Genomic DNA, 60,948 nt, shown 5'->3' with positions numbered 1-60,948 from the left:
GTGGGCTGGGTACTTTTAATGGACTTGGTATGGCAGTGACACCTCTGAGTTATGTTCCTGGGAGTCAAAAGAAAAGAAGCCTTTTTGAAATGCTGTCCTTTAACTCGATGGCTGTTATTTTTGCTGTCATACGTTAAATGTGTCATCATGCAGGGGGAGAAAAGACTTTCCCAATGCTAAAGTGAAAAGGCCGAAAGACGAGAGGGGGAAACCCACATGATGAATGGTGGAAATTTATTCTGCCACTTTATACAAGTTCTCTTTAAACTGGTTTTGTGTCTTTATATGTCTACAAGGTTTTGGTACTAGATCCTTCAGAATCCAATAAATGGAGCTCTTGAATACTGGGAGCCATTGCTAAGTTTGTACTGCGCATCCTGCCCTTCCCACAGAGGCCAACAGACACCTGCATAATGACATATCAGCCCACATACAGACCAACAGGGGGGAGTGTGATGCCATTTCTAAATCTTGTCATCTCAGAGGAGAAGAAGAGTTTAAAAAAAAGAAAGTAAATTAAAAATCATTTTACAGGATGTTGTCTGTTGCCTTTTCTCTGAAATTCATTGAAATTAATTTGTCATTTTTTTCTGTTTATCCAATGAAAGAAACTGGTGTTGAAAAGAAACGTTTTATTTGGCATCAGCAGAATAATTAGTCACTTCAGTCCCTGAAGTGACATGGACAGGAATTTTTCTGCATCAATATCATAAAAACATTGTCACTTAAAATTACACAAAGCTGTTCACATTACTTTCTGCATAAAACAACTCTGAGGCATAGCCACCAGTAAACCGGAACACTCTAGAAATAAGTCTAAGCAACGTGGATTAATTGTGCTCACGTTATTGGTAGGATCTGACAAGTAATTTGATTTTGGTGCCAAACATTGTTTTTAGTAAAGAGGTGTGTGCTCAACTGTCAACCCCACACACACACACACACACACACACACACCAAAAAAAAAAAATCTAGTGTAAATAACTGTGGTGCTGTGTTAAGAACAGAAAAACAAAAAAATTGTGTATAAAATTATACCCACAGAAAGATAATTCACCCTGGAACATCAATGTGTATGTCTCTTAAGGCTGTTATTACATAATTGTTTTACACAGTGCTTGGTAACGGCAATGCTTAATGCGAGCGCCCAACATTCAGGTCTCTTTAAAGCTCAACAACCACAGAGGTGTTGGTTTGTCAGTCAATACAAGACCGTCAGTGAGGTCAAAGGATAGCCAGGGCTGGTGGGTCATTTGTCCTTCCTTTCCTCTGGTTCATCAGGTGGTGCTGTAAGCTGTTTCATATGTAGATCCACTTTGGCTTGGCGGTGTTTCTGGACCATGTTACCACCAGCAAACCCCAGGGCGCCACCTCCCAGAGCAGCAGCCACCCCTGCAGCTTTGAACCCAGCCAGCAGGCCAAGTGGGCCTCCTAATACACCGCCCAGCAGTGCCCCAGCAACCGGTAACACCGCCAACTTATAGCCAACCGCCTGGAGAGACAAAAAAAAAAAAGAAATGTAGTTTAATTTAATGCACATGCACACACACACACACACACACACACACACACACACCTTTGGTGGCATTAGTACTTTGTGGCTTCAAGACAGTCAGCGATAGAATTTGGATGAGTCTTTCATGATCACACATCAACTCACAGAAGGAGGAAGAAATTAAAAAAAAAAAAACATACACAAACAGTCCCACACGTGTAAATGTAAACCGTCACTTCCACAGCTGCATCAAAGCATTTTCATTATCTCCATTTAGGAAAAAAATCAGAGAGATGCAGCCTGTGTGATGATAACAGCAGTAATAACACAGAGTGGAAGGTGCTCTTTGCTGATGGCAATTAATGACTGATTCCCTGACCATCCTCCCTCACGCACGCACAGACACACACACACATACACACACACACACACACTCTTGATTAACACTTCACCATTAAATTAATCTAGTTCAAAAGCTGGCATCACTTGTCCCCACCCCTGTGGCAGTTGAGGGAATTTTAATTTCATCTGAGCTGAGTTAAAAGGACTCTGGGTACAGGTTGTGGAGGGTGGAGGAAGTGTGGGTGTTGCGTGACTATGAGTCTGTCTGTGTGTAATGCCGTTTGACCTGATGACAGATTACAAGCTTTCAAACACGTCAAAACATCTGATGTCCTTCTCATCTGCTTTATCTCTCCACACCCCCCCCTCCTATAATGTGTGCCCACTCCCATCTACCTGTGACCTTACTGAGAGGCCAGCATTTATTTTGTTTCTATTTTGGTCCATTTTTTTTCAAGAAACAATTTACAAAGAATGCTTTATTAATAAAGTTCAAATAGTTAAAAGGTCAGTGGTTCCATACTTTTAACAGTATAGCCGCACAGAGTATTTTGGTCATATCTCTCCAGGTTTTTTTTTTTCCCCTAATCAGTCTCTATGCGCAGATGTCGGTGTAGAGCTCAGAAAATTTTGCTGTGTTGATTCACCATTTCAAGTCAACTAAGGAAAACAAATCCCAAACACTGATTTCTGCTTCTCAAATGATATGTTTGCTGTTAATTGAATATCCCTAATCATGCTGCTAAAACAAATTTAAAGATAACATTGGGCTCTGGTCTGGATCATCTCATAGCATTTTTCTTACAATTTTAAAAATTTCATCCACAAATTGATTCATTAATTAACTGAAAAAGAAAAGAAAACGATGAAAACAATATTTTTTGTTGGCAACACCTGGATGTGACTAGTTTCATTGTTCTGACCGTTTGTTTAAGCTGAGCTAGTCTGCAGACCACTGAGCAATGTTAGATATGAGTAATGTTAAGAGTTGTATAATATTGGTTGGTATAATACATTTTTTCATTATACTGACCTCAACAAAAGAAAAGTACCTCCATTTTATGTTGGTGCTAGCAGGAAACTCAAAAGTAAGCACAGACTACTAGAGGTAATCAAAAGAGGAAACAACAACCATGACAGAGGACAGTTTTTTTTTAAATTGCGTTAGCATTTACAGGTGTGACTGTGTCATTGCCATCTGTGAGTGTTTGTAATTACAGTCTAATTACTCCACAGTGCCATCAAAAGAAAGATCAACGCAGACGACTTCTTACATTCAAGCTTTTATCTCAAACTAAAAGTGAAGTCAGAAAAATCTGTACTGAGAAGCAGGATTGTTCACTTTTGTCGTGCTCTGGTGTGTGTCGTCGTTTGCCAAAAAAACAGGTGATTCATTCTGGGTATTACACACAAAACGTTCGACATTTCAAGTGTGTAATATGTGTGAAGGGCACTGAGTCGTCTTCTGAGTTACACTCAGTGCAGAGCGGTGTAAGGACGTGCTAAACTGACAATGCTGCTCCTGAAAAACTATTAAACAATCACTTAAACCTCTTCTTAATGCTACGCACAAACACACACACACACATGTGCAAACACATAGACCGTCTCTTGTCACCCCTCTTATCCTGCCTCTCTCCCCTCCACTTCTCTCTATTTCCTTAATTGCAGCTTTCCTCCGTATTCGAACAGATCAATAGGGACAAACGCTGTGGAATGGCTGGGAGGCAAAGTGCCATCGATCTTCCCATCTCCCAAACACCACCCGCGCGCACAAACACACACACACTACTAATACACACCTTCCCCAGGCTCTTGGTCCCCTCCTCCACATTGGCAGCGGCTGTGTTGACGTTGTCCTCTATGCTGTCAATCTTCTCCTGCTGGGACTGATGCACAGGGGTTAGACACACACACAAACATGTATAAACACACACTCATATGGTAGCAAGCAGATTCACTGACACTGACACACACACACACACACACACACATGTAAGAGCAACCACTTGTTGTGTACAATTTTTTTTTTTTTTTTTTTTTTTTTAAACCTATCCAAATTCTGCTCCACAGCCCAAGTTAACATGAAAGGGGTGTGTATGGAGGCTGCAGGTATATTCAAGGGAGATTTCAGTGAGGGTGGGGTCATACTGTGAGTGTGTGGCATTGTGTAGATCTCATGAAATATTCAGAGTGGCAGCTGTCTCTCTCCATGTGAGGGCTGGATGGACACAGTGACCAAATAACAACCAGAGCATTTTTTCTTCCTCTCCCTTTCTTCCTCAAAACAGTTTCCTTCCTTCTTTCTCACCTCCTCCCACCGACTAATAAAGTCCTCAATTTTTATTGCTTCTCTTACGCATACCAACATGAAAACTTCCTGTTATTTTGTGACAGTTTTAGAGATTTTAAACTTGTAACCCAGACTTTCAGACATTTAGATTTTCACATTTTCATTTTCTGCACCAGTATTTTCTAGCTTAAAAGTGGCAGTTGCACCGAGAATCAGGATAACACGGGCCGCAACAAACAATTATTATAATTGCTCTGATTAATCAAAGTTAGCTTTGTTTTTACTAATCATTTAGCCAGTAAAAGGCCGGAAGAAAAAGTGAAAAATGCTTTAGCTCTTGTTATTTTTCTACTAAAATTGCAACGGTTGATATAACGTCCCCATTAAAGATGCTAAAAACATGATCGATTTATCACTTTTGTTTTTTAAAAACAAAAAAGGCTATAACTCTAGCACCTAGTGTTCTAAAGTTTGTTAGGGACATTTGTGCATTTTTTCACTATTCTAATAAAAGCCTAATATAACCAGATATGATAACAGCAATCATAAAAGAAAGACTATTGACTAGAACAATTATTTGATTATCTGTTAATCAAATTAATCAACAGATCTGAAGTATTTTCCTGTAATGTGTTCATGTTCTGATTGGGTTTATGAGCTTTGTTGAACATTTAAAAAGATCCCTTTAGCTGTTAGTTTAAAATATTTACCACCAGTAATTCCAAAACAATTAGACAGCTCTGCTATTGCTAATATTATAATGGGAATTTAGCTAATTTAATGCTAATGCCTCAGCAGAAAGCCCTAAAAGACACACAGAGCAAACAGAGAGATAAGCCTAAAGTCGCCCCAACATTGGAACAGACTGACATGACGCGTATACAGACACAACCACACACTCAGACTCACTCAGTATTTCCACTGTGGCTTAGCGCTGGAATATTACTCCCCTAACGGCTCCTTTCACCCTTGAGACGCCACAACATGTCTATGCTCTTTCTGCCACACCCCCTCGCTGTACCTCTTTCTGTTTTTTCACCCTAGCTACATCTTCACTCGCCCCCTCTCACTGTTAATCTCGCCTTCGCTGAGCCTCACTGCTTCTCTCCCTCCTTCCCTGAGGATAAGAGTGATAATCTGAGCCGTCTGTTCTCCACCTGCTCCGATGTATCCCTTGTTTCCCCTTCTCCCCCCCCCCCCTGTGAAAACCTGCCGTCTTCCCCCCAAATCCCCTCGCTTTCTCTTTCTCTCTCACTCATCTACTTCTCAATCTCTCCTCCACTGAGGGGCCTCTGGGGCCTCAGCACTGCTCCTGAGCTGCTCTGTGTAAGCTTGTCTCAGTGGGGCCTTACCAGGCAACGCAAGCGCACACACACATACGCACACAGGTCAAATACACACCACCTCCTGGAGGCGCACAACCTCTGTCACATTGTTTTTGTTCACAGGGGTAGCTATGCACACATATAGATAAAGAAATGCAGAGCTGAGCATTTGTACTCACATGGACGAGCAGAGAAAACTCCGTCACCAAACCACTCAGCTCCTTCAGATCCTGAGAGGGAAAAACAAATATTGTATTTATTTCCTTGAGGTGCTTATCATGCAAATCTGCAGCTACAAAATTGTCTTCGGGAACAGGTATGAAGGGCCGTTTGCCTTTTCCATGCCACAGAAGGGAAGGCATACATGTGAAATCAAATTAATGATTGATTTTAATTTAGCTGTGTCAGTTTCAGGGTCCTTGTAAAATATTGATAACACCTGTGTTTATTTACTGAGTCTCCTGTGAAAAACACCTTCTGTTCTCCTTTTCCATGTGAGAGTTCATGAAGTGTTCGAGAAGTCCCTCATCCTATGCTTCCTCTCTTAGATACCCTTCTCTACCAACACACTAAAAAGGAGTTTCTCAAATCACAGAATACAACACTTTGTGATAGTTGATAGCGGCGACTGTGGATCAGCATAATTCAGGCATAGATTTGTTATTTTGCTATGATCCTGAATAATAATACACTGCAAATACTGAGAAATGAGCAGCAAATTGTTGATTTTTAATTTCATAATCAACAAAGAGTTAAAGCTTAATATTAGTAAAAGGTATTTGTAAATATTTCCAAGAATAAGTTGTAAACTGTCATGTACATACTACAATTAAAACATATCTGACTACGATTGGCTGAATAAAGCTTGTTCCAGATGTGCATACCTGTTCCAGGTTATCCCAGGACTCAGCTGCACTCTGATCAGGAGGGATTTCTGGAAGCTGGAGCTGACTTTGCCTGCCAAATACTGGAACATCGCCCATATTGTCATCAGTGTGGCAACTACTGGATGCACAACTGGATGGCTGAGTGGCAGGTGGTGTCGTTGGAGCGGGCCGAGGCTCGGGGTTAGAGTGCAAACAGAGGAAGTCCTGCGTAGCGGCTGACGCCCTATCTCTGACCGGCTTGATGAGCATTTCCAGAGCAGCGGCGTCTTCAGCACGGACCCGAGCGCAGAGCTTCTCCATCTCTCTCATATTGGCTCTCAGCTGCTGCAGAGGCGCAGAAGAAAAGCAAATTTTTCAGTCTGAAAGGCCGTGATGTTTGATTAAGAGGGGCAGAGAAAAATAAGGAGTGGAATATCTGAATGTGCACAGCACTTGTTTAAAGGGACACGTGGACGGGCAGAAGGACAAGGAAACCTGTGGTTAAATACAGCTGTCACTGCCAAAACACAAACAGGCAAGAAAAAGATGAGCTCAGAAAGAAGTGACACAAAAAAACCTGCTCCAGTCTGTATGGATATATCAATGGGACATCCCTTTGGCACTTAGGACAATCCAGCCATATAGATGGTTTTGATGTTGTGAAGTTTGGCACTCACCTTGTGGTGCTCAAAGCACCCCCCCCCCCCCCCCCCCGCCCCCCAAAGAAAAAAAATATTAACAATAATTTGAAAAATTTGTTAGCAAATACATTCCAGAATACATGACCAAGTCATTTAAAAAAAAAAAATCCACAAACTTCTTTTGAGCAGTTTCCATTTTCTTTCTACTGTCTACATCTGCCAAACAAAGGAAGCTCACAGCTACCTGACATTATAGCTCAGCCGATGGGGGGGGGGGGGGCCTTAATGTTTACATTACATCCTGTCACGCTTTCGAGAGCATGAGCATCTCATCACGGGTAGATGCACTGTGATACGGCTGGCAGGTGTAGTTCAGTAAAAATGTAAATGGTTCTAACATGAAACTGCTCACTCTGTGGATTTTTCTGAGCAAACAGGTCATGATTTCTGGAAAGAGACACGTAGCTGGTGAGATTTTCAATTTCAATTTTTTTTTTGGTGCTTTGAGCGACGCAAGGTGGGTGCCTCGTACTTCATTATATTAAACTCACAGTCAAAACAGTCTTGATGATCCAAGTGAGGAGGAAACACATACTTGATTTTTGGAGTGAACTGTCACTCAAAGGCCACACAGTTTTATCGCTGAAACCAATTCTCCCTGATAACATGTAAACAATTTATAGAACAGACAACAATGTCTAAATGATTTTTACTTTACACAACATTTCTTGAATTAAAGGGGAAAACAAGTATTCTTGCTCATTTAGCCAGCTGATCACGTCGTCAGATTCAGTCTGGAATACTGTTCAAATGATGCGAACTGCAGGAAGGTCTTGAGCCAATCCTCATTTCTTTAGAATTTCCTCCCAAGAAGCCAGATTGTCATTTTTAAAGTGGTCTTGAGCAAAATTCTCCAGGCTTTCTGAAGGTCAATTTTTTTCTATGAACATTTACTGCTTTTTCACTAATTTACAGTCCAGTCCTCGTATCTGACCATTTTCAGAGGATTTTTTTGGTTTGTTAAGTCACTTAACACTGACCTATGAATCATTCAAGCATAAAAAAGGTGCCTAACTCAAGGGACAAGCCAAAGTTGTGTTGACACATAAGCAACTTAGCAAAGAACCAGTTTTAAATTGTATCCTTACGCACTTACTAGTGGCCTGTCACAAAAACACATTTGTTTGTTCCCCTTTCTTTATTTGAATCTATGAAAAATGCCAAAGATAACACAGTTTGACAAGCATAAAATAAGATTTTTGCACCAACATCATGATGATTCACAAAGAGAGTCAAAAACTTGGCACTTCTTTAAAAAATGTTGAGGAAACTGGACAAGTGGAGGACAAAAGAAGAAGTGACAGACCTAAAAAACTGTATACAGCAGATGAACAGTACATGAAAGTGAAGCAAAGACCTGACATAGGACCTGCCAAATGCATCTGATCCTTCAGTTGAACCATTTACTGTTCATTGACATCTCATCAGAAACAGTCTCAGTGGTGGCTGTCGAGTTCATTTTTAAGGAAGGGAAACGGGGAGAAAAAGCTGACGTATGCCACATTACACAAAAACTGTACTGAAAAATCAATGGCAACAGGTCTGATGGAGTGTTGAACCCAAATGTGAAATTTTTTTGTTAAAATTGTTGTCAGTATATACGGAGGAGATCAGGACAGAGGTCCAACAGTGAATGTCTACAGCCACCTGTAAAACACGGTGAAGGCTCTGTCATGGTTTGGGGCTGCGTTTTAGCTGATGGTGTTGGGGATCTTGTCAAAATTTAGGTAATGATAAGGCAGAAAAGTACCATCATATTTCGATCCACCATGCAATCCCATCTGAAAAGATTGATAACATCTTCATTTTTCAGCATGACAATGATCCCAAACACACTGCAGTAAAAACATACCTGGATAGAAAAACACACAATGGAACACTATCAGTCATGGAATGGCCTCCCCAGTGCCCGGATCACAACATTACTGAAGCAGTGTGGGATCAGAGAAAGGAAGAAAAGGCAGCCAACATCCAAATAAGAGCTTTGAATGTCCTTCTAAAAGCCTGGAGAACTATTCCTGAAGACTACTTAAAGAAATTACAAGAAAACTTGCAGAAGGGTTCAGGCTGTGTTGAATAAAGGTGGTCATACCAAATATTGACTTTCAAGCTTGTTATGATTGTACAAACTCTTTTTGCCCTATATTCTGTATTTCTATATATGCTTGGACACATTGGACACACAAATTGCTGCACCTACTTACCATTTCCCTAGCAGAATATAAAGAAATGTAGGGTGGTCAAGACTTTTGCACAATGCTGTACATGCGCATGTGTTTTAGTGGGGGCTTAATAAGGTTTAGATATGAGGTTGGGGAACACAAGAACTGCCCTGAGGGTGACAGGAGGATTAGATCCCAGCCATCAGCCCTCCAGGCAGCAGCATGACCTGAGTTCAGGGGGGTCAATGTGCTGCCAATAACACATTCTGTTAACTACATGACATGAATAAGCATATGTCCATACCCTTGTTCATGTGCACAGAAGTGAAAACACTGAATAACACAGAGACAGTCAGGTCGGGTGCCTTTCGGCCTGCAAACTAACTGTGACATTATGTAGTTCAAACACAGACACCACAAATAAAAACAGTATGGACTCAGCTCCCCTGACTCAAAGTGTTTGCAGTGGCTCCTGTGGTAAAAGCGGGGCTACTGTGTCTGTCTGCGACCTTCTCTTGGGGTTTAGCTTGCCGCTAGGTTAGCTGGAGTACACGTTAGGGTAGGCGGAGGGACTGCAGTCTGTCTTTCCAGATAGGTAAAAAGAAATGAACATAAACAGGCAGTGTTAATAGTTAAAAATGTACTAAGAACGACAAAATCCAACCTATTTATCTGTCTTCCTTTGGACATTAAGCACAGGCAAACATCTAAAGCAGGGCAGACAAACTCCTCCTCAGGATTTACACCATAAGGACATGGGAAAGCACTCTGTGTGCACCCCTGAGGGTTCGTGGGGTAATGGTGAGAGGATAGTTGTGTGCCTGTTTGGAGTTATTTCACCTTCAGAGACATGGTGGCTTCTAGGCAACAACATCCCCTGAGGCATTTCACACTCACTACCTGAACAAGTACACATGTGCACACACACAAAACACACAAAAAAATATGGTTTCTAGGTTTAGTAGCAGCTCTTTTCTTGTCCTGATTTTTAAAGTAGATTTCTAGACATAATACTCTGCATACATAATGTAAAGAGTAAATGTTCCCATGTTCCTTCACTATTTTATTTAGCTGTTAATTCCAGCTGAATAGACAGGAGCAAATTTTGTTGTTATCATGCAGGTTAGATGGTGATAAAGGTAGGAGACTGTGACTTGTCTCAAAGGTGGTTTCTGCTATTAGATCCGTCATGGTCAAACCATCTCCATCATGACGATGCTAAGGAAAACCAAAAGGTGTGGCTGAAAGCTTGGGGAACACCAAATAGATGGACCTTGTGTTTTTCTTTGTGAAGCTGCTGCGGTTTGTTTTTCTGTTGCTTACTGACTGTTATTCCACACAAAATTGGCATTCACTTTATTGCATTGGCATGCTTCAAAAGGCATCTGTTTGAGTCAGAGATTATTTCAAAAAGGCTTGGCAACAATGACTGACACGGTCCTCCTTCACGCAGCCATCACAACAAACACTGCCTGTACTCAACTGGATAAAGACACCAGTTGCTGCCCTGTTACGGGTCTTTACTTATATTGTTTGAGTTTGAAGATCAGACAGGCACAAATCAGGAAATGTCCACATCCCAAATTTAGGAGGTCACGGGGTTTTGAGACAAAAAATACACAATACAGAGTCATGCCTGTTCAGGAATTTCAAGAGAAAGTGAGTCATGTCATCCTCAAACAATCCTCACAATCACGAAACACACACACACACACACACACACACACACACACACACACACACACACACACACACACACACACACACCTCTGCTATTTCTGTTTACTTCACGTCTTACCTGAACAGTTCTGCTGGCATTAATATGCTCCTGATGAAGGCGGTCCCATTGCTGTGTATGCTGGTACTGTGAACATGAAAGTAGAAGCTAGCAGTTATTTATCTGAAGGCTGGAAGTAAGAGTTTGAAAGTGAGGTTGTGATCTTGTGTGCAGCCAGATTTGAGCCGTCACCTTCAGTATGTTGTTGTGGTGTTTCTGCAGTCTCTCCAGGTCTGTGGGCAGAGCCACTTTAATGAACTTGTGGATTGGTGCCTCCAGGCGCCTCAGTGTCAACTTGTTGCCTTCCTCTGCCATGTGTCCTGCTGACTGCCCACAGCCAACACTACTGCGTAACTTTGACAAGGCACCTGCTCAGCTTTATCTCACTGCGCCCACAGATACTGTAAATACCAGCAGAGTATTTTAATATATCAAATAAATAAACTCAGTGACACACACAAGTCTGCATTTAAAACTGCCACCTCAAAAGATAAAAGAATCCTTTTTTTGCCAGCATCCAGTGGCGTAACCAGACAGTTTTCACACGGGTGGCCAGCCTAAGACCATTACTTGCATTGAGGTGGCATAAAAGCTGCTGTCTCATTACGTTATTATTCTTTTTTGCATGCCAAATTGTTGTAGGCCAAATAGTTAACTTTTCAAGTAATTAACATCGTCACTTGTTTATGACAACAGAGCAATGTAGAAGCCATTCAGACTCATTAATAATAACCTTAAAAAAAAGAAAAAAAAAAGTCCAATCATCCAATTAATTATAAAATATCTGGAACAGTTGTTAAAGTTACTCTTCTGTAACTGCTGAAAAAGCTCAAAAGATAAAGACAGTAAATACAGTTGTGAAAAACTAAGTAAGTTCATGACAGTGCAATTAGAAAAAGACTGAAGAAGTATGGCTTGTTTAGAAGGGTTGCCAGGAGGAAGTCTCTTCTCTCTTAAAAAAAAATAAAAGGGCAGCATGACTTAGGTTTTCAAAGCTGTATCTGAACACACCATAAGATATCTAGAACAGTGTGCTTTGGACGAATGAGACCAAAGTGGAGATGTTTTGTCATAATACACAGCAGCATGTTTGGTGAAAATCAAACAGCATATCAGCACAAACACCTCAAACCAACTATCAAGCAATGTGGTGGAGCGGTGATGATTTGGGCTTGTTTTGCAGCCACAGGACCTGGGTATCTTATTGTCATTAAGTTGACCATGAACCTCTCTGTATACCAAAGTATTCTAAGTCAAATGTGAGGCCATCTGACAGAAGATGCTTGGCTTTAACTTGGTTATGCAGCAAGACAATGATCCCAAACACAGCAGCAAATCTATAACACAATGGCTGAAAGAGAAAAGAACCAAGGTGCTGCAATGACCAAGTTAAAGTTCAGACCTCAATCTGGCTGAAATGCTGCAGCAGGACCGTAAGAGAGGAAAAAAAAAACAAAAAAAACAAAAAACAAAAAACCCCCTTAATGAATAAAAACAACGCTGTAAAGAAGAGTGGGCCAAAATTCTTCCACAGCGATGTGAGAGACTGATGATGTCAAACCGGAAAACAAATTGTATTTGTGACATCTATTCCCCATTTGTATCAGAACAACAAAAATTCAAATAAATAAATGAACCTTTCAAAAGGCTTTCTTTAGCCAGTCAAAACTGATGTGACACACAAATACATATGATGGGGACTCAGTGCTTTTAAATATAATCTTACTTGCTGATACTGGCCAATATTGATGCTTGATACAGTTGCAACCCTTTTTCAATCATTTGAAGACATCAGTTTGGGCTTTTTTGGGTTGGGGGTGGGGGGTAACTAGACTGACAGAACTGTTTTCACAATTTCTGAAGACTAAACTGTGAAAACAATCTGCAATCCTTGTACTAACACTGTGCTGTAGGTGTTCATAATAGTGGTTCATGATACATCTGTACTGTTGAGTCAGTGATGGTTACTGTACAGTACTGTGCACAAGTTTCAAGCCACCCCCTCATTTCTGTATATTTTGCTTCCAAGGAGCCAGACTTTCTTTCGTTCTTCTTTAAAGTTTCTCTTTGGACATTGGCTGCTTTTTCACTCATTTTTGGTGCTGCTTTTTCACTCATTTTTGGTGCAGTCCTTGTACCTGACTGTTTACAGAGGAATGTTTTCTTGTTAAACCATTTAACACTGACCTATGAATCATTCAAGCATTTAAAAAAAGCACCTAACTGAAGGGATTAACCAGTGTTGTGTCTACAAATAACAGACAACCTAGCAAAGAATAAACTTTAAATAGTATCTTTTGACACTTTTGTTACTAGTAGCCTGTTTCAAAAACATATAGTTTGTTCCCCATTCTTTAGTTAAATCTATGAAAAATACCAAAGATAACACAGTTTGACAGGCATAAAATAATATATTTGCACCAACAATGTGATTCTCAAAGAGCTGATAGCTATCTCAGCATGGTGTGCAGTGTGTGCTTGAGTGAGGAAACTGAACAAGCGGAGGATAAAAGAAGTAACAGAACTTTACAAAAAAACAAAAAAAAAACAGCAGATCAACAGTATCTGAAAGTCATGTCCACAAAAAACAGGGGGAAAAAAGCAGGACCTGAGAGAAACATTAGCAAATCCATCTACTGTTCACTGAAGCCTCATCAGAAATGGTCTCAGTGGAAGAGTGGCTGTCAAGAAGCCATTCTTAAGGCCGGGAAACAGGGAGAAAAAGCTGAGGTATGCCAAATCAGTTTGCTGTAGTCACGGAGTGATAAATACAAATTTGAATTTTTTGATTCAAATGGTCAATATGTACGAAGGAGGTCAGGAGGTACAACAGAGTGTCTGAAGACACCTGTGAAACACGGTGGAGGGTGGTGTTAGAGATCTTGTCAAAACTGGTGTAATGATGAACACAGAAAAACCACAGGCCGCTCAGCTGTCAGCATGACAATGACCCCAAACACACAAGGTAACGCCATCGGTATACTGGCCTCCCCAAATGAGGTGTAGCTAAAGACTTTTGCACAGTAATATCTTTGATATTAGCAGCTCATACCAATAAAGAAAATAAAAAGAAAAAAAATGCACCATGTAATTTTACTTGTGGTTGTTTAATGTTCCAGAGATAACAACAGTTAACTCCGGAAGACGTAAACAGGTTGATAACGCCTTCCTCTGTTCCTAGTTTGAGGTGATGTTTCGGGGAGAAGTCAGGACACGTCGCACGAACTGTGTCCTGAACAGAAAGTGAAATCACTCAGTTTGCTTAATAACAGCAGGCTGGCTCAGCAGGTAACGCTAAATTGACCCACCAGCTTCCCTGGCTAACAGGCGAGGACGCTAAGGGTTTTGTGAGGGGTAGAAAATTTCTCAGACGGAGTTATTCGCTAATTCAATAACTTCACCCGGATACAGGGAGGCATCAGTCTGCCGCTGAAAACACACACTCACAGGACACACAGCGACACTTACCAGTAAAAACACAACTTGACAATGTCATTTATGTTCGCTAATGACTACTGCGAGACTCCATGTTGTTAAAAAGAAACTTAACGTTTAGCTACTTTTGGTAGCTGCTGACAACAAGTCGTCACTGTTTGAGACAGCAGGTTGTTTATAAACATTTCCCAGTACGTCCACGAATAGTTTCCGACCACAATCAGTAGCCGCAGAACACAGTGTTCCTCATGTCAGTGTCCCGTGATGCCTGTCCTGACAGCAGATCATTGAGATGTTTCTAAAATAATGCTACCGCTGACGGCAGTGTTCATTTCTCCCATCGATCACATTTTATTGCTTCGGGAAAAAAATGTTTTTTCTTCGCTTCAAAAGGCTTTTGCGCATGCAACGTCTTACATTAATAATTTAAAAATGCAGTGGCCACCAACTTCTGCTGTCATGGCCATCAAAAATTCATCATGTGCTATTCTACTCAAAAAAAGAGAGGAAAAAAAATCTACATTCTACAATCTACATATATCTGAGAAGTGTAATTACATTAAACAAAATGCTGGGTAGACTAAGCATAAAGATAGACTATGACATAACATTAAAACTACCCAGCTAAATTAACAGATTTTTTTCTTTTTTTTTTTTTGCGGCTACTTAACATTTTGCTCTGGGTGTTTGGACTTCACAGCTTAGTAATTTCCAAGCTGCTGGCTTCAGCCCTGCTATGTGGTCATACTGTTTTGTAAAATGCACTCATGAAAGTGAAAATGTATGACATTTAAAAAATGTGTCACAGGTTTTTTTTTTGTTTGTTTGTTTTTGTGATAGCCAGACACTGAGAATAATGTAAACATACTATAAATAAATAAATAGATGCAAGTTAGAAATGCCCCTTAACAAAGAAATTATGTGAGATTATTAATTTTGTCATGTTTGCATGTCTTCCACACAGATTTTCACAGTTGGCTGCATGTATAAACAGCACCAATCCTGTGGAAGGAAACATTAGGTGTGATATTTTGGTCTGTCTTGCGTTTGGAAGAAAGACTGGGGTTCCCCCTCCTCTACTCTGAGATCAGCCAGCGTGAGTGGGTCTATTGCATGTTTCCACTTCTCTTCTTCAGCACCTTTTACCTTTGACATTTAGGCCAACCCCCCACACACTCTTCCCTCAGCGGATGCTCCAATGCGAAGGGCCACAGTACACAGTCCCCAGCTACAGGGGATTTCCCCTGATGCTGTACACATGTTGTTAGTGTGTGTGCTCATGTATGAGTGTGTGTTTGCTTGTGTTTGTGCAAGTGTGTCTGTCCACTTTCAGGGGACTCCCAGACTTGCAGACTGAGGGGGAGGAACAGAGCTGACAGTCTAAATAGCAAATCATCATCAAAAATGTTTCTGTCTCTATGTTTGTGGAGACTGAGACAATGAAGGAGGTGTCTGGGCGTGTGTAAGTAGTGCCCTTAATGTGGGCACATCAATCTGTTGACAAAGAAAAAGGATGTCATTTACATGATGTTACACTATCATGTAAATCAGGGGTCTGCAAACTTGCGGCCCGCGGGCCGCATCCGGCCCCGCCTACTTCCGGTCCGCGAATTGATGTCAAAAATAACATACAGTTTGGCCCTTTAAGTTACTTTTTTGACATTTCGCCTTCCCCTCCAATTAAGAGGGTTAAGCGAAATGTCAAAAAAGTAACTTAAAGGGCCAAACTGTATGTTATTGTTGACATCAATTCGCGGACCGGAAGTGGGCGGGGGCGCAAGTTTGGAGACCCCTGATGTAAATCATTCAGGTTCAAGGTAAAGACTTTGTTTAAGGTTGGCATGAGTATAGGTTTAAGTGCATGTAGATTATAGTCATGGCAAATACTCAGGAATCAGTGATTTGATTCACCACCGTGAAGTTCTGGGCCCAGGAGGACTCAGGTGCCATTTGTTTCAGTCTAATCCGGGAAGTTTGTTAGCAGGAGAAGAAGCCAGCAGGGAGCTTCATTCACTTCTTACTGCCTGAATCTTAACTTTTTTTTTTTTTTGTATGGCAGGTGTGATTAGCACATCCTGATGCCTCAGTGGATATAGGGTGGTTTTTTTTTTTTTTTGTTTTTTTCCACCGCAGACATTGTGACAAGTCATGGTAGGAAAGCACAGGTGTTACTAATAACATTAACAATGGCTCTGTCCTGTGCAGGTGTTCCAATAGGCCAGGACATTGTGGCAATGAGCCAGTGTGCACAAAAAGCAGAGATGTCACCCTGAAACAGCTAAATAAACATAGCTGTGCTTTTAATTTCCCTGCACTCTTCTGTAAATGCTTGTAATCCTGCATGTTCCTCTCCACACATACACGGAAACCTATTTGCTGTTGATTATATGACTTTATGAGGAGAAGTCACAAATCGAGAGCCAGAAGTATACATGCTTTGAATGTATGAGTGTATGTGTGTGTGCATGCATAAGTATTTGTGTGTTTGTATGTTCTACTGGGACCTCTAATTAAGACTCTGGGTATCTGCTATCTGTCAGCACTGATCGATCGGCATGGAGAGTGACAGCTCACTGTGCACGCGCGTGTGTGCACTTTTTGCTCTTCATGCTCCCTGCTTCATGTCACGTTATTTTACATGTAACTCACTCATAGGAGGAGTATTAACACTTACTCGGTTTTGACACCACTAAAAAAACCCCAAAAAACAAAGTGTGAATGGTCTTTTCCTGCATGCTTATCAAACACATCACAGTTCCTCCCCAAAAGGAGGATGAAGTGTTGAACAGATTTTTGTCTGCCACATAAAGCACACATGCACACCAAAATGCACAGAATTATGACAAATATACTGAGAATGTTTAAGGGCATTTCCAGGTTAGTGTGTGCCACTGAGAGCCATTGTGTTTCAGGTTTTGAAAATTATTTTTTTATTCATAAAGGGGAAAGATTAAAAATCATGGGATGGAAGATGTGGTGTTGAGTGCTCTCTCTATTTTTGTGCGCTTTCTTCCTCTTCTTCCCACACATGCACAGATAGAGATGTTCACAATTGTCCAACAGTTACTATCAATCACCTGGCTGTTAGAGTGTGTGTATGTGTGTGTGTGTGTGTGTATTAGTGCTAACACAGTTGTGCAGGACGGCGAGTGAGTGATGGCGGTGACAGTATAGACGGCATGTGCTGTGAAATGTCACCGTGCCGATCGATGGTGTTTAACGAGGCTGGAGGCTGATCTGGACCTCATGCTAACATGAAGCTCTTCTCTCCGCCCTCTTCCTCCCCCTCCTCACTTTCCTAATCCCTCTCTACTCTCTGTGAGAGCCCGAGGGTCCCCCAGGAGAGAGACAAGGCCTTTTACCTGTCAAGAGGCTTTTGTGTCTGACAAGGCACACACCCACATGCACAAATCTATACACGCACACGCACACACACACACACACACACACACGCGCGCACACACATTTTTTTTTAATTATGTAAAAAAGTAGCTCAAATTTGATGTTATCTTTTAAAAATCAACATTTTGTTTGCGTTTTGCAAGAATGAATTTTAAAGAATCAAAACACAGGACACAGTGGGTCAGAATAATCAGAACTAGTTTATGATTTCAAAGTGCTGAACAGAAAAATCCAGTGAACCAAAGAGAAAGAAAAAAAAAATCAAACAGGAAACTCTAACCAAAGAAGGACATTGAAAAAACAGCAACTTTTTTTTTTCTTTTTTTGTTTCTCTTCTTCAAAAAACAATGCACAACTCGTACCACAATATTTGAAAAAGCTAAAAACACTTCAAAATATTAGTTTTGTATATATATATATATTTATTTATATATATATTTATATTTATATAATTTGATTTTTTTTTTAAAACCGCCATTCTGTGGGTGTGAGTGGGTGGTGGAGGCCTGGGGAGATTCCCATAGAGCTGCAGTCTGAGACACAAACACAGGTCGAGCTGTTTTGACAGGCTATGCCAGCTCTTGACAGCTTATAACACACCATGCATATGATCCTGGCTTCTCTAAGTGTACACACAAAGACAGTAGGCAATCATGTCCTCCACACTCACACATCCTCCGCGATATAAAATGAAAAGAAAAAGAGCATGGTCATGGAATGTTTCACCCCTGAACGTACAGCTATCTGTCGAGCACCCTCCTCTCCCCGACTTTCCCGCCGTCCTCCAGGCGAGCAGGTAGGGTGTGTGTCTGTGCTTCTAGCCCTTCTCAGGGTGTAAGTGCTTCAAAAGCCAATTTCTGCCCATGTTCATTCCTCCATACTCCTACTCAACCTATGATTTCAAAATGAGTTAATAAAAAAAACCACATAGTAGAGCAAGTTCAAGTCTGGGTGACTCAGTCATTGATCGTTAGTGCACAGTATCTCCTCTGCTGTCTAAAGCCAGATGGAGACTGCCTTTCTTTTAACTACTGACAGTACAGGACAAGTTTTTGTATTAAAATAATTTAGAGTTTGAAAGTAAATTGTTCCTCCTCCATCTCTTCCTCTTGTGGCGAGATAGCACTTAAGAAATTGCACTTGTAATTAAGAGCCCACCTCAACAGCCACTTCCACGTGTTTATGAAACACCTGTGTCCTGCGTTGTAATATTTCTGCCCGCCTGTGCTTACGCTGCTCGACCTGACATCTCGGCACATTTCAAAACAATAACACCCCTTTCCTCCAAGCAACAGCTTGGAAGGCAGTTCTTTCACACTGCCACCTCTCCTACCCTCTTTCCTAAACAGAAGTCCTCACACAGAACGGGTCAGGCTGAAACACAGAAAAACAGTACTCATAAACGTTGGTTCTTTCTTTTTTTTTGCTGAATAAGTTGCAACCCAGACAAAGAGAGGACAGTAAAAAAAAAGTCACTTTTCTCCTGTCCATCTCAGCCTCATCATCCTCCCCCCCGTGTGGGGAAAAACAGGAGGATCAACTAAAAAGTGGTAAAGCGTTTGAGTAATTGTCTTTTATACAGGTGAAAAGCATTTAGATGGTAGTCCGTTTGAGTGAAAGGCGCTCTCGTTTGGTTGTCCCGTTGAGTCAAAAATATTTGATTGGCTCTCCGTGTGCTGCATCAGTCTTGAGAGAGTGCGTCTCTCTCTTCTGGGTGTGTGTGCATGCTCCTTTGGGGAAAGGCCTTGTCGGGACGTGGCGTGGGCTTATTTCGCTGCGTGCTCAGTCCCTTGTCATCAGTAGGGCAGAGTGTCCAGGAACCTGTCGATCAGCGGTGGAGGCGCTACCAGATCCTCCAGCTTCAGGTAGAAGATTCGTTGAAGGCCCTGGGTCCTCTGGGAACGAAGCTCTTCCCTTATACCCAAAATACGACTCAGAGAAGGGGCAGCCTTGGACGAGGAGGATGAAGGGCTGCAGCCCAGGTGGTCTCTGAGACAGCAGATCACTTTATTCTGCAGCTCCTCGACCCGCTTTGAGTCCTTCAGACCTGGGACTTGCTCTGTAGATGGCAAAAAAGACAGACAGAGAAAGAGATGTTAGGAGAATAATCATTAAATGGCCAAAATTAAGTCAGGGAGGAAAAAACTACACACACATATACATACATCAGAGCTCATTCAGCTGAAAGCGCATTAGCTGCATCTTCTTTTATATTGAATTCCACCTCATTAGCCCGTATGGCTCATGTTCTTAACAGGCCTTAACCTGGCTCATTCACTACAGATCAATACTCAGTCTAACCTAATAAGCCCCCTCCACACTGTGTATACCCACATGCACGGATATATGAGCACATACATATTTTTTTAAAGATTTGCACAAAGAGACAGAAAAATAGTCAGTGCAATTTAAGAAATTAAGACAAAGAAAGGAACAAAAGTGCTCAACGGTCAGCTGATTATTTGGCCCTGTGAGCAGCAAAATGAAATTAGAAATGCGCACACATACACACACACACACACACACACACTGCTGCCCATAGCAACTCCAGAGGCACTCGTACAAGGCTTAATGTGACACTAACTCATTCTGCAGAGAACAGGGTGTCCAGCCCCCCAAACGCAAACACACACATACAGGCACACTACGAGCTGTGCTGCAGGGAGGCTGCCACTAAGACCAGTCTCACTTTGAGGTATCCATTATCTGAAGCTTATTTACTGTTTGTTTATGTGACTCTTTTGTTTGTTGTGTTTGCCGCTGCAGAGTCACTCCTTTCACTGTGGCTTTCAGACCTTGCACACAATTTCGCTTCCCTGTCTTTCTTCCTGCTCTCCCCATCCCTTCTTTCTCTATGAGCGTGAGCTCCTGGGGAGAGATCGATGACTGCCTTTCTACACAGGCCACTCTGAAGCGGTCGATCGCCTGGTGGCTCTGGTGGCTCTGTCGTGGCTTTGCGCTGTGTGCTTTGCCGAGGTGGCAGAGCGCCACTGAGAATGCCGCAGACGCCATTCCAGAGCAGCGCTCCACGGTGGGCTGGTCGATCAGGCACAGAGTTAAGTGCTCCCCCAGAGAGTGAGGATGGGGTTGAGGGCTCAGACAGAAAAAGAGGTGGAGGAAGAGGAGGTTGCGGGGGCAGGGTGAAATAAGGGAGCTAAGAGCAGGGGGACGGGGATTTTTGTTCTTTTTATCCTTTGCACATTACTTTACAGAATCCAACAACGTAAAAATGTTTTTTTTTAAAAAATGAACATAAACACATAACTACAGGCTATTCCCTGACGCCTCGGGCTACATTTCTGATGCATTTCACTTAAAAAACCTAAACTTCTGCCTCTTCAGCAGCACATCAGTTGTGTGCGCTCACAGAGGAGGCTGCGATTCTCCTTTCATTCTTCACACATGAACACTGATTAGAGGGCCAGGTGTGTGGCAGGTGCAGCAGGTGCTTCTGGGTATCAGGTTCTTGTTTCAGGGCAGAGATGTGTGGGAACACACATGCACATGTGTGTCTTTAAGCGTGTGTCTGACGTTAGAGGATGTGTCCACCTGATCACTGTCACACTGAATCACCAACAGGCAAAGCTCTGAACAAAAGAAAGATGTTGTGTGTGTGTGTGTGTGTGTTTTTTTATCTGTATATTTACATATTAGCAGCTTTTATGATTGACATCGTTTATCAGGAGTGGTGAGCGAATGTTATTAACTTTGAGGAAAGGTGGCTAAAATTAGGATCCTCTGATTTTATTTTCTCCTGCTAGTAAGTTCGTGATTGGAAATCTGTTGTTACCTGTGAGCAGCACAAGGGCGGCCAGGCAGGCGAAGGCAGAGGTATCCAGATTTAGGTTCTGGAGGTGAGTGGAGAATTCCTGGATGGAGTCCAGCCACTCTCCGAACCCACGAAGGCACTGGAACCTGTGCAGCACCAAGCCGTTACAGAACACTAGTTTATCCTCTGACAGCATCGACCTAAGGAACCGAAAGGGAGAGAGAGAGAGAGAAAAAAGGAGATGGGGACTGATTAGATCGCCATTCTAGTGAAAACACTGTATTTTCCCTCATGTATTGTAAATATAACTTGAGATGTTGGGGCAAGGAAACAATTACAATAAAAAACAATGAGAAAACCTGGCAGTATGCGCACTCACGCAGAAATGGGACACACATCAAACACAGGCATGAAGCTGATTAAGGTTGTGTTTCCAAATTACAGCATTTTAAAACATTCCTGCGTTTCCTTGTGGCAGGGTGGGGTGAAGGGTTAGGGCAGAGGATTTCTGTGTGTGTGTGTGTGTGTGTATTTAGATAGGTAAACTGTTATGGCTTTAATATGCCCAGGCTGTGGTGTGCAGTGGAAACACAAGGTTTTAATAAGGAAATGAAAAGGCTTCTCAGATGTATTTAACCATCACTTACTCACGACACACAACATCCCACTTCTTTGACATCAAGCAGAGAGGGAGAGAGAGAGAGTGCGAGTGCAAGCAGAGGATGATGGAGCGCTATGACCGGTCTTTATTAGTGTCTAAAATAGGAGCATGCGTTTCTTTGGAGAGTTTGTAACAGTGTTTAGTTTAAAAAGAAGACGAAGGGTTGGAATAAAATACAAGAGATGGAAGATATAGGGGAGAAAGTGTGTACGCCGGAAAACAGATGATATTAAGCAGTGAGTGTTAGTAGAGAGCAAAGAAGGGAATTAGGGTGGAAAGGGAGGAAAGCCTTAAATTGCACCCTGCACAAACTTTGGTTTGGCAGTTATGAGGATGAGATGCAATGCTATTTGTGTCTAATTATCCTTACTACAGTTCAAAAGAGATACGCTGTTAGCCAGACACATGCACAACGATGAGAAAGCATTAACAACTAACATCAAAAACGATTAGCACTAGCAATCAGGACCAAAATATTCTTCTATTTCCTGGAAATCACAAGAAGAAAGTACAGAGAAGAAAGTGAATAACAGGAAGAGGTTGAGAAATTATGCCCCTAACCTATTGCTGGGGAAGAAGAGCAAATTTGTTTTTGATTTCAGTCCTTCATTATCATCTCCTCTAGGCTGAGGTTTAAGTCCTCACTTCTTGCCAAACATCTCTCATAACATTTTTCCATGATGGCTTATAGTTGTACGAGGTGCGATCATAAAGTTCCACTAGTACCTGATCTAAATTTGGCTAATCAAAATTATATCCTTGAGCACCTCTTAAGCCAACACAATTCCTATTTTTAGATCCCTCCCTGGATGTTCTGCTCTGAACTCCTGCACTTGTGTGTCTGCGATTTCACCTGGGGCCTCTGACTTTGTACACAGACCACTTAACTTCTGTGTCAAACTGGCCCCACGGTCATGCTGGGGATCATCACTGGTGAAGAAAGCTGGATTTCCAGTTATAAACAAAACAGAAGTTTTCAGTAGAAGAGTCTGCAGTGGTCAAGACCGAAGGCAGTGCAGTAGGCAACAAGAAGCATGAAAGTCATTTATTTTCTACACTCCTGATGATGAATTTGCAGGATTCGACTGTAATGCCCTGCGGCATCCAAGGGAAAACATTCGGCACAAAATAACCTGCCCAACACGATCACTGCTCGCTCTTCCCCAAAATGAGATTCACGTTGAAGGGTTGCTGTTTTGACACAGTGGAAGTGATTCAGCGTGCATCACAGGTGCACAAGAGCAAAACGTGATTTGAAGGACTAATCTCAAAGAAGAACACCTGAAGGGGAGATCGGCCAAAAGTAAATGGGGTATCGTTTTAGATTTTTAATGGGTGGAGCCACTGCACTTCATAATCTCACCTTGTATGAACACTGATGGGGAGAAATGTAAAAATTTTTGCATTTCTATATTTTTATATTTGCTTTCTAAATTTGCCTCAAATTTAGCATCAGAGTCCATTTTGGGAATTTCAGAAAAAAAGCGCGTGAACAATCCTTGTGGATGCATGTGCTTAGTGATGGATTGGCAGGTAGATGCTGCAGCTTAAGGAACAGATTAAATCTACTACAAATAAATGGCTGGAAAGTTGGGAAATGTGACGTTATATTAGTGCCTGACAAAGGGTGTATTATTGCGATTAAGTAAACATCCCTCTGTTACACTGAGCTGGTTAAATAATATTTCACAGTACCATTTCACCCCTGTAAGATAGTATCACTAGGGCAAAAATACACTGGTAGACGTGTAGCTAGGCAGATGCACGCATACACACAAGCACAGCTGGATGTCTGCCACACATTCCACTTACCCCTGACTACGCTGTCACCACGGTAATCGACCAATAACCACAGAAACTGTTAGGTAACGGGGTGCTTACAGCAATGCCGGCCCAGAAGAACGAAGCAAATTTACTCGACGCACACTGAGCACACACTCACAAGCATACAGACACACGCTTGAGCAAGTGTCTGCAGGGCATCTAGGTTCAACACAGGGTCAATGCAGGGCCCCGTCAACAAGGAGATGCGTGGACCGCTGCATCCTTCTCTCCCACGGAAGATAGAGAAAGTAAGACAGTGCTGCATTTGTGTGTGCTTTCCTCTCTGCCGTGGGAGTTTGGCTGATAGGAAGATGAGCTGTGTGTGTGTGTTTGAAAGAGGCCCCTATGAGTCCACCCTTTAGAGTGAGTCAGAGTCCCAGCCTGATCACCTCTCCTGCTGGGACTGTGATGGCACCACCCATCCTCTACCCACCCTGCACCTGGACCTACACTGGGAGGACAGAAAGTTGGGATTCTACATCATCAGTGTGTGTGAGTAAGTGTGCCTGTGTGTCTCACTGCGTTGGTCTCCTGCCCTAGACGACAGCGCAGACAAAAGGATGAGCTTGTAGCCCATCTCCCCTCCCCGCCCCCCCCTTTGCCCATAAATTTAACCAGCCGCATGCCTTACAAGAGCAGACCGGTAACCCAGGGTAATTCTGAGGCAAAGATGGGCCGAGGCAGTCACAATGGCACCACAGGTATCCATCAGTGAGACACACGTGCTCTCTCCCTCAAACAAACACATACATACATCACTGGATGTATGAGGTAAATGAAGTCTATTGTCTTTTGATATCAGTCAGCTGAACTGAATATGTATTTCCTTCCATAACAGTGGCCCTTTTCAGTTACTCAGCTGACTAACTTTGAGATGGAAATTGATCCTGTCAATTCACAGTTCACAATGTTAGCACAGTTTTAGCCTGCAGAACACACACACAGATCTCTCTGTGCGTCAGATATCAGACGAGCAGAGCGGAACTCTGTGGGTGTAGCTGCTGTCATAGCTACAGACTCCATTCATAATTTGGTTCATATGGCGATTACTCAGCTCCACTCCTCCCACTCTGGAGATACACCAACACAGCAGCACACAGCTTTGCCAGCACAGTTACACACTGTACTTTAATCTGAAACTAACTGAAATGCCTCTTGTTCCTGAGATGCTAAGCATACCAAAGTTGCTGGTAAAACTGTAAGTGTGTACGATTCAAAACACTTCTGAGGTGTGCATATGAGTGGAGTTTAAAACAGGTGTTAAAAGTGCAGTAGGGGCTCCATTTCTGCCTCCTAACCTGTGAGCCAATCGCAGGACAAACAGCTCCAGGAAGGCAGAGTCTATGAGCAAGTTCTGATCATCACGCTGAAGCTCAGAGAAGCCAGGCAGCCGCTCAGCCCAGCACCGCGTGGTCTCCATCGAGATGGTGAGCAGCCTGTAGAAGAGGTGGATGTGCTCTGCGTCCGAGGAGGAGGATGGAGGGTCGGCAGCGCTGAACTGCGGAACAAGAAAAAAAGAGAAATTACTGGAAGAACTAAACTAAACTATCTGTATGTGTTAATAAATAGATACATTTCTCCATCTGAAATTAATTGTTCGGGGTTGGGGGGGGGTACCTGGCTGTAGTCAAGGTCACGAGGTGTGCAGTGGGAATAAGCCCTGAGCAGAGCAGAGAGGAGGCTGAGGGGTGGAGAAGGAGGAGATGGCTCCGTCTGCAGGGGGCTCTTTGGTTTTGAGGGGAGACGACCTCTGCGCCCCTTCAAACTATCAGTACGTACCACTGCAATCCACAGAAAGATAGAAGGGAACAGGTTTTTTTCAGTTGAACGTGGAAATGTTTATGCTGCATGCCCAGTGAAGTCCTACTCTCCAGCTGACTGGCTTGATATCAGTGTTTTATAACAGTAAAATTATGACTGAAAAGTTGGGAGAGCTCTCTGCAGCAGCGCTCCCAACATCGCTATGATCCCCACACAGGAGGCCACGAACCAGCAGATGGCAGTGGAGCTGTTTCTGCAGGCTGCAGAGGTGTTAATGCAACACAGAGACATACAGTATGAGTTTTGTGTGGGTTTGTTTGCGTTTATGCATGTGGATATGTGGGTGGGGGTATTACAGGGTGTGAGACAGGTGACAAACCTCAGGGGAACGGGGGCAGTTTGAGTGTCACGCTGATTCTACACATCATCGAAACGTGTGTGTGTGTGTACTATGCAGCCACACTCAGCACATCAGATGTGGTGACACAATGACACAATGGGAGAATCCTTTGAGTATGATGGTCAGCTTTAAGACTTTTTTAAACCATACTGAATGCAGGGGCTTTAAAGGTAACAGGGACTAATTGATATGATGTATGGCATACTATCTTCCGACCACAGAAAGGCGTTACTGCGTATGTGTGTGATGCTACCACAGGCCAGGGCATTACCGGCCTATTAACCACTGACTGCAGAGGTGAGTGTTATGATCACTGACTGGAGGTTAGAATATTGCTGTCGCACTATCAGGATGTGCGTGGGAATCAGGTGCGTGATATCCTACCTTCCTTTACCATTCCCACACTCAGACACTTCTGAAAGCGGCAGTACTGGCAGCGATTGCGTCTCCTCTTGTCCACAGGACAGTTCTTACTGGCCAGACACACGTACTTGGCGTTTTTCTGCACGGTGCGCTGGAGAAAGAAGAAACAGGCATACCGATAATCAGCCTCCAAACACAATCAGCACCTAATATTTGATTTGTTTAATTCAATTTCTGTACCCCCCCGCCCCCCTTCCCGTCAAAGAATGAAAGCGAAGCTCGCAGGTCAGATTTTAATTACGTGCTGAAAGGCGGCGGTGACATCAGTATAATTAGATAAAATTAATTTTCCAACAAGCCTCGCCTGCAGGAGGGACAATTTTATTAGCGCCGCAGCTGACAATAGAGATCCAGCGCGTGGCGTGCGGAGGCGGGTCCCGCGAGACGAGGGACAGCGGCCGCAAGAGCTGCGTGATCAGATTGTTTGTGAAGCTCGCGGGTCAGCTCGTGGCACCTTCGGGGCCTCGCGCCTCTCCCAATGGGCCCCGAGGGAGCTGTTTTCTCCTCCGCTGGCTCGCGCGATTATTACTGACCTTATTAAAATGAAATCAGAAACGGGCCACGTGGGGGGCGCGCGCGCTCAGCGAGTAAATGGTGGACAATAACAGAGATTAGCGCCTATTCTCTTTTTAGCGCGCACTTATGGGCCGATCCCGCGTGCTTGTAACCGCATAAAGTTGTGTATGAAGACGAAATAAACGACTGAACTTGTAAGGCAGTGGTTGCAGTGCAAAGTGAGTACACACCATCCCATTTGAAGCTCTTTATTCGTTGTACAAACAAACCACATTTTATCAATATTATCACATATTATTAGCGATATTATCAGTTCCAGTGAGGCCTGAAGGGGCCATGTTGTCAGTCTTTGACAAGAGGAACTCTATGACAAAACCGTTAAATACACAAAAATATATACATTATGATTGCTGTTTTATGCAAAGTGTTTGCATTTCGCATTTCATATGCTGACAAGCTGCGACTCCAGTAGTCCACTCGGACAGCGCCACAGCAAACTGTAAATTACACAAACGGAAGTTCCCCTTTTCTTTAACGCCTCTAAAACACATCAAAACAAATAAATCCAATTAGGAACCCCTCGCGCCACACACGCCCGTGCCCCCGGGAGACCAATAACACACCAATTATTCCATATGCTCCGGCGCGAGTGCGGAACCGACGCGTAATGGGCGCCAGTGCCGGATGAGAGTCGTTGCCATGGCACCGCAGATCGCTGAGAATGTCTCCTTTCATCCCTTCAGTGGTCGGCGACCCGTGCGCGCAAGGATAAGTAAGTTATGGTCATTAATGTGGTTGAGAGGGGGCATGCATCCAGTTAGATGGAGTCCGAGCTAAACATGAGGAAGGCTGGGATGACGCACAAAGCTGTCGCGCGCCAACTTTTATTTACACCTTTAAAGAGATTTGAAGACATTTACACGATCTTTCTCGTACAAGTTGTCCAACAGTAAAAACAAATGAATATGCCTGGATCCTGTTCTACAGATAACCGTGACTCCTTCCCCCCGTCCCTGAAACTTGAAGATCTCCTGTTTCACTGCGGTGTAGTGGATGTGATAAAGGTGAAAGTGGAGTAGGTTGGTGTTTGTTCGAGAAGGAAATTCTTCAGTGACCTCAGGGCTTAATTCATAAGATGGCTATTTCCAAGAAAAGCCTGAGTTTGCAATCATCAATTAAGGGCTCGATAAATTAAGCTCTCATGAGCGAGCGCTAGACTTTCTCTCCCGCTGTCTACTGTCTTCATCCACAACTCCATGAGTGCGTGCGTGTGTGTGTTGGTTGGAGCTCTTGTGACTTTGCTTTCTAATAATCAGCAAAGAGCATGACTGGCGTCTCAACAGATACAGTATCAGAACTAACTAGTCCCTGATGTCAGTGCCCCTCTCTGTCCCTCTCTCTCTCTTTACATATATATATATATATATATATATATATATATATATATATATATATATATATATATATATGTCTGTGTGTGTGTGTGCAGGTGAACACAGAAATGAGCTTTTTAAAATTTTTTAGGGCAGCCCAAAACTGCGTGTTTGTGGGAGGATGTGCAGTATACTTTGTTCTAGTTCAATTAATTTAATCTGTCCTGTCATTCTTCCTCATGTTTACCCCAAATTTCATTAAAATGACAAATTTTAAATTTACTTTGCACCAGGCTGTATTGTTTCTGTGGGCAGGAAGTTAATTAAAGTGAAAAAGTTTCAGTTAGTTGTTGAGTCAGAACTGAGGAATGAGTGGTGTGCACAGAAAGCACATTCACAAATGAAAGTATTCTGACAGGAGCTTGCATATTGTGGCTGTTGTAGGGGCTGGATGGGGGCGTGCAGAAATGGATTCTTGACATGTAACATGTACTAATAGCCTTGTCTTAAATTAAAAGCCTTTAGGGACTTTGCCCTCCCCCTCCTGCCCCAAACCCATCCCCCCAAATCTGCTTCAGACCTCTGATTCTCCGTCTCTGCAAAAACACATGCAGACAACTGAATCTGTGAGCTGACTTTATTGTTTTTATAACTTTAAAATCCTATACTTTGGGTTTAAGTGATCAACATAGACACTTACCATCCTTTCTATGACTAACATACCGCATAAGCACTAGAAAACAAAAATAGTGTGCAGTGAACCGAGCTGACCGTGTGTTTTGGCTGATGAAATCAGAGCTAACTGGTTAGTACAGTGGGTGCATGGAGACAGGTGACTTTAATGTTCTTTGTGTTCAGAACATAATGTATTATACTGAAGGTTGAAATTTTTTTTATTTTAAAAATTCAAATTCTGAATAGGTTCATTAAATTAATGGAAACATGTGAATGGAATGCATTATTCGGTCTAAATAATAAACAGCAAAAAAAACCCCCAACCAAACAAACAAAAAAACCCTAACTTGTTTAAGAGCTAAAATTAATTCACAGGGAAAATGTGCTTCAAATTGTGCTAATGAAATAACAATAATTTACAGCAAGCCTCTACAACGGTTTAATGTGTAATAAGTATTCATGGATAATTAAATATAATCAGGAAAATATTTTTAGGGCACAATAAAACCATCAGGATAATGGAGGTGATGTGCCTGAGAATATGTGTACAAGGAGCAGGTGTGTGAGAGACACGCTTTAGCTTCTGCTGCTGCATCCTGGATTCACAGTGTAACAGAGTGAAGAAAAAAAAAAAAACACATGTTAGAGTATGTTTTTCTATATGTGTGGTTGACTGCATATGTTGTGTGGGGTGGGGATAGCTTGCTGCATCTGCATGTGTGTAAAGGAAACATAGCGAGGTCTGACAGGCTTTGTGGCTGCGGAGGGAACACTGCAGCAAGCAGACAGCCCGCAGCCTGCTGCCACCAGACGCTGCTTTCATTAATTACTAAATAAAAACAAATTGTGAAACTAATTGAAAGGAAGGATAATTCATTTCCACCTACCAGAGGCATTATTCAATTACCTCAGTGTGTGCACCCTCCTTCTTGCTGTCTCTTAATTTTAACTCTCTTGTCTCATGCAACCAATAGAACGCCTAACAAGTGTGCCGGAAAATGTTTTAATTCAAAAACTGTGCAAATGAATTACTTCACTGTCACTGAGTGTGAGTTCACTGTAATTCCAATTGATGTGTTACTAAGCCTCAAATACATACATACACAGCAATATAATATCTCAATTGTCAAGTCTGTTGTGTTTTATGACTTACATCAAGAGGAAAATGAAAAATGAGTCTGACTAAAAACTGGCTCTTGGTTGTGTTAAGCTCTGTGTTGTCAGTGTGTTAGCACGTGCAGTAACATGGGATGTGAGACAGCAGGTTCAGAAGTGTCAGAGTGAATCACTTGACGGACCAAATTTCAAACTGATTCATATCGGGCCGAGCATTATGCAAGAGAATTGTGGTCAATTTCGTGGCCGCCAATTGAGTAAAAATACACTGACAGGAAACTTTGATTTCAAGGAGGATTCCTTCACCATTACGCTCTCATAGCACGTTATTTCTGAGTATCTGTGCGCTGAACACGGTTGTTATTTTGGAGAGAATATGTGTTTTTATCATCCTGTGTGCTCACACAACACAAGCACTCTCACACACACACACACACACACACACACACACACACACACACACACACACACACACACACACACACACACACACACACATACACACATATACACAGAGCCAGTGCTTATGCACACTTTGCCCACTTGGTTGCTGGGAGAAACGACCCCTGTGGGTGTGTTGTGCTTTCGCAATGACTCTAAAGACGATTTAGAGAGTACAAAGAAGGGTGTAGAGTGGGAGCAAGGCAAATGCTAGAAAACTGTTTCGACTTAAATACGTCAGTCAGTTTGCAGCCAGCTCACAGATTCTGGGTGAGATTTTAAGGTGGAACGTCTGTTACGAATGTGAGAGGTTAGAAACAAGAGCGAATACTTCAAAAGACACAGAGGAATTACAACTGAGCAAGAGGTACCTGTTGTCCCATTGGAAACCACAAGACCCAGAATTACTCCAAAAAAAAAGCAAAGATCAGAAAGCTTGAAACTGTAGTAAGACTTTAATATTAGCTTTGAAGAGTTTTTACCTTGAAGAAGCCTTTGCAGCCCTCACATGTACGTACGCCATAGTGCTGGCAGGCCGCGTTGTCCCCACACACTGCACAGGTTCCCTCTCCCTGTGGGCCACGTGGGGGAGGAGAGGGCAAGCTGTCTCCTAGTAGAGGGCCACAAGGTCCAAGAGCCAGGGAGCGGAAGGCGAGGCTGCTGCTCCCAGCTCCGCGGTGCAGCTGGTACATGGGCTGCTCCAGGGGTGGGCCGTGAGGATGGGAGACCGATGATGATGAGGAGGAGGAGGAAGAAGAGGTGCGAACCAACCCTCCTCCCAGACTGTCATAACCACCAACACTGCCTCCACTGTGGGGTGGTGAATGCTGGTAGAAGTGTGGAAAACGGGGGGACTTCAGGGGGCCCGTCTCCAGGCTGGAGCCTAGAGAGTGAGGGTGAGAAGGAGCCAGAGGGTGCTCCTCCCCCCACAAGAAGGAGGTGCCAGGCTGGGGTGGTAGAGACGGGGTGGTGGGCGTGGATGGAGGAGACTGTTTAAAGTACATGGTGGAGGAGGACATGGCCTCCAGGGGTGGGGCAGTTGGGTAGGTCTCCTCCTCCTTTTTGATGGTGGGCCTGTGTGTAGGCATCTGGTAGAGGCAGGAGGATTTTGGCTCATAGCTCCCCTCCACAAAGACATTGAAGCTGGGGAGGGAAGTGGTGGCAGCTGCTGCAGAGATCTCGCCCCCACCTAGGTCCAGCTTGGTGTAGTCAGAGGTCATGAGTTCAGAGCTGTAGATCTCACTCTGGTAACTGAAGGACTGGCCAGAATAGGCTGAGCCTGGAGGGGCCGGCCCGTACTGAGCCTGCACACAGGGCATATCTGTCAGGAAAACAAAGCATACATACAGGTTAGAGCTCCGTGGCACACCAGACCACATGTATCCCAAAAGCTTCATATTAAAAAATACTTTTTTAAAAGCTGTTAGTAGGGTATAGCTGTATAGTAACAATCATTGAGCAGAGAAGAAAATTTTATGATATTTTAAATTTTAATCAGAGAAGCAGGAGTTCATGTACAGTAAATCTGCAGGATACAGGCAGACTCTATTGGATGCACATGCACACAATGGTAATACTAAACAGGGTCAACAACTAAACAACAACAAAAAAGGAATCTGCACAGCTCTATTGGAACAGGCAGTTTGCAGCATGTTATAAAAGTTTTCTTTCAATGAAGAAGCTCTGACAAGCTTTTAACAAATCTTTCCATTTATTGCAATTTACACTCATTCCTGCTGTTAATATTGCTTGCACTTGCACTAAGTATAACAAAAATATTTGAAACACACACGCACACACGCACACACACACACACACACACACACAAAACTTCAAACATTGCAGATTTTCCTAGTTAGTTCAGTTAGAGAAGCTGCAGTTCATGATTCTAAGGCGAAGCGGTCAGAGCGAGCTCCAATCCAAGAATCTGTGTTTGTGTATGTGGGTGAGTGTACTCTGGTTAGTCAGATGGCAAAGCAGATGAGATAACATTAAATAATAATGGAACCCCATGGTGGTGCTGGATGCTTGCCGCACAACCCCTCCACACACACTTGTGCGCGTGCACACACACACTGAGATAAACGCAGACGGACACACACAGACTGATATTTCCTCTTAACTGCTGCAGACGCCAGTCGGCATGTCTTCACCCCCCCCCCCCCCCTCCCCTAATTAAATTCTGCCACCAGCAACAGGCCACCAACTCATCATTTGTGTATTTGTGTGTACGGACTAAATGGCCTTATCAAAACTCTTACGTAATACACAGCACCTGCGCTTGCTGGCGTGTGTGCGTAGACTAATAATCAGTCATGAGTGTCAGCGCAGCCAGGGTTTTGTGGTGTTTGCTCGTCGCTCCCGAGCAGGGAACTGTCAACACAGCGCTGCTCCCATTGACGCCCAGCATGCGCGCGCTCTGCCGTAATCGCCCCTTTTCCCTGCACGTCATGTTTGTCTAGTCAAATACGGGATATATCGGTCCCGCTGTTGTTGAAGCATTCACAAATACCTCCATCCAAGCGGTCTCACTTTAACGTCATATATTTATTCAAAGTGGATTTAGGAATGAAGCAACAAAAAAAAAAAAAAAGAAAAAAGAAAAAAATCAGAATAGTCCTTGTAATTAATAAATAAATAATTAAGATAAATTAAACACCATAAAACCACAAATTTCTTGGGTAGCGTTGCTGTAAATAATTTTTATGATTCATATACATTTTTATATTCACTAATAAATACACCAGCCGCAGCATATACAGACTAAACTATGTCTCAGCGGGCTCATTACCGCCACATATTTTTTTTTTTTTGTAAATTGAGGATATGAGTCAAGCCGTAGGCATACGTGTACTTGACGTCATCGAGTTTTTTTTTTTCTTCTGCAAGTGACCAGCTCTTCAACCCACGTGGAAAAACACACATGCAGCATTAAGGGCGTCATGGGGCCTTTCTGGGCTATACCTAAAGACTTTTTTTCTTTTATCTTCTTTTTTTTTTTTTTTTAACTGATTACGCACCAGAAGAGGAAGAGAGCGAGAGAAAGATAAAAAAAAAAAAAACTAACCGTGAAAAAATGAGAGTAAAGTGGTGGAGTTTGTGGCTCTCTGTGTTGTGTCACTAGGTCAAGCCTCAGATCAGCGGGCTTTAGTGTGGAAATGTGTTCAAAACTTACTGCCCGTGGAACAGACGGCACATGCACAGGTTTATGTTTAAATATGGTAAATTTATGGTTTGCCTGAGAAGAGATGAAAGAATGAGAAAAAAGGGTAGAAAGGTTACAAAGTAGTGTGATGTCTGTCTGTGTGTCAGGTGAGTAAAGAAGCTGTTTTTCATACACAAACACACGTTTTCAACTGCTCATGATGTTCAAGATGTCAACATGGACTTGTATATGTTCATTCTGCCAAAAGCATACACCCTTAACCTGAAAACCTGTAAAACCACTTCTCTCTCTAAATGTCTCACCCTCTTCGGTGCTTTACTTTTGGTAGTGTGCCTAGCCTTCACTCACTAACTTAAGCACACACCCATGCTTACAAGCTTGCATCCTCTCTCACACACTCACCAGTACAAATAGAGCCGTATCACTGGAGCGTCTTAGTTTTTAATGTCACCAAAGCAAGTCAGTGTAGGGAACCCTCTAAAGTCCAATACCACCATCGGATTGCCTTTATGACGCTTGCATGCAAGCATTTGTGTGTGTGTGTGTGTGTGTGTGTGTGTGTGTGTGTGTGTGTGTGTGTGTGTGTGTGTGTGTGTGTGTGTGTGTGTGCAAGCAAGAGGACAGACAACCCAAGCAGAATCAGACACAGGTGGTGCAGCATAGGGAGGTGAAGGGAAACAGTGTCTAACCTCGAGGTGTGCATTTCAACTGGACAAACTGCAGCTGTTCCAATAACTGAGTGCGCTTGTTCATTGTCAGAATGCCATAGATCTAACAAATGGAAACATGAAGGTGCAGACATAAATTACAAAAACACAGATTTTTATGTCAATGAACTATAAAACATTTTTGGGGAGTCAGTGTCCTCTCACAAAATGAGAAAAATGATTTTTACACTGTGCACACAGAAAGACATAAAGTGCAGAGACACACACAACCAGGGACTTTATGGTATACAGTCTAGTTTATCTATTTGATGATATGGAACATAGTTCATTTTTATGTTAGTCATTTTCCTATGGAAAAAAAAAAAAAAAAAAAAAAATATATATATATATATATATATATATATATATATATGTGTGTGTGTGTGTGTGTGTGTATGTGTGTGTGTGTGTGTGTGTGTGTGTGTGTGTGTGTGTGTGTGTGTGTGTGTGTGTGTGTGTGTGAATGTGTGTGCATGCCCGCGCGTTTATATGATATATATGATTCACCTTTCGCCTCCAGGTTCTGGATTTAGGTGTGCCTGGTCTCAGAAGTCTCTTATCTTAATGATTGAAATGTCAGCTTGCCAGACAAAACCAGCCCACACACATACACATGGACTCACGGGCGCAGCATAAAGAAAAGATCACCAGCACGTTCAGGAAACTTTATCTCATTTTTAAGTGTGGACAGAATAAGTAAATATATGAAATTACTGCCTACTTGGTGATATTTGTATTCAGCCCCTGTATTTTAAACTCCTAAAATAATAATTATAATTTTTTTTAACTTTTGGGAATGCTATCTTTCCTACAATAAAATTTCATCCGACTCATATCAACAAGCACGCCACACCAGCAGCACAAAATGAAACTGTCACAGCATCTGCACTCATTACAAAAGCATCAGCTGAGAAAAGAGGTTAAGAAAGAAAGAAAAAGAAAGAAAAAGGGAGAGATGAAACTGAAGATAAGCTGAGTGGTTGTTTCTGTACCTGGTGAAAGAGCCTCGCGCTGAATGGTGCTGGGTGTCCGGGATTTAGGGGTGGCGTGGCTGCGGCCGGGGCAAGGCTCCTGGAGCGGGGAGAGCTCGGTTGGCGTCGCTAAGGAAGTGTCCGATCGCCGGTGCTCCGAGCTCGGCTGGGCGCGCTCTTCCGAACCTGTGCCTGGGTGAGACATGGCTGCGTTAAAGCCGGGGATGCGGTGGCAGACTGAATAATAAGGTGAGTGCCTTAAACGTTTGTTAAGATTCAAAGAGATTACTTAAAGATAAGCGATGCTTTCATTTTTTTCTTAAGAAAGGAGAGAACTTTCTTTAAATTGCTTCCACAAACTTTAACAAATTCTAAATTGATGTTCAAAATTCCTTGCACTGTCTGAAAAAAATTTCTCGCAGAGAAACATTTTGCGCAATTTAATGACAACACGAAAAGAGTTCATTTAACCCTAAAAGTAAATCATTATAGGCGCAAAAATCTAATGAGTGAGTCAGTTGGTTGAAAACAGCAGAAAGTGATAAAAAGGGGGATGTAAAGCGCTGTGCGCACGTCAGGGCGATCTGCCAGACGCTCAAACGGCATAAATTCGAACAACTACCAATGCATACATTGGAAGGTACATTAAGAATAAGATCTGGACTTTTACATCAAACATAGAGTAAATCTGTCAAATATGTCATTGAGTACATGCTACAAAGAGAACCACAACTGAGGGCTTTGGGTTCATTTCAAAACTTTGCCTACGTGGGCGAAAGGTTTCATTTTAACATTGAAGTCTTCGCCATTATTATTATTATTGTTGGTTAACAGATATTTTACACTGCAAAACAGGAATTCCACCAGTCAACAAATTATGCATGACTTCTAAAATAAAAATACAGACCTACAAAAGTGACAACTTTTATAAAAGCAGCTTGCGCCAGTGCCTCCGGGCCATCGCTTTTCTTGCCTCTGATCACCACCGTATTCGCCTGCTCAGGGTTCATCCAGAGGGAGAGATAAATCGAGAAAATTTGGAGAGTCGGACCTGAAACCAGACCAGCGGGCTCCTGTGCGCCGTGCGCCTCCAACTCCCTCTCAATGCAGCAGGGTGCACCGTGGCCGGAGGATTTCAAGGCCCAGAGCGCCCCCTTTCTGTTACACACTCATATATACACGCTCTCGCTCTCTCTCTTTCTCTCTCTCCGCCACACACGGACCCCTCTATGACACGGTCAAGTTGAGAGACCACTCAGTATGCCGGTGTATCGCCAAACAGCCTGGTGACAACCCACAACCCTCACACGACTTTCAAGACCACAGGCACCTGCAGCTTTGTGTTAATAGATCAAAACCATCCTCAACAACAGCCACTTTTCACCAAACTCTGAACTTTAAAGCTACTTCTCAAAGCACTTACTGGACCCCTGTGAAGTACTCTGATGGTTCTTTGGTCGGGGTATGGGTTTTATATAAATGTAATCCCTCCAACAGCCTCCAAATAGGTTGGAATAAACAAAAAAACTACAAACCAGAGTAAACAAATAAGTCAAGCTGTATAACATTTATTTGATTAGGGCTGATTTGGAACCGTTAAACTATTATTCAGTTGTGTGTGGAGCCATTTGAGTACAGAAAAAAAAAACCTTTAAGTCTGAAAATCATTGTGTTACACTAACAGCACAAATAAGAGCATATTTGAAACAAGCTAAAATCATCTCATTTTTGTATCAGGTTATGAAGTTAAACGCTTTACCGTGTGTAAATGTGCTCTAATCCCACCCACTGTGGGGAGTTAAAGAGATGAAGATAAAGTGTCTTTCCTTCAATAAAACATATTTTGATACAAAGTGAGATATCCAGTCTTTCTTTCTTCTTTTTTTTAATGAACAAACGGCCCCCCTCTTTACTTTATTCCCAGACCGAGCCGGCCGGTGGGGCTCTGGCCCTGCGTACACCGGTAACCAAGAGAACGACATAAGAGCTGCAAAACACGCGCCCCGGAGCGCCGGTAGCCCCCGGTAGCCCCCTCACACCAATAACCCCGGATAGCGCGAGGCTTCCAGCAAACAGAGACAGAGAAAAGAAAGGACATAAAGGAGAGAGCAGAGAAATATGTGAGTAGCCTAGCCTACTGTAAATCAGCCCTGAGAGGGAGCCTGTCAGTGGAGCCTGCGCGTGCGCGCTCGTACGCGCACGTGTGCGTAAACCTGAGTGTGTGAGGGTAGGGGGTTAAAAAGGTAAAAATCTTCAAGTTGCTCAAGCACCTCAACTTGGTCTTGTCAGTTTATTATTATAAACTTCGCGAAAGGCCAGGAGGCATGGTAGCTGCTGGAGCATGCTTCACAGTGGGTTTCAGACATTTGATGTGGCTTTATGTTTGAGGGTGTTTCTCCTGCGATACATGCCCCGTTAGCTGAGCAGGCAGTTTGGCTGCCAGAGTGTATCAGGCCAGTTTTACTCTTTATATATAAGGTTAATAATGCTAAATGTATGGTCACACCATATTTACTGGAGGTTAAATCAAAGCGCAATGTGGCACAGACTTCCCTATCAGTCAAACGATATCGCAACACAAATACACCCACAATACCACAAACACACACTCATTAAGAGCATACCGCCCTCCCAAGAAAAGGAAAAACTCCTATAAGACACCCCCCCCCCCCCATCAAAGAGCATTAACACTCCTCTTCTCCTCTCCCAGATCCTGCCTGAATGTAGGTTAGACCATTCTCCACTCAGACCATTTGTGCGTCTGACTCCACCATTCATTGTGTGAGTGAGAGGCATCTCATTTCCATGACAACCGGAAAGGATATGATACCTTCCCAGCGCAAATTAAATTCTAGTTCAGCCTCATTCGTCCTCGGAGACACCGTACACAAGCACAGGCAGACAACATGAGCAGCAACACGCGTGTGCCGGAGGCTGACATATCAACAGGTTGGGCGCTCAAAGTTGGGCAGCACGGACACAGATGATATTAGACTGTAAATCCATCACGGCTTTTGAGTTAGGTGGGAAAAAAGAATACATACAGCTGAGAGTTATCTTCCTTCTGTGTGTCTGCCACGACATGAGGAGGAATATTACCGATTCATTCATTCGGTTTACTTACTTGTTTGCTGTAGCGGTTCCGTCTTTACATGTAGTAGGCTAATAACTTCGCGTGAAGTATCCTATTTCCATCCAGAGCAACCACCAAGAGTTGAAATAATGAGACAATAATAATAATAAAAAAAAAATCAATAAAAGCACTCTTAGTAATAGTGGAGAGGCACAGGAATCGTCGGCATCAAAAAAGAAGAAGAAAGTTCCGTTCCCTCCACTTACTTTTACTAAAGTATAAAAAGTAGAAAATGAAATAAAAAAGAAATCATCAAACTCCCCCGAGTAGCTCTAAGGGAGCGCGTCTGCGTCCGTTCCCGTGCTGCTGAGTGTGTCAGTGCTGATAGGTGCTTTGCAAAGTGTGCTCTTGTAACGCGCGTTTGTTTATGTGCGCCGTCTGAGGGGAGAAAGTCAAATAGTGCATTTATGTGGGCTCTGCCTCCACATAGAGCTCTTGGTATGCGCTACGTCAATGTGACGCCATGGGAGAGGTGACGTCACCTGAAGCAGCGCTCCCGCTCTCTCTCTCTCTCTCCGTACAGTACAAGACACTTAAGCCCCGCGCGCCGTGCCAGAGGAAGAGAGTGAGGTGGAGAGAGGATCATAGAGAGCGAGAGAGAGAGGCGGTTGGTTTGATGGTTGAAGGGGAAGAAGTCGAGGGGGATCCGGCAGGCGAGCCTACATGCCTGCAAAGAGTCAAAGAGGCTGTCCTATATATATATATATATATATATATATAGGACAGCAATACCAAGTAAATATATATATATATATATATATATATATATATATATATATATATATATATATATATATATATATATATATATATATATATATATATATATATATATATATATATATATATATATATATATAACTACTTGGTGACACTTCTGCACATTACATTCAGAAGCATGTTTTAAATTATGCACAAGCACACTTTGTTAAATTAAACCTTTAAAATCCTCCTTGAATCAGTAATAATAATGCAGTAATGATATCCCTTTGTGGTCACACTTAGTTAAAATTTCAAATGCAGCATTTCTACATGTAATGGAGCTGTGTGTGTGTGTGTGATTATAATAATATGATTGATCACCATACATGGACGTTGTGCATAACTGGTGCATCTTTAATCGTGTCCTGAACAGAATTTTGCCTGCAATTCATCTCATGCTTCCTAGGACACATGAACCTCCACATGAAGAGCCTCAAAACAGACTTTTTATCTTAAGTCACATCAATTTAATTTATATAGCAGATCTTAAAACAGCAGAAGTTGACAGTTGACAGTTTACAGGTACACTCATTTGTAATCCAGGTCTCCAAGAGCCTAATTACAAACACACAACTTACATAAAAAGACCATAATATTGTTTGTCACATTTTTTCATCAGGGCACAGACCATCAAAGCATTACTGTCAGTATAAATCAGCTTCCTTTAGGTTTACTCAACATTTCTTTGAGGCAGTAGTCCTCAAACATTTCCTGGCACGCCCCCTCAGAAACACACACACACACACACACACACACACACACACACACACACACACACACACACACACACACACACACACACACACACACACACACACACACACCACCACCACCATTAGTTTAAACATTAATGGTTAACAATAAAAGGGGGATCCTTCAGCAAAATTTTATTTATTTTTCCTAAAGAAAAAACGTGATTGCAACTTGAAGGTTGATGAAATGAACCTGACCTGTTAAACTTTAATTAAAAACATAATTAAGTGATTAAAATTCGTAAAGTCAGTCAAGGGGAGAGGGCATCGGAATTTATTTAAAGCTCTTTATATATTTAAAACTGTAGATAGACTGGTGTGGTCTTGAGTGAGGAAATACTGCAAGCAACCAGCGAAGGCAGCCTCTGAACGGGATGTGAGAAGTAGCCCTCTGTTTCAGCTCGGCGCACTTTCCAACCTCAAAATTAAAAAGGGCCTCCGGAGACGCCGAGAATAATAATCCACAACCGCCAATCACAAGGCGCGTATTTTTTTCAGTTAACGTGCTAAATCCGACCAATGATGAGCCTCGGGAGGCGGGGAATGCCTTGACGCACTGAGGCTCGTGATTGACGCAAGCCTTGTTACTAATTTTAGCACTTGGCCGACGGAGGCAGTGAGATAGCCGAGAGCCTATTCATTGTCGGGCGGGCCCGACTATTTTAGCGTTGTGATTGTGATCCAGCCAAGCCAAATATAGCTATAGACAGGTATTTTTAGCCGTAAAGCGTGACCCCGTTTTCATTCGGCTAAAGGAGCCTTAGGATGCAGTTTGAAATGAGCTGCGGCTCCCAAATCGGCACACTCAGTGTTAACCTGATATTCAGCTGCATGCTTTTACAGTCAGCTGATAGGTAGAGCAGGCATACCCAGAGAGAAAGCTCCAGCACAGGCTCTCTCTCGCTCAATCACTGCGGCAGGAAAAGGGTGGAAAAGACCGTAGATGTGAAGATTAGTAGCCGTCAGGTCGTCACAGACAAAGTCAACAGGTTTGTGGATGTGATGTTTTGCACCTTCGCACAGCACCGCTGCTTCTTGATACTTGAGGTCTTGATCAGCTGAGGCTACATCGCCGCTCCTGCTGCTGATGCTCCTGCTGCTGCAGGGGAACTTTAACCACTTTTAAGGAGTTTGGACGAAAAGTTTTGAACTATAGGATATTCTAAGACAGCCGTGAAATTGCAGAAAGAAAAAAAAAAAAAACACACTCACTTGCTTGAAACAATGTGTGCATGAAGAGAAAAGCCCTGCTTGTCCACCAAATCTTCCTACCCAAACTCCCCACCCCCACCCTCCCTTCCAGTTCCTCTCTGAGGTATGTAGGCAAGGCAGTAAAATGTGCAGGAGATCCGACATTCCTGCCACGTGCCAAGTTTTTGTTTGTGGCATGCTCAGCTGTGACTGGTGATTAATACTTTTACTTTTAAAACTCTGTGTCAGTCCTATTGCGCCACTAATACAGCTGCAGGGTGTGCAGATCACATGCCAGCAGACCACAGCCATCCAGAGGCTCATTCAAGTTGTGATAGCTGCATAAACTTCCCCTCTTAATTCACATTTCGACTCAGTTCATGCTTGTTTAAACGTTCTGTTCTCTCATTCGGTGGGGTGGGCGTCTGCACCGGTTCAGATGAGTGCCTCAACAGTGCAGGTGCCTCAATGCGCAGTTTTCAGCTCTCTGATGTGAGATTTGTGTCTTTCTTATGTGCAATCATTCAAATCTTTGGTAAATCATAGGCTTATTATTCCATCCGTGTATCTTTTTTCCTTTCTTTTTTCTTCTTTTTTTTTTTTTTTAGAATGAAACATATTCTTTAGCTGTAGATCACAAGTTGTTTTTGTTCTGCATGTCTTCTGCTGTTATTTGTCTTATTTCATTAAAAAAAAAAACCCACTATGACAGGGCCATTTGGGATTCCCTCTAATAAATTGCTCTTTTTTTACTTTTAAGGGGTGAAATATTGCACTAGTGCCACCAAATGCAAATTCATTGATTGCTCTTGTTTCCCGTCTTTATCTTCACATATGTGTCATATAATGTAAGCTTTTGTAAATCTATCTCATAAATGTCTTCATAACTTTTAGTTCCCTCTTCCTGGCTTGTCAGCACGTCAGCTGCCTGGGCTGTGACCTCACCGTGATGACGTGTAATCCAGATTAACCTGCTCTCTTATTCCGCCAGACATGGAAGAGATTAGAGATTATGACCGTGTCCTTTTAATAGAATTGGACGTGTGGGTAATCAACTGCGTCCGCCAGCGTCCCGTATCAGGTGACTCACTCACACTCAGTCACATTCGCACAGCCACTTATTTTGTCACTTAGGAGGACATTGCATTGATTTGCATTAATTCCCCAAAGACTCACTGTACTCAAAACAGCTAATACATGCTTAATGCCAGGCTTAACTGTAACCAAAGCCAAAGTTATAAACCTAAAATTGAATTGTTTACGTGGAAGGGCTCAGGTTTTGGTCCCAAATTATCCACACAATGTGACTGTATGAACCGAAGTGAACTCAAATCTGCAGATTTCACCTGAAATACAAGATCCCTCATCAGCCAGCTAGATAGTGAAGTGAGAAAATCATACAAAAAAGGAAACGTCCTACATCCCTAAAGATACATTTTTTTCTTTGGCACCCTTGTGACCTCATTGCTGCCTTATGCTATGGTTAGAACAGAAATAGAATGACCTAATTTAACACTCGTCTGTGGCTAAAAAAACCAAAACAGGTGGAACAGAAAAAAGGATGTGCAGTTACCAGTACTATTATTCCGCAAGTTTTTTTTATACACCTCTCTTTACCTGCTGCCTCGCATCCTTGAGCTCACTCACTGCGTCTCAGACTGCGGTTGTCCACTTCTGCTACTTTGTTTATTTGCACCAAACAGAAAAGGCAACTCTGAAGATTAATTCCATCTTCTCTCTGAAATCTGCTTTTTTTGGGAAGCAAAAATTAACCCAGACTGAGGTCCACCTAAACCAAAATAGGTAATCAATTTTCCCGAAACAGCAAAAACATCGGAAGCACTTTATAGTACACCCACATCTAAGGGTGTAATTCTCCTAGAATTGAATGGAATTTCTGTATATTTTATCTTAATATGAGTGTAATTGTATTTACCTACAAATACCTATGGGCAGATGCATTAGAATAAGGGGTTAACAAATCAATTTTCTACAGGAACAAAGAAATAATTATATTGTAAGTAGCATGTAAGTAATGTTAAGTAGTACATAATTTCAGGTATTTTACAGGAAAAGAGGCACAAATTATACTGCAAATAATTTTAAGTAGTGCATAACTTTTTGGTAATTTATTAGAAAGACAAACAATATTTCCCCATCTTACACTGTAAACACTGTGCTTTGTACTTTCAGGGGCATAGGCTGTACTATCTAGTGGCTTAACCTTGGCTAGAAAGATCAGCAAAGTTAGATTTTTTTTCTTTGTCGTTTGTTTAGATGCAAACCCCAAATTGAACATAATTAACAATAAACTGTTCTCATTAATTCAATTCAATTCAATTTTATTTATATAGCGCCAAATCACAACAAACTGTCGCCTCAAGGCGCTTTGTATTGTGGGTAAAGACCCTACAATAATACAGAGAAAACCCAACAGTCAAAACGACCCCCTATGAGCAAGCACTTGGCGACAGTGGAAAGGAAAAACTCCCTTTTAACAGGAAGAAACCTCCAGCAGAACCAGGCTCAGGGAGGGGCAGTCATCTGCCGCGACCGGTTGGGCTGAGGGAAGAGAACTGTGGAAGAGAGCCAGAGATTAATATCAATTAATGATTAAATGCAGAGTGGAGTATAAACAAAGTAAATAAGGTGAATGAGAAACAGTGCATTATGTGAACCCCCCCAGCAGACTAGGCCTATAGCAGCATAACTAAGGGATGGTTCAGGGTCACCTGATCCAGCCCTAACTATAAGCTTTATCATAAAGGAAAGTTTTAAGCCTAATCTTAAAAATAGAGAGGGTGTCTGTCTCCCGAATCCAAGCTGGAAGCTGGTTCCACAGAAGAGGGGCCTGAAAGCTGAAAGCTCTGCCTCCCATTCTACTCTTAAGTATCCTAGGAACCACAAGTAAGCCAGCAGTCTGAGAGCGAAGTGCTCTGTTGGGGTGATATGGTACTATGAGGTCTTTGAGATAAGATGGTGCCTGATTATTCAAGACCTTGTATGTGAGGAGAAGAATTTTAAATTCTATTCTAGATTTAACAGGGAGCCAATGAAGAGAAGCCAATATGGGAGAAATATGCTCTCTCTTTCTAGTCCCTGTCAGTACTCTAGCTGCAGCATTTTGGATCAGCTGAAGGCTTTTCAGAAAGCTTTTAGGACAGCCTGATAATAATGAATTACAATAATCCAGCCTAGAAGTAATAAATGCATGAATGAGCTTTTCAGCATCACTCTGAGAAAGGATGTTTCTAATTTTAGAAATATTGCGCAAATGCAAAAAAGCGGTCCTACATATTTGTTTAATATGTGCATTGAAGGACATATCCTGGTCAAAAATGACTCCAAGATTTCTCACAGTGTTACTGGAGGCCAAAGTAATGCCATCCAGAGTAAGTATCTGGTTAGACACCGTGTTTCTAAGATTTGTGGGGCCGAGAACAAGAATTTCAGTTTTATCTGAATTTAGAAGCAGGAAATTAGAGGTCATCCAGGCCTTAATATCTTTAAGACATTCCTGCAGTTTAACTAATTGATGTGTGTCATCTGGCTTCATTGATAGGTAAAGCTGAGTATCATCTGCATAACAATGAAAATTGATGCAGTGCTTTCTAATAATACTGCCTAAGGGAAGCATGTATAATGTAAATAAAATTGGTCCTAGCACAGAACCCTGTGGAACTCCATAATTAACCTTACTGTCTGAAGAAGACTCCCCATTTACATGAACAAATTGGAGTCTATGAGATAAATATGATTCAAACCACTGCAGTGCAGTACCTTTAATACCTATAGCAAGCTCTAATCTCTGTAATAAAATGTTATGGTCAACAGTATCAAAAGCTGCACTGAGGTCCAACAGGACAAGAACAGAGATGAGTCCACTGTCAGAGGCTCTAAGAAGATCATTTGTAACCTTCACTAATGCTGTTTCTGTACTGTGATGAATTCTGAAACCTGACTGAAACTCTTCAAATAAACCGTTCCTCTGCAGATGATCAGTTAGCTGTTTTACAACTACTCTTTCAAGAATCTTTGAGAGAAAAGGAAGGTTGGAGATTGGCCTATAATTAGCTAAGACAGCTGGGTCAAGTGATGGCTTTTTAAGCAGAGGTTTAATTACAGCCACCTTGAAGGTCTGTGGTACATAGCCAACTAATAAAGACTGATTGATCATTTTTAAGATTGAAGCATCAATAATTGGAAAGACTTCTTTGAACAGTCTAGTAGGAATGGGATCTAACAAACATGTTGCTGGTTTGGAGGAAGTAACTATTGAAGTTAACTCTGAAAGATCAACTGGAGCAAAAGAGTCTAAACAAATACCAGCAGTGCTGAAAGCAGCCGAACATGAAGAATAATCTTTGAGATGGTTATGAATAATTTTTTCTCGAATGTCTAAAATTTTATTTGTAAAGAAATCCATGAAGTCACTACTAGTTAACGTGAAAGGAATACTCGGCTCTACAGAGCTCTGACTCTTTGTCAGCCTGGCTACAGTGCTGAAAACAAACCTGGGGTTGTTCTTATTTTCTTCAATTAATGATGAATAGTAAGATGTCCTAGCTTTACGGAGGGCTTTTTTATAGAGCAACAAACTCTTTTTCCAGGCTAAATGAGCATCTTCTAATTTAGTGAGACGCCATTCCCTCTCCAGCTTTCGGGTTATCTGCTTTAAGCTGTGCGTTTGTGAATTATACCACGGAGTCAGGCACTTCTGATTTGAAGCTTTCCTTTTCAGAGGAGCCACAGTATCCAAAGTTATACGCAGTGAGGATGTAAAACTATTGACGAGATAATCAACCTCACTGGGAGCAGAGTTTAGGTAGCTGCTCTGCACTGTGTTGGCACATGGCACTGAAGAGCATAACAATGAAGGAATTAGATCCTTAAACTTAGTTACAGCACTTTCGGAAAGACTTCTACTGTAATTAAACTTATTCCCCACTGCTGTGTAATCCATTAAAGTAAATGTAAATGTTACTAAGAAATGATCAGACAGGAGGGGGCTTTCAGGGAATACTGTTAAGTCTTCAGTTTCTATGCCATATGTTAGGACAAGATCCAGAGTATGATTAAAGTGGTGGGTGGGCTCCTTTACATTTTGAGAGAAGCCAATTGAATCTAACAATAGATTAAATGCAGTGTTGAGGCTGTCATTCTCAGCATCTACATGGATGTTGAAATCACCCACTATAATTATTTTATCTGAACTGAGCACTAAATCAGATAAAAAGTCTGAGAAATCAGACAGAAACTCTGAGTAAGGACCAGGTGGACGATAGATAATAACAAATAAAACATGTTTTTGATTTTCCCAATTAGGATGGACAAGACTAAGAGTCAGGCTTTCAAAAGAATGAAAACTTTGTCTGGGTCTCTGATTAATTAATAAGCTGGAATTGAAGATTGCAGCTAATCCTCCTCCTCGACCTGTACTTCGAGCATTCTGACAGTTACTGTGACTCGGGGGTGTTGATTCATTTAAACTAACATATTCATCCTGCTGTAACCAGGTTTCTGTAAGGCAGAATAAATCAATACGTTGATCAATTATTAAATCATTTACTAATAGGGACTTGGAAGAGAGAGACCTAATGTTTAACAATCCACATTTAATTGTTTTATTCTTTGGTGCAGTTGATGAAGCTGTATTATTTATTGTTTTTGAATTTTTATGCTTAAATAGTTTTTTGCTGATTTTAGCTTTGGTTTTTGGTGGTCTGGGAGCAGGCACCGACTCTATGGGGATGGGGTTTTGGGGGGATGGCAGGAGGAGAGAAGCTGCAGAGAGGCGTGTAAGACTGCAACTCTGCTTCCTGGTCTCAACCCTGGGTAGTCAGTTTTTAGGAGGGTTAATAAATTTGGCCAGATTTCTAGAAATGAGAGCTGCTCCATCCAAAGTGGGATGGATGCCGTCTCTCCTAACAAGACCAGGTTTTCCCCAGAAACTTTGCCAATTATCTATGAAGCCCACGTCGTTTTTTGGACACCACTCAGACAGCCAGCGATTCAAGGAGAACATGCGGCTAAACATGTCGCTCCTGGTCTGATTGGGGAGGGGCCCAGAGAAAACTACAGAGTCCGACATCGTTCTTGCAAAGTTACACACCGAGTCAATATTAATTTTAGTGACCTCCGATTGGCGTAACCGGGTGTCATTACTGCCGACGTGAATAACGATCTTACCAAATCTACGATTAGCCTTAGCCAGCAGTTTCAAATTTCCATGAATGTCGCCTGCTCTGGCCCCTGGAAGACATTTGACTATGGTCTTTATTAGCTATGCACACTTTTATTTGTACTTTTCTATTCATGCAGTTTAGTTAATTCTTTATTTTTGTGCTTTATTTTTTGCTCATATTGTTCTTTATGCTCTCTCTTTTCTTCTTTTTTCCCATTTGTGATGAAGATGAATATGAGGAGGAAGATTCTCAGGCCCTTCTGTCTGATGCACCTACATCTAAATTTTTTTCATTGTAGATAATTTTCTAAGCAAAAGTATGCCCAAAAAGTACTGAACCATTTAAAACATACAGTCCAAAGACTTTGGAATGACACCATCACATACAGGACACTTACAATGCTGCTGTGTAACCACTGTGTTTTGCTCATTAGGCCTCAGTCACGCAGGCCTAGAGACTGGTGGATGCCCGCCAACCTCTGGTCAGCAGGGCAAAATGTGTATTTCGCCATTTGGTTGGTGGGTGGTTGCTAGAGGTTGGTGGCAGTTGCTACATGAAATTGGTCACGAGGATGTATACGGTGCTGCACTGAAACCTTCTTGTGACTGTTTTGGAGGCCAGCAGATTGCTGCAGTCACCAGTTGTTTGCATGACGTGTCGGCAAACACTACAACTGCAAACCAACTGTTTGCTGAGCAGCAGTGCAAACCCCAAATGGAGACTGCCTTTTGAAATGCAATGGTTGCAACTTGTAGTTTGAAGGTGAGCAGTCAGTGGTTTGCCTCACACGTTTTTATATTACTGCCCTGAATAAAAGCGAGAAATAATTACAAGACTGACAAAGTGGTGTTTGTTCACTGAGAACTCTTACGTGAATTCAATTATTTAAATGAATACACAATTTACAAATCATGGCATTTCCCTCATTTGCTATTCAAGGACTCAGCTAGAATGAGGAAAATACCTTGATTACTGTGAAGTAAGTAGGTGGAGCTAAAAGCAATCAATCTCACGCTACCAGATTCTGACAGCTTTGTAGCTCATTGATAATACCACTTTAATGTCACTTTTATTAATAAAGAATGAAATAAGCAATGAATCACTTAAAGAATTTTTTTTTGCTTTTTTTTTTTAAAAAAAATCTGTTTTTACTGTTTGTAAACATTTTTAAAAGCATAAACATTCTCTTGTAGCTGTATGATCTTTTTAACTCATACAATTTATAACTTACTAAAGATCATGAATTTCTTGTTATTTTAGCTTAACGGCTTCACTGCTGCTCAGAGAGTAGTTGGCAAGTGTTACAGACAGGTCAGCGTCTCCTATGCAAATTACTGGTGATCTGCTAGCGTCCAAAGCAATCACAAGGATTTTCAGTGCAGCAACATATACCTCCTTGCAACCAGCTTCACTTATCAACTCCAGCAACCTCCAGCAACCTCCAGCAACCTCTTGCCAACTGGTTGGGGAATACGTATTTTGCCTTACTGACCAGAAAGCAAAAAAACCCCGCAAAGAACCCAAATAAGAAGAAGAGCAAAAGAAGACATAAAAAAAGATTAAAAAAAAATAAATAAATAACTGTACAAAAAAGTACAAATAAAAGTATTCATAGCTAATAAGAACAGATTATTGTTAATTCTGTTTCCTGTGCAGTGTTAGCTGGTGTTTATTTTTTCTTGTAAGCAGGAACGAGAGAACAGTCCTTATCACATTTTTATATGTAATATAAGAGGACAGTTAAAAAGGGGAACGTCAGCACACCAGTATAACACATTATAAAAATGTAAAACTGCAAGGTACGGCCTTGGGTCTCTAAAAGTAAAGCATATATTATAGTGTACAATAAGGACATTTAGTTTGTTTTGTGCTATAGCTGTATACCTGGAAGTTACACACTACTTAAAATGGGTTTGACTCCACCGTCTGGCCGGGCCTTTCTGAATTGGATAAGCAGAAGAAAATGGATGGGTGGACTTCTTAAAATTACTTACAGTATCATTTGTGTCTTCTTTCCTGTAAAATACCTGAAGTTACACACTACTTAAAATTATTTATGCACCACTTAGAAATTACTTATGTTATATTTATTTCTTCTATCCTGTAAAATCTTGAATGGTTATCTCATTATTTTGGTGTTGCTACCATTAAATATTTTTAGGTAAATGTAATTACATTCAGATTCAGATGAAATTCTATTTAATTCAAGGGCAATTAGTCATGGGCTGTATTATAAAGTGCTACCAAAACATCTTAAATGAACAGTAAAACACTAAAAGATCAATTCCCTTTGCTCTTTTGTCACTTACTAATTCTCCACAAGGAAAGTGTTTGGCTGACGGTTTCATTTACTAGTGCCTTCCCTCAGAACTTGTCTGCATAGCGTGATTACTCACACAGGAAGTTAGTTCATTTGTATAAAAAATATGGCTTGTCACAGTTGTTGCATAATGCAGCGGTCTAGCATCTTTGCTTGACTTGTACCGAGCTGCTGGTGGACATATTGCAACAAGACACGCTGAACTCGGTCTTATCACAAAGCAGAAGCAAAAAGTGATTGTGTCACTTTGAATGAGCTCTCTATGTCTAAGGCCAAGGCACCAGCACTCAGCGTTCTGGTGACACTGGAGAAAGAGGAAAGAGAGAAACAGTGGAAAGCTTTTATCTTCGTGTCACCAAATCTGCTCCAACTATACGTCAGAGTGCAAGCGAGGACGGGAGGGGGTGAGGTTGCGGGGGAGAGGCTTGCTGGCGCAATGGCAGGCGCTCAATGGTGGCATTCTTCCCCTTCTGTGGGGACGCACACAAACACACATACACACTGCTACACCAGGGGATTCCCCCCAGGAGCACCCAAGAAATACAACCCATCACTGCCTTATCACACCAGTGCCCAAAGACAGGAGAGAGGAGTGTAGGGAAGTGTTACCATTAACCCAAAACAGGAGGTGTACTGTATATCACTAAAGGATTCTGGGGTAGCAGTGTGAATACAACACTGCCCTGTGCTTGTTTCTTAGCTTGTGCATGTCTTTATGTGTGTGCTTTTGGCCATGTTTATATATATTTGAATGTATTTATGCATTATTGTCACTTATACAGATCCTCCACTATTCATATCTACATTTTTCTTCACTGGAAAATTTCAACTTGGGGGATTGTGTGCAAATCCTCATTTAAGCTTTTACATTCTCGCTGTCAAGTCCACATTATCTTCCAAGGTCAAGGCTTGTTCTGACAGTGGCAGGGTCTCAGAGGGTGCAGAGTTATTGTGTCGTGTGACTGGATCATCTCTTGATCTCAGTTCAGGAATCTTTCCCGAAGCACTTATGCAGAAGCTTCCTTAAGCACCGTATGAAAGGAACCATACACACAACCCTCGTGTATACACACAGATGCATGGTTTTGAGCAGCAGCTGTGCGACAGGCAGGATTCAGCATGCAACAACACACGCCAGTGTATTCTGTTTTAACCTTAAGCGGTTGATTATTTTGCTGATGTCTCCTGTGTTTGACCTTGAGCCGCACATATAGAAAAAACATGAAAATTAAAGTCCGTTACAGCTTGCTAGGAGATAAAAATAGGTTAAAGGTGAAATTACTAACTTTTCAGGTTATCAGGTTTCCAGTTGCATTTGCTAGTCAGTGAAACAGGTTTGGTTTGACTCTCTTATGATAACTGTTATTGTGACTATGAAAAGTTTGCCTACACCCTTAAAGCCTGCTTATGCTGGCAGACAAGGCTCATATCTTTTTTTTTTTTAGCCAGTCTGCTCTTTTGTGTTGGGGCATACCATTTGTTGGTTGCAGAAGACAGGTGGAGTCAGTATTCAGCCATTTCCCATTTGTTTAATGGGACACTGCAGCAGCAGCAGCAGCAGATCAATAATAATTATTATAAAAAATTGTATTGTGGGGGTTGGTTTTTGAATGACGGGCTACACCGATTCTTTAGATTCTGTTTAATCTGGCAAAACTCCCATGATGCAGATGTTATACTAAAGTCTGGTATATAATTATCACATTGATTGTGTCGTACGCCACAACCCTGTCACCATTTATAGAGGTTTCTTGCATGATATCATGCGTACATTGCTCAAGAGTGAAAAATGAGTATTTCTTGACTATTTGGCTAGTGGTTGCCGGAGGTTGTTGTTTGTCTCTGGGTGAAGACGAACAACAAAAAGGTAAAGAGGGTCCTGCACCAAAAACCTCTTTGTGATTGCTTTGTTTGCTAACAGAATGCTGTGGTTGATCAAAGTTTGCGTGGAAGATGCCGACTTGTCTGCAAATACTCGCTAACTGTAAAACTTGAAGCGAACTGGAAATGTGGAAAGTTTTCCTTCAAAGTAAAAGTTGTGCCTCAGCGGTGCTGTGGCCAACACATTTCTAAAGGCGCAGCTTTGAAATTTTTTTTCAAAGATTTCTCAAAAAAAATCTCATATGAAAGTCAAGACATGCACCCCGAGTCAAAAAGACAACTGCTGGTACAAGCTCGGCTTGTACCAGCAGTTGTGGCACCACTTTTGGTGTGGACAGCCATTTGACAATGGCAAGTTTTAATGCTGTGCAACTGACTTTGGGAAAACTGAGTATATAACATAAATACAAAAATTGATGTTTATTGTAATCCTGTTATTACTCACGGAGTAGATCTACAAAAGATATGACATCAACTAAAAATCCCCCTTCTCTCAAAATGTGTTTAACTTATTGTCCTCCTTTCAGATGTTTGACATTCTCTTTGAAGAATGATCTTAGTGGAGCGTTTGATCTGTGTTGAAGGGAAAAAGTGTCACCTTAAAGGGAATGTATTATGCAAAATTTGAATTTTTGCAGTTTCCAAATATAACTACACGACCCTACTACGTCTCTGTAGAAGAGGAAGATTACATGTAGATGTCTGATTTAGATGTTTTGATTTGCCTGGCTAAGCGCTGCTCCCTGCTGAAAGGAAACGGCGCTCTATTTTGTATATTTTTATTTACTCAGGACAGGTCTGCTCACTCAGAAATGTCTCATTCGGGTTCTGGATTAATCATGTATACCAACGGTTGTATTTTTGTTGACAGGCATATCGGTTCTCTCGCTTCACTTGGATCTATGGCACAGGGAGGAAAAGGCACAGCAGGGGGGCGGGACTATGGGGGCAAGTGAAGTGAATTCACCTGGCTTGTATAGCTTGAAGGTGGTCTTCAATACTGGTAGATTTTCACAGCTCATACTTTACACACTGGGGTTAATAAAAGTGTCACAGTACTATAAAAACACATTTTCATGATACCTTTAAAGCTATAAGACACTGAAACAGCTCATTTGAAGCAGCACTAAGAACCAGGGGTTCCTGGTAGAATGAAGGAACTGTGAGTTATTTTTAGCTTAAACTCGACAAGAAGCACTTTCAGATCAACAGGCTAAAAAGGGTAGAATATGGGAGCTTTCAATATTAGCTTTAGGTGCACATGCAGGTTGATTTTTGTGACAGCATAGCCGCTAAGCAACTTTCAGAGAGTATCTGAAGCCTCCAGTTCACATTCGTGTTCATAAGATGACTTATTTGTGGGCTTAAATTATAAATCCAAACAGTAAAATAGTGGATGAGATATTTAAATCCAGTGATTCTTTTACTTTTTTTTAACCTAACCTGAATCATATTCCTACTTTAGGTAGCCACACTGCAAAAAAAACTAAGTATTGAACTAAGTAGAATTTTTGCTCGATATCAGACAAGCTTGGTGTTGTAGTTTCTTTTTTTTGTTTACAAAAGTCTGTGCACCTACCAGCTGAGCTGCTGACCTCTAATGTTACAGGAAACAACAAACTGTGTTAGCGCTGTTGCTATTAAGTTTACAACTTAACTACCAGTGGTGAATTTAAGTGTGTGAGGGTGTAATTTGTAATACAGTGTGGAAATATGTGAACAGTGGGTGTATGAGTCACCTTCGTGTAGGCCGTTGTTTAAATGCCATTTTCTAGGAGAGGTCACAAATGGGGACATGAATTCAATATATGCACTCTGAGTCTGTCCATCAGTGTGTGATGTGGTTTTGTCATTTGTGTTGCGCTGCTGCTGATTCGCCTCTCTGGGTGTTCAGAAATACTATCAGACACAGTCTCCACTGAAAAACAGATAGCAGGGAGTGTTGCAACCGATGTTGGCATGGAGTCTAAAAATTTAACAAGAAGTGGGTTGGCGGATCACACAGTGGATGCAGTTTTTAAAGGCGTTCCTTTTTTTTTTCACCATGCAATTGTGTGTATTTATGGGAGGTGTGAGAAATAGTTGCCCTTTTGGCCACACACAGTCACATCTGGGCCTTGCTTTGGGGAGACACTTGTGCCCTTTAGCTGGATGCCCTGCACACCTCCATTAGTTTCACCTCCGCTCATTCCACTCCCACAAGTTAAGCCTAGGTATCTGCTAGATTGTAATTGTAGTTCAGCCTGATTTCACATAAAGGAGTGATGACATTTTGGTAGCTGAGTCAGTGTCTTTGTTGCCCTTCAAATATTCAGCGCTTGAGCAGAATGTGTGTGAGCGCACGCATGCGTTTTCTGTGATTTCTTTTTTACTTTACCGTGTGTTATTAATAAGTGCTCAGTGTTTCACACCTTACTGTATAGCTCAGAGTAATGTTATTCTGGGTCAGACAGTGACCGCATAAGCACGCACGCACGCAAACACACTCCCGCTTGCAAACACACATGCACAGAACAGAGATAAACAAGTGGTTGCATTTCTGCATGAGTCACAGTCGTGGGCAGAGATGGAAAGTTTCCTTGTTTGGGCTATTCCCCCCTGCTGACACTTTTGATACTTCCATTAAGTATCTGATGTGTTTCTAGCCTCAAGTCAAGTGATAGTGGACTGTTCACTCAGCTCATACCTACAAAGAAGGTAGACATCCCATCTCCTAACCCCTGTCTTTCTCTTTGCTGCCTGAAGAAAGGCACAAAAATACCATGTAAGAAAAATGTATTATTTGCTACCTATACTATTTTCATTACCGCTACTCTAATAACTTTTTAGAATAATAAATAAACTCACTGGTCACTTTATTCGGTACACCTGCTCTGCTGCTTGTTAATGCAAATATCCTCTCAATCACATAGCAGCAGTTCACTTAATTTAGGCATACAGACAATATCAAGATGACCTGGTGAAATTCAAACCTAGCAATAGAATGGGGAAGAAAGGTCCATCCCATCCATTTTCTTCAGCTCATCCGGGGCCAGGTCGCAGGGGCAGCAGCAAAAGCAGAGATGCCCAGACCTCCCTCTCCCCAGCCACCTCCACCAGCTCATCTGGAGGGACCCCAAGGTGTTCCCAGGACAGTTGAGAGATATAATCTCTCCAGCGTGTCCTGGGTCTGGCTGGGGGCCTCCTCCCGGTAGGACATGCCTGGAACACCCCCCCAAGAGGCACCCAGAAGGCAACCTGGTCAGTTGCCCGAATCACCTCAACTGGCTCCTTTCGATGTGGGAAAGAAAAGTAATGTGGCATAGTTGTTGGTGGTCTGAGTATTTCAGAAACTACTCATCTACGGGGATTTGCCCACACAATCATCTCTAGGGTTTACAGAGAAGGTCTGAAAAAGAGAAAATTTCCAGTGAGCGGCAGTTCTCTGGGCAATAATGCCTTGTTTATGCCAGAGGTCAGAGGAGCCAAACTGCTTTGAACTGATAGTAACTCAAATAACCACTCATTGTGTTTGAGGTATGCAGAAGAGCATATTTGAATGCACAACATGTCAAACCTTGAAGCAGGTGGGCTACAGCAGCAGAAGACCACTCATGTCAGCTAAGAACAAGAAACGGAGACCACAATTCGCACGGGCTTACCAAAATTAAATAATACAAGATTAGAAAGACGTTGCCTGGTCTGATGAGTTTTGATTTCTGCTGCATCTGCTGCAACATTTGGATGGTAGGGTCAGAATTTGGTGTAAACAACATGAAAGCATGGATCCATCCTGCCAAATCTACAACTGTGTGATGCTCTCATGTCAATATGGACCAAAATCACTGAAGAATGTTTCCAGGACCTTGTTGAATCTGTGCCACAGCAAATTAAGGAGGTTCTTTAGGCAAAAGGGATTACTGGCAAAGTGTACCTAATGTAGTGGCCGATGAATCATTCAAGTGCATGTTGACATTTGAAGGATTCTATGCCGTGTGATGTTGTAACATGCATGTTTTGTGGTGTTTTGTAATTGATGTTTTTTTTTTTCCCCACAGTGGACATTTTTTTTCTTGTCATGGAAGAAAAATTACAATCATTACTAATCATACTAATAATAACTGACTTATATTTAAGTGAGTCATGAGCTTATTAAGTCATGACCATGTGACAGTGAAGGTGATTGCACAGTACTTGTGCCACGAGACTGAAACAGCTAAATGAAAATGAGCAGCCTTCTGTAATATTGTCAGTTTCCTGTCTAATACTACTATTGCATTTTTGGACAGCAGAAATGTATTATTTGAATTTAAAAATAAAGATTGTCCTTCAGTACATTTGTTGGTTTCAGCTTCTAATAAATCAGGATTTTCTGCTTGTATTTGCAGTCTGTGATTTTTAGTTTTTGTTCGATAAAACATGAAATTTGAACAGAGTCACTTTGGGTTTAGAAACTGTATTTTGGTGTTTCATTGAAGTCATATTTTTTGAAACAATTTAAAAGAAAAAAACTTTGACTTATCTTCCAGAAGAGAAGAACTGCCTGCTTTCACCTCCACAAAGGTGGTTTTCAGTGTGGCCTTGCTGCAGTTTAGTGCTCAGTGGGCGACACATCACACTGTGGTTGTACCAGATCATGTCTGAAAGTGTGTGATCGGATGACGTTACAAGTATTTGGGGCTGCTTGAGTTAGTAATTCTGGTATTACCAATACAGCTTTACCAAGACTTTTATTAAGATAGTTTGAACTAATCCATACTGTGCATCTGACAACAGCGGGGCTTCCTTTCACACCTCCTCACATTGCATGAATGAAACACTGGGATGACTGTGAGGAGCATCAACTTTTAGTGAAGCGTGATACGTTTATGCTTTAAAAACATCAGGTATGTGCGACTTAGCCTCGAGAGAAAGAACAGCAAATGTCAACGTTTAGGGAAGAACTTGTCTAATCATGCTTTTGCCAGTGGCTGTCTGTGATTGCATGTGTAAATTGTTATGTGAGTTCCTGCTTGTGCAAGTATTATTAGGAGTTTATCTTTTTTTTTTTTTTTTTTTTTTTTTTTTTTTTGCAAGTTGACTCATGATGTGTAGTTATTTATCAAAATCCCAGCAGTACCCTTTGATATTTTATGCAGTGTGGGTGGATAAGCTCAACTTAACTTTTCAGTGCCGTGTCATAGTTTTACCCTTTACATTAGGCTTATGAAAGTCCAAGTTTGCACAGCTGACCTATTTGGAATTGTGGGTATTCTGCATTTATAACTTTTAATTAATTCATTTTTTTTATAGCTTTCATTGGTGATAAGTAAATTATTTTAAATGAAACTCGTAAGTTCAATACATTATTTTAATCTTTTTTGCTAATCTCTAGGGAATTTTCATGCTTTCTAGATGACTTATGTTGAATCCTGTGAAGGTGAAGGTTAAATGTCACTTTCACTAAATGAAGCCGCAGTGGTGTAAAAACAAGAAACCAGAAAGAATCACTTCATGAGGAGTTGGCTTTTTTTTTTTTTTTTTTTGTATTCCCATAATTAATCAAAAAAAATGTCCTCAGAAAGATGCTGATAAACACTAGAAACTAATAATAAAATAATAAATAAATTGCACAGTCAGTGATGATCTGCTTTATGGTTATTGTACAGCATTACCTTATAAGTATCTTTCATGATCTGACATTGTGAAACACATTTTCATAAACTCAAAGCCAGAAACAAAACTTTAGTTTCACTTCTTATTCAGGTGAAATTTGGCGAGCTGTTCAGCTTTAAAGGTTTTAAGAGCAACAATAAAAGTAATACTTCAATCTGATCATCTTAAAGAGAAAAACATATATTCTTCAGTTATAAAATAAAGGTTTTCTAAACTTGAGAAACAGCTGAACACTTGCTTTCTCCATCCGTGTTTGTAGCAGAAGGAGCTTGAGGGCTGTGATGCATGTGAGTGATCGATACACAAAGACATGCAGAGGCTGCTAAACTAAAAGCTGGAAATTTTCAGATTGTTCTGTTATTTCTGGACATTTTACACGAAGTGGGTAAGCAGGTGCCCATATGCCCTATGGCTAGTGCAGTGGCCTGGGTTCGAGTCCGACCTGCGGCCCTTTGCTGGTGTCTTTGCCAGCTCTCTCTGCCCTCTGCACTGTAGAATAAAGGTAAAAAAAAAAAAAAGGACAAAAATCTTTTAAGCATTCTCTTTCTTCATCTTTGTTGGCTGCCATTGCCTTTTTCACTCTTAGTAGTTTGTTTTGCAGAAACCAAAAGTGGTCTCCTCTATGGATAAAATCTGTGTATTGCATGAAAAGATTAGATTATTATTTTTTTTTTTACTTTGTCTCAACCATGACCTTTGCTTTTAAAAACACCTCCTTTTATGATTCACTGTAACTCAAATTTGACATTTCACTTCTTTCTCATGACCGAAACCTGGTGTTTAACAACCACCTAGGAATCTAACACATGGATTGTGGCATATGATGGCCGCTGCGTGGGCACCGACCTGTAATAATCACAGCGCACCCTCAGGTGCCATTGTGATCTTCCCAGAAGCCCTTGGTGCACGGTAAGAGACACTCCCAGAAATTTCCACTGAGGCTTTCCTCTTGTGAAAAAGGAGCAAAAGGACTTCCCTCCTGATGTTCAGCCAGCTGCATACCTGAAGAGCATTTACGTACGCCACTCCCCATGACTGGAAATGTTGACATGTTGTGTGGGAGTGTAGTGCTCGAAAAATGCTGACATAATTTCATGCTGATGTAAGCTGCTCAGAAGGAGTTCCAGGAGCCTGCATAATTTTCAGGAATATTGGAGATCAAAAATCTGTTTTATTGTAAGTACACCCACTTGCCTGTGTTAAAAGAACTCTGTTTGCATCATTTGAAGTCTCTAATTTTTCAACTTGCACTCGATGCGCCCTCCCACAAGCACACACAGATGACCACATAATAGCGCTCCGACCAAACTGGAGGTTTTTGAGCGTCAGTGTCCTGCCAAGGCTGAAACAAAAACTGGGAAACCAGGCAAGCAAGCTGCATTAGTTGCATAGAGTAGATAAAAAGGATATATTAAAAGTTAACAATTGTTTTTAAATCCACTGTATTTTGGAAAAAAACGAGGTCAACCATCCAAAGCAGCAGAGAGGGGAAGAAAAGAGTGAAAGAGAGTGCAGGCAGGGTGGAGTGGGTGGAGAAGAGTGTCCGCTGAGATGATTTGGACATGTGCAGAGGAGGGATAGTGGATATACTGGACAAAGGGTGTTAAAGAGCTGACAGGGAGGAGGAAATGAGGGAGACCACAGAGAAGGTTCGTGGATGTAGTTAAGGGGGTCATGCAGAGGGTTGGTGTGACAGAGGAGGATGATAGGAATAGGATGAGATGGAGGTAGGTGATCCACTGTGGTGACCCCTGAAGGGAGGGGCCAAAAGAAGATGAAGAAGAAGACTTTTTGGAACAAATATGTAAAGTACAGCTGTGTGTGTTTAAGCCTGGAAACTTGATGCTTGCAATATTCACATTTTTTGTTCAAATTGATGCAGTTGAGGCCAAGACATTCTCAGTTTCTAGTGTGGGTCAAGCTCCAAAAATGCTACATCTTTGATTTTCTTATAATTAAACCCAGCACCATGGCTTGAGTACATCTTCTACTGTTTTTTCAAAGTTTTGACAGCTTCACAAAAGATATTAAACTGTTTTCACAGGTTAAATAGCGCCCAGTGTAACACTGGTACTCTTTTGAAAGTATAATTTCCATATTTGTTTATGACGTGTAGTGCTGAATTTTCTTAATGCTGAGCAAGGATGTTGTTATTTTAAAGGTGAATAATGCTGCAGTGAGCTGTTCCTCGCAGTTATCGGAGCGTCTGTGTGAATCTGTGAATTATCTCTGATTATGACTGTATGCTATTGATCCTTTGGCAATAGTAGGAGTGAAAATTAGAGCAGCTTTAGCTCTGTCACTGAGATGATGGAGATAGCACTCCTCCCCTCCCTCACTGTTGAATAATCTGCTTACTCACCGGATGTGATTCACCTAACTAACTCTAATAGAGAGAGGACCCTGTTGTCTAAATGTTTGGTCAGCAAAGTTGTGTAATGTTTGGAAAGTTGTGTGCTTGTGAGATAAATAACTTCATTTGAGCCTCAGCCTTTCTGGCTGAGCTGCTGCTCTGAAATCCTCACTTGACACGTGGCTGTGTGGGTCGTTAGAAAGGCACGGAAATTTCTGCACAACCAGAAAAATATTGCTACAGATTATAATTTTGAAGCAAAATAATAAAAGAATAAATAAAGATCAATAAAAGATTTTTTTTTAAAGACAAATAAATCAAATTGGTCAGAGATTTTTAATCTAAATAAGATTTTTACCTAGATAAATTAAAGGATTTTACGCCACCCAGCCCCAAGAAAAATAAAACAAATAAATCACACACTTGGACCGCCTTTAGCTTGAATGATGGCACGTATTAACTGTGGCATCATTTTGATGAGCTTATGTAGTGTCACAGCATTTATTTCCATCCAGAGCTGCATTCATTTTTCACTAAGATCTTGTACCACTGTCTAAAGTCTTCTCCAGCACATCCCAAAGCTTCTCAGTGGGGCTAAGGTCTGGGCTTTGTGGTGTCCAATCCATGTGTGAAAATGATACTGTATCTCATGCTCCCTGAACCACTCTTTCAAAGTTTGAGCCCCATGAACCCTGGCATTATCTTTTTTGAATATGCTTGTGGCATTAGGGAAGAAAAAAAAATACATTGTCAGAAAAACCTGCTCAGTCAGTATATTCAGGTAGTCAAGTGACCTAATTTTTTGGGCACATAACATTGCTGAATTTACACCTGACCAACTGAAGCAACCCCAAATATTAATGCTGCACCCACAGGCTTGTAGGCACTGGGCATGATGGGTGCATCAGTTCACCTGCTCTGGAACAGGGTAAATCTGGACTCATCAGACAACATGGTCACACAACACCACTCACCTGGTATAGAAATCACAGCAGTATTTGTACTTCCTGAGAAGGCTGAAGAAGTTTGGCATGCCAGCTGAAATTCTTAGCAGCTTTCACAGGGGCAACCACTGAGGGCATGCTCACCAATGGCCTCACAGTCTGGTTTGGGAACTGTTCTACACAGGACAGAAA

General features: G+C 41.8%; 2 protein-coding genes across 3 annotated transcripts; both read right to left on the bottom strand.

Annotated features, from left to right (window-relative positions):
• Positions 1–635: 635 nt before the first annotated feature.
• stx17 (syntaxin 17) lies at positions 636–14,586 on the bottom strand. Its single transcript, XM_030750814.1, has 7 exons — positions 14,430–14,586; positions 11,154–11,362; positions 10,983–11,048; positions 6,340–6,666; positions 5,635–5,685; positions 3,640–3,726; positions 636–1,492 (listed from the first exon to the last, which is right to left on the bottom strand). The coding sequence occupies exons 2-7, from the start codon at positions 11,274–11,276 to the stop codon at positions 1,250–1,252; spliced, it is 897 nt and encodes a 298-aa protein (XP_030606674.1). The 5' UTR covers positions 11,277–11,362; positions 14,430–14,586; the 3' UTR covers positions 636–1,249.
• A 3,433-nt stretch (positions 14,587–18,019) lies between these two features.
• Positions 18,020–39,116, bottom strand: nr4a3 (nuclear receptor subfamily 4, group A, member 3). Of its 2 annotated transcripts, XM_030749981.1 has the most exons (9): positions 38,726–39,116; positions 35,623–35,793; positions 34,613–34,694; positions 31,240–32,078; positions 26,598–26,727; positions 25,670–25,833; positions 25,351–25,550; positions 21,589–21,767; positions 18,020–19,857 (listed from the first exon to the last, which is right to left on the bottom strand). In XM_030749981.1, the coding sequence occupies exons 3-9, from the start codon at positions 34,674–34,676 to the stop codon at positions 19,595–19,597; spliced, it is 1,839 nt and encodes a 612-aa protein (XP_030605841.1). In that variant the 5' UTR covers positions 34,677–34,694; positions 35,623–35,793; positions 38,726–39,116; the 3' UTR covers positions 18,020–19,594. The 2 variants fall into 2 exon arrangements, with proteins under 2 accessions (XP_030605841.1, XP_030605840.1); XM_030749980.1 differs by lacking the exons at positions 34,613–34,694; positions 38,726–39,116 and adding an exon at positions 36,509–36,623.
• Positions 39,117–60,948: the final 21,832 nt, after the last annotated feature.

This window comes from Archocentrus centrarchus, chromosome 16 (genome assembly GCF_007364275.1).
Source record: "Archocentrus centrarchus isolate MPI-CPG fArcCen1 chromosome 16, fArcCen1, whole genome shotgun sequence".
NCBI lineage: Eukaryota > Metazoa > Chordata > Actinopteri > Cichliformes > Cichlidae > Archocentrus > Archocentrus centrarchus.
This window is presented reverse-complemented; position numbering and strand designations above follow the sequence as displayed.

Bases quoted from the DNA above. Each gene is read 5' to 3' on its own strand.
- stx17 (XM_030750814.1), bottom strand. From the start codon at position 11,276: ATGGCAGAGGAAGGCAACAAGTTGACACTGAGGCGCCTGGAGGCACCA. The intron at 5,686-6,339 runs GTATGCACATCT...TTTCCCTCTCAG, and splicing joins CCTGGGATAACCTGGAACAG to GATCTGAAGGAGCTGAGTGG. The intron at 1,493-3,639 runs GTGTGTATTAGT...TTGTCTCTCCAG, and splicing joins GGACCAAGAGCCTGGGGAAG to GCGGTTGGCTATAAGTTGGC.
- nr4a3 (XM_030749980.1), bottom strand. From the start codon at position 36,611: ATGAACCCTGAGCAGGCGAATACGGTGGTGATCAGAGGCAAGAAAAGC. The intron at 35,794-36,508 runs GTCTGTATTTTT...TGTCTCACCCAG, and splicing joins AAAAGTTGTCACTTTTGTAG to GCACAGGTTCGGAAGAGCGC. The intron at 21,768-25,350 runs GTTAGGAGGCAG...TCGGTTCCTTAG, and splicing joins GTCCTGCGATTGGCTCACAG to GTCGATGCTGTCAGAGGATA.